This window comes from Cornus florida, unplaced genomic scaffold (genome assembly GCF_030987335.1).
Source record: "Cornus florida cultivar Cherokee Brave unplaced genomic scaffold, ASM3098733v1 CherokeeBrave_3.0.0_Hap2_Chr07, whole genome shotgun sequence".
NCBI classification, from domain to species: Eukaryota; Viridiplantae; Streptophyta; class Magnoliopsida; order Cornales; family Cornaceae; genus Cornus; species Cornus florida.
Genome location: NW_026775577.1, coordinates 18,803,791 through 18,875,879, shown reverse-complemented (window position 1 = coordinate 18,875,879; position 72,089 = coordinate 18,803,791). Strand labels below are relative to the sequence as shown.

Sequence of the window (72,089 nt, the reverse complement as noted above, 5' to 3'; positions counted from 1 at the left end):
CTCCAAAATTTTGGAGCAGGCTCTTTTTCCAGCCTAGAGCCGGCTCTAGAACTCCCTAGAGCCGGCTCTACTTGTTGTGGGAGCCGGCTCCCACATCCATGGAGCCGGCTCTCACCTCCTTTGAGAGCCTCTGTCCCCGTTGCTTCGTTTCAGTCCATCCGCTCCTTCTCTGATCAATTCCTGCCACTCTATTGGTTTCTAAAAACTAATCTTTGGAACCTTAATTTAGTCTAGAAGCATTCCCCAAGATTTTTTACAATAATTTTGAAAACAATTACAGAGTTTAATCAAGCCATTTAAACTAGCATTGTTGAAGAACAACCCTAAAACTAAATTGCAACATCAGTTTTATCCCAACCCCTTTGTTCTTCCTCCAATTTAAATTTAAAGTCTTAAATTACATCTAGTATCCAATCAGACCTTGGTTGATATCAGTAAGATTCAAAATAAAAATTAGAATAGTGGGACGTTATGCCAAAACAGAGTCAAGAAAAACATACATGCTATAATTGTTTTGTAAATAAATTTTTTCACAGATAAAACGATCAAGTAAAACATATATAAAACATGCATGGTTCAGTTTAAGGCCAATTAATCTCCTAGAGACTGTCTAGGTGCACAGAACACAAGCCAAAGGGAAGGAGGAAGATAAGAACTTGCCTGTACAGTTTTATAACCAAAACCTTGTCGCCGTTGTTCTAAACTTTCTAGCCTCCTCTGGTTCTGATCTAATCCACCAAAATCCTCCCTTGGTCCTCTCTCAAAGCCTCACTGTGTAACTTTCTGCTCTCTCAAAGCCTCACTGTGTAACTCTCTGTATCTATGTTACGTGAGTAGGGTTTTTTTCCCAACCCTTAATACAGATTACAACTATGTATATATAGGCATAAAAACCTAAACCCTAATCCTTGTTTAATTAAAGCCAGAGCCCTAATGTAAAACTCTAGTCAATCGGCCCATATAGCAATCTAGGTTATCATAGTGCGGCTTACCTATACGTGATTTGCAACCCAAAGCTAACTGTAACTTAAACCATAATTAAATTAAAAATCCAATTAAATAATTAAATACACTTAACTAATTAATTCCAATTAAATAACTCAATTAAATAATTAAAAGATAACTTAATTCAATTTAAAACACATGATACATAGGAAAACAATTAAATCAAATCAATAAATAAAAATAATTAAACCAAATAATCACGAAAAATACAATAAAAATAATAAATAAATGCCGAGACTATCCTTTTAAAATTAGGGGTATTACACAAAATCAGTCATCAAAACCCTAAACGCAACTGAAATTGAAACTTTAACCTTAATCAACATTACGGACAACGCTAAAGGGCTTGGCCCAACGTTCAGCAACCGATTGCCCTTACCCCTTTCATCGTTCTACCCTCAAGCCGAAAAACAACTTCCATTTGCAAAACCAATATATCTTATCGCCGAAGGAGAAAGACCAGCCCTCTCTATCAGAAATTGGCATCCTCATATGCCCCAATGGAACTTTAGTTGATGAAAGTTTACTTCTAGTCAACGGGACAAACGGTTTAAAATCATTGGATTATCTATATTGTTAACGGATGAAAGTTGGATTAAATTGCTTAATTAAATTTTAGCAATGTAATGGGACGTATGATGTTTATAAAACCTATTTTAAATGCATGATAGGGTCTTCCATTTATTTCTTGTGATCTATACATGCTTTGGAATGCTAATTGTCGGAATAGTAAACATTTTCTACAATTACATGGATTACCGTAGGATTTCAATTGCTAGAATAACGAAACCTTTTATGCAATTATCTGGATATTAGTTTGGACTGTATACTACTTAGTTATAATTTATTTGTTGTAAATTTACATGGATATGGAGGATTGTGTGCACCGGTATGGGACGGTGGCGCACTAGGGACGGCTTGGCTTCAAAACGCTAAGACCGAACCTATTGGATTAATGGAATGGATGTAAAATATTGAATCCATCAATGTGTTTAAGTCAAATCAACTGACTAAGTTGAATGACTTCCTGGATCAATTGGTTGTAGTTAAGTCACATCAGCTAAATAAGTTGAGTGCTTATCTGGACGGTGTTCTGTATGTCTCCTTAATAAATAATGGAATGACATATTATGGTTTCGGACGGATTTTAGATATATGATTATGGTACCACGATATGAGCTTGAGTCTTAGAGTCGTTGGTTAGGGTGCGTATATGCAGTGGATGCGTAGCTGGATATAGTAGATAGGTGTACCCTATTAGGTCCAGGTACTTATGCCCACCTATGGGTGCGTTTTCACATGTTGCCTTCTGTTCAAGTTGAGACCCCCACTGTAGTCCAGTGAATGTCCTTAGTGTGGATATATATGTATATTTATGGATTATCTAGATATGTTGAGGGTATCTAGGATGTATCTGCGTATCGGGCACTGTATGGATTGCAGTTAGATTAGGACTTGCATGTGGGCCTGACCCACTCTCTTATTTTTTCAAGTGCTCGTCAGTTCCAGGGTTAGAGCTTAGTAGTGCAGAGTAGATACAGACTTCCATTCTACCGACTACGTAGGACTGCTTACTTGTTAGCTGTGGATCGTACTTTAGTTATTTCAGTTTACAGTTGGGATTTTATTAGGGGTCCACTAAATGGATTCCCGAGTTTTCTCTTGATTAGAGCTTAAGTTTAAGATTCATTGAATTCCTTTATGGTTTGTTTAGAAAGTATTGATGTCAAGTTTATTCTGTAATTTCAAAATGTTTGGCACTAGGAAAAAGTTGTGGTCCGCGATGAAAGCAAAGAAGGATCCAAGGAAGAAGAAGGTTACTCCGACGATTCCCTTGTGAATGCCAACCAAGAAGGCAGAATTGGAGACCAAGAAATTAGTTTCAATAGAAGTTTCTTCGGAGTATAAAGCAAGGAAGTTTTTGGGTGTGCGAGATTGGCCACCATACTGTGGACTTAACACAACTTCGGTGGTGCTCGAAGCTGAGCCAAGTGGAGAGGAAGACCCCGAAGAGGATTCGTATGGAGGAGATATCGGAGCATCCAAGATGAAGAGTACCGAAGTTCAAGGATGAATGCTCTTTTAATAGTAATATGATTTTCATTACTAGTTGGAGTGGAAGTATTATTTAAAGAATCGTACTGTTTTAAATTACATACACTAGTAGTATGTAATGAATAAATGACAATTATTCTTTTGGAGGTTTACGGTTTAAAGGTGTTTGTAATAAAATAAACTAGTGGTTTTGGCTATCTCTTTTGTGTTTTGTGATGGCATTTTTGTGATTTATACACATATGGTTTTATTAAACTGTATTAGAATGTGTATGTTGGGTTATTAGATGTCTATCACAGTGGAGTGATTGGTTTTTGAACAGGCAAACAGATATTTGTTTGTGATACGTTATGTTGAGACATAATGATTACCAATGAGTTTATAAATGAACTTGTGTAAGTCGATATAGTAAGTTTGGTTTGGAAGGAGGAATTCTCAGGATAGATTGATAATCTAAAAATGGGAAGATTGCGGAGTATTCAGAAATAGGAATTTTTGTTTATATAGATTGGTTGGTGATACACTTATACAATAGACCTTAGGATATTTGTTTTTAGGCAATACTGCCATATAGGATGGACCTGTGACACTAGATATTGGTAAACTTAGATTTCTAGCAAATCTTTTGGTCTTGGACGGGCACACTTATGACATGAGATGGATTAGTTATCACTGCCATGCTCAAGTTATTTGTTTTGGATGGGTCTATTGTGTTCACCATACCTGGTCAGGACATGTACATCGTCGCTATGCCGCGTACTAGCGAGGTCACTAGCACCTATTTGTTCCATGTGGAAGAGGAAACGGAGGAGGAGGTTACTATATTATTGGATAACCTACCAATTGTACAAGAGTTCCTGGATGTATTTCAGGAGATTTCAGGGTTGCTACCTAGTCGTAAGATCGACTTTGTGATAGACTTAACTCCAGGCACTACGCCTATTGCTAAGGCACCTTATAGGATGGCACCAGTGGAGATGCGTGAGCTGAGGGATCAGATTCAGCAGTTACTCAGCCAGGGTTTTATCCGCCGAAATACTTCACCCTGGGGAGCACCAGTGTTATTTGTGAAGAAGAATGATGGTTCGCTCCGCCTGTGTATAGATTATATGGAGTTAAACAAGGTTAATATTCGTAACAAGTATCATTTGCCCAGAATTGATGACTTGTTTGATCAGTTGAAGGGAGCTACCTATTTCTCTAAGATTAATCTGCGGTCTGGATATCATCAACTTTGAGTACGGGAGCAGGATGTTCCGAGGACAGCGTTTCTCACTCCATACGGATCTTATGAGTTTCAGGTGATACCGTTTGGGTTGACTAATGCACCAACATTCTTCATGGATTTGATGAACAGGGTCTTCAAAGCCTATTTGGATCAATTTGTCATTGTTTTCATTAATGATATCTTGATCTATTCTAGGTTTGAGGACGATCATGCTAGACATCTACGGATTGTGTTGCAGACATTTCGTGAACACCAGTTGTATGCCAAGTTTGAGAAGTGTGAATTTTGGTAGCGGGAGGTGAAATTTCTGGGTCACGTGGTGTCAGAAAAAGGGATAGCGGTGGATCCAGCCAATGTTTCAGCAGTGGTTGAGTGGGGACAGCCTACTTCACCTACCGATATTCGGAGTTTCCTCAGTTTGGCAGGATATTATAGAAGGTTCATCCAGGGATTCTTTAAGATAGCGGAACCACTCACTCATTTGACTAAGAAGGGTGTACAGTTCGTGTGGGATGAACATTGTCAGAAAGCTTTTGATGAGTTGAAGACTAAGTTGACTTCTACATTGGTTTTATCTACCCCACAAAGCGGGATAGAGTATCTGGTCTACACAGATGCTTCTTTGTAGGGTCTTGGATGTGTTTTGATGCAGGAGGAGCAACCGATTTTGTATGGATCTCGGAAGCTTAAGCCTCACGAGCTTAATTATCCAACACATGATTTGGAGTTGGCAGCTGTGGTCTTTGCCTTACGTATTTGGAAACATTATTTGTTGGGTGAGTCCTTCAGATTATTCAGCGATCACAAAAGTCTGCAATATTTATTCACTCAGTGGGAGCTGAATATGAGACAGCACAGGTGGTTGGAGTTTGTGAAAGACTATTACTTTTCTATACAGTACCATCTAGGGAAAGCGAATGTGGTGGCGGATGCACTCAGTTGCCGACCTGTTAGTAGTTTTTCTGCTCTATTCGCTACTGAGTGGAATGCTTTGAGGACAGTGGATGAGTTGTCAGATGCTTTCATGGCTTGTATGGTAGTTACACCTTCTATCATTCATAAGGTTTTGAAGGTACAACTCACGGATCAGTAGTACGTTGATAAAGTTGCAGAGATAGTTTCCGGAGAGGTTCCATTCTACTATGTTGGGGTTGATGGAGGTTCGCGGTACAAGGGACGGTTAGTGGTACCTTCTGCTGACGGGTTGAAGAAGGATGTGATGACTGAGACTCACCACTCTGAGTTCTCTGTTCATCCAGGAGGGGACAAGATGTATCAGGATATGAAGCGACAGTTTTGGTGGGCAAGTATGGAGAGGGACATTGCTCTTTTTGTTTCGCAATGTAATACTTGTTAGATGGTCAATATCGATCATCAGAGGCCGCCAGGAGCTCTACAGCCACTGCCGATACCGAAGTGGAAATAGGAGAGCATTTCTATGGATTTCGTTGAGGGATTGCCTAATTTCTTTAAGGATCACAATTCCATTTGGGTCATTGTGGACAGAATGACGAAATCAGCTCATTTTTTGCCTATTCGCACTGACTTCGCTTCGGAGCAATTGGCGAGACTTTACATTTCAGAGATTGTAAAGTTGCATGGAATTCCGTTGTCTATTATATCGGATAGGGATTCGAGCTTTGTATCAGGGTTTTAGAAGAGTTTTCAGCAGGCTTTGGGTACAGAATGACACCTTAGTATTGCTTATCATCCTCAGACTGATGGACAGATTGAGAGGGTGAATCAGATTATGAAGAATATGCTTCGGTCTTGTGTTCTTGATTTCAAGAGCCACTGGGAGGATTACTTACCGCTTGTGGAGTTTGCTTATAACAATAGTTTCCAAAAGACGATTGGGATGGCACCATTTGAGGCGTTATATAGCCGACCGTGTCGATTACCTGTTTGTTGGATGGAGGTTGGCAAGAGCATATTCTTGGGTCTTGAGTTCATCAAGGATACTTCTGAGAAGATTGCTCTTATTAGGGATCGCATGCGCACTTCCCAGAGTCGGCAAAAGAGTTATGCGGATCGTCGCGCACGTGCTTTGGAGTTTCAGGTTGGGGATCAGGTTCTACTCAAAATGTCGCCTATGAAGGGTGTAATGCGCTTTAGGAAGAAAGGGAAGTTGTCACCGCGGTTTGTCGGCCCATTCATGATTACGGATCGCGTTGGAGCTATTGCTTATTGGTTGGCATTTCCGGATAATTTGGATCGCGTTCACAACGTGTTTCATGTTTCCATGTTGCGGAAATTTCTGCGAGATGAGGATCGGTATCAGCATATCGATGTTAGGGAAATTAAGTTGCAGCCGGATGCAACTTATTTGGAGCCACCGTGTCGTATTGTCGACTGGCGGGATCAAATCCTTCGTAACAAGGTTATTCCATTAGTTCGTATTCAGTGGAGTCATCACAATGAGGTTGAGTCCACTTGGGAACAGGAAGATGTCATTCACTCGCGGTTTCCTAAAATATCGGAAGAAGGTAAGAGCAAATTCCGAGGACAGAATTCCTTTTGTTAGGGGGGAAGAATGTAATACCCCTAATTTTAAAAGGATATTCCTGGAATTTAATTTATTATTTAGTTGCATTTTATTTCATTATTTGTTTAATTGTTTTATTTACTTATTTGCTTAATTGTTTTATTTAATTATTTGTTTAATGGTTTTATTGCGTTTGCTTAATTTATTATTTTATTTGCGTTTTATTTAGTTATTTGCTTAATTGTTTTTATTGCATTTGTTTAATTGTTTAATTGAATTTATTTAATGAAATTTAGTTTTTTTTTTTCTGACTTAAATGTGACTGTGGAATATAGTTTTTTTTTTTTTTTTTTTTTTTTTTTTTTTTTTTTTTTTCTGACTTAAATGTGACTGTATTTGTTGTTACACACACATATATAGTTTTTCATTAGGTTTACAATTCACATGAGTGGCCGACGTAGGTATATATCATAGGTTGGTTTACAAGCCGAGATGGGCTCTGGCTCTAAGGTTACAAGGATTAAGGTTCAGGGTTAAGCTTATAAATATATCATGTGCGGTAAGCCTAGGGTTTTTGATTCATAGCAGTTAGCTCGTAGACGTGAATTGAGTTATGTAAAAACACAGAAACTATAAGGTACAGAGGGAGAATAAAGAAAGATAGGAGAGGAAGGCTAGGTGGGAGCAAGGAGGAAGGAACGTGGTTTGTGGAACAGCAGTGGGGTGTTGAACGGATAATACATAAACTGGGAATTAGAGTTTCAAGTCTGAAACTCAAAAGCAAGTTCTTTTCTTCCTCCTTCCCTTTGTCTGTGTTCTGTGCACCTAGATAGCCTCTAGGGGATTAATTGGACAATAATTGAACCATGTATAATTGTTGTATGATATATTTGATTACTTGTTATCAGTGAAATTAATCTGAAATTGTTCTGTCATATATGGTTTTATAAGTCTCTGTTTCTGCATAAAAACGTCCATCTATTTTAAATCTTTTGTTGAACCTTCTGCACTAAATCAAGAACTTAATCATCACTAGATGTAGATTAAGACCTGTAAGCTCAAAGTAAAGGAAGAACAGTAAGGTTCAAGTAGCCGGAGACGGAGGGAATGAGCTGAAACGAAGCAGCAGGATGCCAGAAGCTCTCAAAAAGGGGTAAGAGCCGGCTCTATAGATGTGGGAGCCGGCTCCCACACATGTAGAGCCGACTCCAAGGACCTTGGAGCCGGCTCCAAGCATTCTAGAGCCTGCTCCCAAAATCTGGAGCAGGCTCTCTCTCAAATACACTTTCTGAATTTTTTTTACAAGTAATTTAAGACTGTAGGAGTTGGGGACTGTTTGGACCAAGTCTTTGTAATATCCCTCGGATCCGAGACGTGGTTGATCAGGCCCAGGCCCAAACGTGAGGGAATATCAAACAATTAAAGTATTTTATAACGAACACAGATGACAAAATGAAATAAGAATAAATATTAAAAACTGAAATGAATACTAATGTAGAATCCTCAACCGATAAAACTTAATAAAATCCAACATACAAAACCTCTATGATTACAACTCGGGAGTGGACCCCTAAATAAAAACCCAACTGAACTGAAAACTAAAAGTAAATAAAACTGAAATATTGTGAGAAGTCCTACGTAATCTAACGAATGGAAACTGTCCTCGAACAGCACGATCAAGCTCTAAGGCTAGAACCGTCCTGTACCTGAAAAGAATAATAGAAGAGTGGGTCATGCCCATGAGCAAGTTCTAAACTAACTGCAATCCATACAGTAACCCAATACACAGATACATCGTAGATACCTCACAATATCTATCTAGTCCATACATATATATATATCGACACTAAGGGACATTCACTGGACTACAGTAGGGGTCTCAACCTGAATAGAAGGCAACATGCAAAAACGCACCCAAGGGTGGACATGAGTACCTAAACCGAACAGGGTACCCCTACCTACTATATCCAGCTACACATCCACTGCACATACGCACCCTAGCCAATGACTCTAAGATTCAAACTCATATCGTAGTACCATAATCATATATCTAAAATCCGTCCAAAACCATAATATGTCATTCAATTATTTATTGAGGAGGCATACAAAACATACTAGTTAGTCACTCAACTTATTCAGTTGATATGACTTATCCTCCATCCATTAATCCAGGAAGCCATTCAACTTAATCACAGTTGATCTAACTTAGTCACAGTTAGGATTCAATATTTTCCAATCCATTCCTTTAATCCGATAGGTTAGGTTTAAGCGTTTTGAGCTAAACCATCCCTAGTATGTCACCGTCCCATACTGGTACATACAATCTTCCATATCCATGTAAATTACGACACATAAGTATTAAGCTAGTAATTTACAATCCAAACCAATGTCCAAATCATTGCAGAAAGCTGTTTAAAAGTTCAGCAATTTAAATCCAAGAGTTAAACCATGTATTGTTTAATAGTTCAACGACTAACATCCACAGCATGAATAGATCAGTTTTAATAAATCAACAACTCTATCATGCATATAAATAAGTTTTAAAATCATAATATTGTCCAAGAAATTGCTAAAATTAATGCTAGCAATTCAGTTCCTTTTATCCATTAATAGCATGATAGGTTGCATCTTTGCATACTGTTTTATTGTTTTAGCACCAAGCCATAAACTATGCTATAAGTCCAATTTGTTAATTAAAAGACTCCCTCATACATCTAAAATTTAATTTAGAATCATATTATAACACCTTAAATTGTCAAATTAAAATTAGACAATTTAACTTCCTTCTAGCAGTTAACCGCACACAAGTTGTTAAATAGCGCACTGTTAATTCCATTAATACAAAGAGGGTATTTTATGCAATACAAGACCTTAATTACATCCTAAATTAATTATTAAAAACCTTATTAAAGTTTTAAAACTGTTCAGAAACCCTTAGAGCCTAAACAGTAGCTGAAAACTTTCAGTACGCATCAAAATGGAAAGAGCCTGCTCTAAAAAAATAGAGCAGGCTCAAACCAACATTGAGCCGGCTCCAAAAACTTTTAGAGCAGGCTCAAAGTGCTTGGAGCCGCCTCCAAAACACTTTGGAGTCGCCCCTAAAAAGGGGGAGCTCACTGTTCCGCTTCCTTCTTCATTTCCGATGATCTGCTTCGACCCCAGCCACTTTCTACCATTTAGTTGGTTTCTAAAACTGATCCTAAGGGTCTTATTAATACCAAATAGCATCCTAATGGTTTAATAACAACAATTGGAATTAAATACAAAGATTAAATTTGCTACCGAACTAAACATGCTTTAGGAACAAACTGAAACTATTTTGCAACAACAGTTCCATTCCAACCCCTCTGTTCCTCATCAATACTGAACCTAAGATCTTACATCATCCCATTAATATCCCCACGGTTCGTTTATAGAAGATGGAAGCAAGTACAGTAACAAAAATCACAACAGAACTTAACATGCTTTAAAGAACAAAACCGGAAGCAGACATGCACAAATTATAAGCAGATTTGATTTTAATACAAATAGATCATCAATATAGCATATACTAAACACGTAAATCTCGATTGCTGATTAATTAAAACCCTAGAGGTTATCTAGGTACACAGGATATGAGTCAAAGGGAAGGAGAAAGAAAAGAACTTGCCTGCAGTTTTGGTCTCAAAACTTTGTCACCGTCTTCCTAATTTTCGGCAAACACTGACCACCTTCAAGCCTCCTATGGTTTTGGTTTAATCCACCACAACTCTCCCTTGGTCCTCTCTGTTCTCCTCCTAAGCCTTGTTCTGTTTTCTCTCGCTCAGTTCTCTCACAAGTCTCTGTTATCTCTGTATCTTTGGTACATGAATAGGGGTTGTGTATTCTCAAAACCCTAAGTTGACATACTGTTCTATATTTATAGAGACTTAACTAAACCCTATTCCCTGTATGTGTAGAGACAGGGCCCTAATCCAAATCCTTATCGGCTCATAACAAAACTGACGTTTTAAACAGTGACGGCTACACACGTTAAAACATTTAACTTAATCCAATAAAAATAAACCATGAAACTAAAATAAATACACAAATAAAATAATCAACCAATTTAAATAAAATAAGAAATCAATTAAAGCAAAACAAAATCCAATTAAAATAACCATTAAATAAACACACAAACAAATAACCAATTAAATAAAATAAAAATGCAATTAAACAATTAAATAAATACCAAGACTATCCTTTTAAAATTAGGAGTATTACAGTCTGGGACTTCACAAAATTTTTAAAAAGGTGGTCTTAGGTATTAATAAGACCTTTAGTTGATTAAAGTTTACTTCTAGTCAACTGGACAAACGGTTTAAAATCATTGGATTGTCTATACTGTTAACGGATGAAAGATGGATTAAATTGCTTAATTAAATTTTAGCAATGTAATGGGACGTAGGATGTTTGTAAAACCTATTTTAAATGCATGATAGGGTCCTCTATTTATTTCTTATGATCTATACATGCTTTGGAATGCTAATTGCCGGAATAGTAAACCTTTTCTACAATTACATGGATTACTGTAGGATTTCAATTGCTAGAATAACGAAACTTTTTATGCAATTATATGGCTATTAGTTTGGATTGTATACTACTCAGTTATAATTTATCTGTTGTAAATTTACATGGATATGGAGGATTGTGTGCACCGGTATAGGACGGTGGCACACTAGGGACGGCTTGGCTTCAAAACGCTAAGACCGAACCTATCGGATTAATGAAATGGATTGTAAAACATTGAATCCATCAATGTGTTTAAGTTAAATCAACTGTCTAAGTTGAATGACGTCGTGGATCAATTGGTTGTAGTTAAGTCACATCAGCTGAATAAGTTGAGTGCTTATCTGGACGGTGTTCTGTATGTCTCCTCAATAAATAATGGAATGACATACTATGGTTTCGGACGGATTTTAGATATATAATTATGGTACCACGATATGAGCTTGAGTCTCAGAGTCATTGGTTAAGGTGCGTATATGCAGTGGATACGTAGCTGGATATAGTAGGTAGGTGTACCCTGTTAGGTCCAGGTACTCATGCCCACCTATGGGTGCGTTTTTGCATGTTGCCTTCTGTTCAGGTTGAGACCCCTACTGTAGTCCAGTGAATGTCCTTAGTGTGGATATATATGTATATTTATGGATTATCTAGATATGTTGAGGGTATCTAGGATGTATCTGCGTATCGGGCACTGTATGGATTACAGTTAGATTAGGACTTACATGTGGGCCTGACCCACTCTCTTATTTTTCAAGTGCTCGTCAGTTCCGGGGTTCGAGCTTGGTCATGCAGAGCAAATACGAACTTTCATTCCACCGACTACGTAGGACTGCTTACTTATTAGCTGTGGATCGTACTTTAGTTATTTCATTTTACAGTTGGGATTTTATTAGGGGTCCCCTAGATGGATTCCTGAGTTGTTAATTAATTGGAGGTTTTGAATTTTGGATTTTTATAACATTATTTTGAGGATTTTCAATTAGAGTTCTTTTCAGCCATTTTTATTTACTTCTTATTATTTCATCTTGTATTCTGTGTTCGCATTAAATATTAATTGTTTGATATTTCTCGGGTTTGGGCCTAGACCTGATCAACCCGTGTCTCGGATCCGAGGAGTATCACACGAATACATTGCCCTTGCCAATTTTCTTGCAACCAATGGAATTTCTCATCTCACTACACCACCTCACACACCTGAACACAATGGCTTTTCTGAAAGAAGACATCTTCATATAGTTGAAACTGGTTTAGCATTACTTTCCCATGCCTCACTTCCTCTAGTCTATTGGTCTTATGCATTTGCCACAGCCATCTACCTAATAAATCGAATGCCAACACCCACACTCGATCTCTCCTCTCCATATGAAAATATTTTTAGAACTACTCCCAACTACTCCAAACTACGAATTTTTGGATGTCTGTGTTACCTTTGGCTTAGACCATATACAAGTCACAAACTAGATTCTCGTTCAAAACCATGTGTCTTTATTGGGTATTCTTTAACTCAAAGTGCCTATTATTGTCTTGATCCCTCCACCTCCAAAATCTATGTTTCTCGACATGTTAAGTTTGTTGAGTGCTCGTTTCCTTTCATCCATCTCTCCAAACAATCAACTCGTCCCCAATCCAATTCTATTACCACTTGAATTCCTCCATTTCTGCGTGTCTCCTCACCATCTGATCCAGTATCACCACTCAATATTCCATCTGCAGTAGACGCTCATCAATAGTTGCCCAGCGAAGTTCTATTACCAGCACCCATAGTTGACCCCTTACCTACACCACACTCATCTGCACCAGTCACTCAAACCCTTTCCCGGCAACCAACACCAAATACTAATCCTCACAGTACTCACACAATGACCACCAGAGCCAAGAACAACATTCACAAACCTCTCAAAAAAATGAACCTTCACACTCAACTATCTAAATCCAATGACCTTGAACCAACCACAGTGACCTAAGCTATCAAAGATCATAAATGGCGTCGAGCTATGTCTAAAGAGTATGATGCCTTGGTCAAGAATGGCACATGGGAGTTAATTCCATCTGATATAAATCACAACCTCGTTGGATGTAAGTGGATTTTTTGAACTAAAAGGAAATCTGATGGTTCTGTTGACAGGTTCAAGGCTCGTCTAGTTGCAAAGGGCTTTTACCAACGTCCGGGAATAGATTATCATGACACATTTAGTCCCGTGGTTAAGCCAACCACGATTCGAGTTGTGCTTAGTTTGGCTGTGAGTCGTGGCTGGTCATTACGACAACTTGACGTAAACAATGCCTTTCTTCAAGGTACCCTTTCAGAGAATGTATATATGTCCTAGCCACCAGGATTTATTGATAAAGACTACCCATCACATGTATGCAAACTCAGAAAAACAATCTATCGCCTGAAACAAGCTCCTCGAGCCTGGTATCAAGAACTTTGAACCTTTCTTCTTTCTTCTGGCTTTAAGAATTCCCATGCCGATGCTTCTCTATTTGTCTTCAATGCTAATGGGCATACTCTATATCTCATTGTTTATGTTGATGACATAATTCTCATGGGTACTGATATTGTCATGGTAAATCGGTTTGTGACTGTTCTTGCTTAACGATTTTCTATTAAAGATCTTGGGTTGCTGACTTATTTTCTGGGTGTTGAGGTTGTCCCAAACAAAAATGGTATGTTACTTTCTCAGCGGCGCTACATTATGGATCTTTTAGATCACACACAGATGCAATAAACCAAGTTAGTTCTCACCCCAATGCCAACCAATCCCTCTCTCATGTTAAACTCGGGATCCACTCTATCTGATCCATCTGAGTATCGCACAGTTGTTGGCAACCTTCAATATTTACTTATCACAAGGCTAGACATTGCCTTTGCTGTTAACAAGCTATCCCAATATATGGATTGCCCCACAACTGAGCATTGGAACTTTGTAAAAAGGCTCTTTCGTTATCTGGTTGGAACCACTAATGATGGATTACAAATTTATCATGACTCCTCTCTTAGCTTGCATGCTTTTTCCGATGCTGATTGGGCAGGGGACAAAGATACTTTTTCCTCCACAGGTGCCTATGTTGTTTATCTTGGTAAAAATCCTATTCCTGCAGTTCTAAAAAGCAACGGACTGTAGCTAGATCCTCCACGGAGGCAGAGTATCGATCTGTAACTAAATTGGATTTGTTATCTTCTCTCTGATCTTGGTGTTAAGCTTCCCTGTTGTCCAGTAATTTATTGTGATAACATTGGAGCCAACCAACTCTGTTCAAATCCAGTTTTTCATTCCCGAATGAAGCATGTTGCAATTGATTTTCATTTTATTCGAGATCAGGTTCAAAATGGTGTTCTTTGTGTTGCTCATGTGTCTTCTAAAGATTAAATTGTTGATGCTCTTACTAAGCCGCTTCCTCGGCAACGCTTTATTCAACTCAAGTTCAAGATTGGACTTCTCTCACGAGCTCCATCTTGAGGGGACATAATAGAGGAAACTAACTTATCCTTATCTTTATTTTGTATTATTCAAATTGATTATTAGTTGTACATAGCAACGCTAGTTTATAGGATTTGTAACAAACATTTTGCTGCTCTTTGTTGTATTTATTCGTTTGTTGTTTAATGAAAAGAAGGGTGTGTGGAATTAAACAATTCATCCATTCTCAATTCTGTCACATGGAAGAGGAACTCTAATAAAGTATTTTTTTTTTCTTTCTTTGTTCATGTAAAATCCACCTCTTGCTCGAAGCATCAACTTGAACTGAACATTACACCAAATAAACCATAAATTGATGGTCAAAATGGTCATAACCAAATTCCAAAATGCAAGTTCAAAAAAAGTTTCATAATTTCTTTATTTAGGTGAGAAATACTGAACTATTACGGCTAGAGACAGTTTTTTTTTTTGTTTGTAGAAAATAGAATTATGTATTACAGATTGAAAGGAAATTGATTTCCTTCTTCAATCAATATTGACCAATAATTTCTAAGCTATGTATATGGTGCAGGATTAGGAAGTTATAAAAATGTTTGTTCTATTAGTGTGTTTCCTCTTCTTGGTTCAAATGGTTTCAGAATTTGTCCTATATTCATCAAGTTTAAGGAAATTTATAAAATATCCTAAAATTTAATTCCACCCTTAAATTTGAATTGGACAAAGCCCAGGAAAGTTTGAATGTAAATTTGCAAATTTTGGAGAAATTTATATATATATATATATATATATATATATATATTGATATTTAATCGAAGTTATCTTTAATGGTTTAAAAATTACCTTCGAAAAATGCTTGGCTATATTATTTTGAACTCCTGCTATATTCAAATAAAATGTTAAAGGTTTAAATACCTTAATTTATGCTATGATTGGTAGGCATGGAATTAGAGTTTATGAATTGAAATTGATGGAATTGAAGAAAAGCAATTTAAAAAATTAAACCAAGTTTTTTTTTTTTTTTTTTTAATTTTACCAATTTCAATTTCATGTAGCTAAATGCAGCCCTTCAGAAATACCGAGTTCTTTTTTATGGATAAATTTCAACTATCATGGGTTCCTGTTGATTATCTTGCAAGTTTGTGCAGTTAATTGTCATACTTTTTACATATCAAAATTGATAGGGAAAAATATAAACCTACCCTACCCTCGATAAGATTGATTAGATTTCATTATCAAGGATAATGAAATCAAATCTGACGTGGTTCAACAAGTAAGAATAATCCTACTATAACTAGAGGAGGTCAAAAGGATTAAATCATATCCCGACAAATCTGGTAATAAATCTCCTATGATTTCGCACAAGCGGAAGATAAGGTCAACCATCGATATCAGCGGAACGATTTTGATTCCAATCGACAGTCATAAATAGGGTATCAAGCCATTAAAGAAGGTACGACGTAAAAACTATTATTAATCCCTGCTTTCTTTTTAGACCTTCGTGACTAATTTAATCATCGGAGAGCTCTTGGCAGGCACCACACCGGTGCCGTCAAGGTTCATCGATCTTCTCCTCTCTCCCTTGCAGGAAAAGGGTATCGTATCGGACTGCGCGAATTTCAGCCTCAACAGTTGGCGCCGTCTGTGGGAATCACGATTCCCTTAAATCAATTAATTACTCGTTGGGTATATACGTTTGCAGTCCGGTATGGTTACCGAAGGAACACCGTCGCAGGGATCTGGTCAAAGGATAGAGTCGAGTGAAAACCTGGACGTCCTAAACGACCAGGCACGGCTTGCAGCGTTGGAACTACAGGTTCAAACTCTGAGTCAGGGTATGAACCAGTTGATCCAGCAAAATGCAACGCTCTTGCAACACCTTGTTCCACCGGCTCAACAAAACTTTTGAGGACAAAATCTCTCAAGTCCAAACGGAGGTAATGAAAATCTTGAAGAGAGGGATAATCATTCCCCCCAAAATGAGACTGAAGTGGAACAAAGCCAGGTGGGAACCCGACATAGAGAGGTGGTTCACCTATCTCTTCTACGGAGTTCCCGACCTCCTGAAAGTATAACCTTCTGTCTTAAGGAAAAGACAAATAAAGTTACCCATCTCGACTTGCAGATCAAGGATCTCAAGGGGAAAATGGAAGATGTAATGCAGGCTATGAAAGGGAAAGGTCCTGCCGCCGTAGATGACCTGGTACAAAGGACTAACTTGCCTTTCAGCCCCGCCATTATAAAATGTCCACTACCTAGCAAGTTCAGGATGCCCTTGTTCGAAAGCTTCGATGGGACCAAAGATCCCCTCGATCACCTGGAAACTTTTCAAGCTCTTATGCATTTACACGTTGTGCCAAATGAAATCATGTGCCGAGCTTTTCCCACTACACTTAAGGGATCAGCGAGAGTTTGGTTCAACAAGTTGAAGCCAGGAACCATCAACACCTTCGAAGAATTGAGTAAGCAGTTTGTGAGCCACTTCATTGCAGGTCATAGGCATAGGAGGCCGGCTACCTACCTGTTTACGTTGGAGTAACAAAAGGAAGAGTCGATTCGGGAATACATCACCTGATTCAACACAGAGATGTTGCAGGTAGAATAGGCGGACGACAAGGTAGCTTTGACCGCTTTCATAGGAGGACTCCAAACCTCCAGATTCTTGTTCTCCTTATCAAAAGAACCTCCCCCCAGCATGATAGAGTTGCTAGTCAGAGCGCAAAAACACATCAACGCTGAAGACACCATGAGTGCACGGAAGGAAGGAGAGGACAAGAAGAGGCCAGCCCCTCTCGCCAGGGATGAAAATAATACCAAATATAAGAAATCGTTCTTCAGCCAGAGTGACAGCACATATCATGAGAATATCTCAGATGAGTATACCGACTAGAAATTGTCTCGCGGCTGGAATCAGCCTTATCAAGTCATTCACAATAAAGACTAGGGGCATCTTAGTTAATCATTTTAAATGGAGGGTAGCTCCATCATGTGTTATTTTGTTTTTAATAATGATGGTCTTTAATAAAATTCTTTTTAATTTATACGTGCAATATCCCCGTACTATAAGGGATAGTAAATGAGTGTCCTGTATTACAAGGACCCGGGCTGAATGAATCCCGTAATCCGTATCCCCGTACTATAAGGGGATAGTAAATGAGTGTCATGTATTTCAAGGACCCGGGCTGAATGAATCCCGTAATCCGTATCCCCGTACTAAAAGGGGATAGTAAATGAGTGTCCTGTATTACAAGGACCCGGGCTGAATGAATCTCGTAATCCGTATCCCCGTACTATAAGGAAATAGTAAATGAGTGTCTTGTATTACAAGGATCCGGGTTGAATGAATCCCGTCATCCATATCTCTGGACTGTAGGGGATAAGTATCTTGTATTATCAGGACCCGGGTTGAATGAATCCCGTAATCCATATCCCTGTAATATAAGGATAATAAATGAATGTCCTGTACTACAAGGACCTGGGTTGGATGAATCCCATAATTAATATCCCCTTACAATAAGGGATAGTAAATAAAAATCGTTTATTAAAGAGGTAAGCTGAGTAAAACTCGTAAAGTTCAATTCCCTTACTAAAGGGACGAAACTCGTATAATTTATTCCCTTATAAAAGGAATAGTACCTGCGGGTACTATTCACCGGGGTTGGAAAAAAAAAAAAAAAAAAAAAAGAGAAAAAGAAAAAGAAAAAGAAAAAGTATTATTATTATTTATTACATTCCCAAAGCTAGACGTGCAAGCTTGGGAATGGGGGGCAACTGATAGGGAAAAATATAACCCTACCCTACCCTCGATAAGATTGATTAGATTTCATTATCAAGGATAATGAAATCAAATCTGACGTGGTTCAACAAGTAAGAATAATCCTACTATAACTAGAGGAGGTCAAAAGGATTAAATCATATCCCGACAAATCTGGTAATAAATCTCCTATGATTTCGCACAAGCGGAAGATAAGGTCAACCATCGATATCAGCGGAACGATTTTGATTCCAATCGACAGCCATAAATAGGGTATCAAGTCATTGAAGAAGGTACGACGTAAAAACTATTATTAATCCCTGCTTTCTTTTTAGACCTTCGTGACTAATTTGATCATCGGAGAGCTCTTGGCAGGCACCACACCGGTGCCGTCAAGGTTCATCGATCTTCTCCTCTCTCCCTTGCAGGAAAACGGTATCGTATCGGACTGCGCGAATTCAGCCTCAACAAAAATAACATACTTTTAGGATGAACATTGTGTATTTAATTGATAGTTCTTTTTCTTTCACAAAGTGAAAATGCTAAGATTTTATAATGTTAATTTGAATGAAACATTTACGGTAAAAATATTATTGAGGCAATGAGTTTTATTCTCTTATTCAACTTCTACATTAAAAAATTTTATATTACATATTTCGTTAGAATAGTATGTCTGTGTTACAGTAGTACACAAGTTAATTGGATCGATTCTGGTTTGAGATGAATAAACCTGTTATTATGTGGTACTTGCTCACCTAAAAGCTCACCATTAGATGCTTTAATTTCTAACATAATTTGAACTACATCTTTTCTTTTTTATTTCAATTCTAAAATCATCCCGATTTGATAATTTAAAATGAAGCAAAATTTTTTATTCAATTAATTAAACACTAAAATATTTTGATCCTGTACTAACAAATCATTTATACCAAATTAGACAAGTCCTTTACTTAATTAACAAATAATTCTGTAAATTATTTTAGCAATTAATGTGTACCAATAATTCTCTAAATTATATTAGCAATTAATGTGTACGAATCTTTCATCCAATAATGAAAATAGCTTTGTAAGTTTATGACTTCATGATAATGGCAGTTTCTCTTTACATGACCTGCTATATAATATTTGAAAATACGTACAAATTGCTTCCTAGACCAAAATTTTGACCGACTTTTGTATTTAATATCCTTTTATGACATTAATGTTTATATTGTTAAGGGTAAAATGGAAAAAAATATATATATATATATATATATGTGCGCGCAAGACACACCCTTTTGTTTAGTATGTGCATATAAATTCCTATAATTTGAAAATTTGTAGCAAATAATACCCTCTTCGTCAATTTTGATCAATTTATTTATATATATATATAAATTACCCTTAATAAAATTTGTGCATACAACTGTTTTTTCTTAGTGGGCAGCTCAAACCTCTGATCTCCCTTTTGGTAAGTAGAGGTCTAGTACAGCTAGGTCACTAGTATCTTTTTTTTTTTTATAAAAAAAAAAAAACTAATGGCTTTTTTTTTTTTTGACCTTTCAAAAAATATATGTTTTAAAAAATATATATTTTAATTTTGCTTTAAAGCCATTTTAGGCCTTTCAATCTTTAAATTGAGATGTCCTTATTTGTTCCATTCGAAAAATGTAGGGAATTTTTTTAACACTATTTTTTTTATTTTATTCAGTATATAATAGGAGAGGATTTTTTTTTTTTTTTTTTTTTTTTTTTTTTTTTTTTTTTTTTTTGCAATTTACACTTATTTTATTTTGTCTTAAATTGATAAAATGCTTTTATTTGCTCCATTTGAAAAATATAAGAGTTTTTATTTCTAACACCACGGAAATATTTGCAATTTATGTATATAAACGAGTGTTGCACTTTACCATATACGGAGTATATATATATATATATTATATTTGCACATTATGTATATATATACATATATATCATACTTTATATATACGGCATGCCATGCAGAACAGCTATTATGTACATGATCAACTACAATCACAATGTTTTTAGATTACCAATATTTTCTTGTGTAGAGGGCAATGACAATCAGACAAAGCCTGCATGCGCACTGACACATACACACACACTTCACTCATATACACGTAGATATGTAATCATAAACCTGTTTTTATAATGATCAATATGATGCTTAATGATGTATGTTACATGTACTGATTCGTAAAATACACGATTAATTAAAGAAGTGATTTAAATGCACTAATTAAATTGTGTTTTGAGCTTTTGCTAGATGTGATTTTGACTTAAAGTGGCCAACATAAGGGTCCCACAAGAGCCTTCTTTTTTGTATTGATAACTCATACACAGTCTCATAAGAGGGACATACCTTTTTTTGGCACCAAAGTTGCAGAATTAGAATCTATCCATATGCCTACGTGGCATGTTGTAATTGGTTTTCAGTAACAAAAGTAACTAAGAAGATTAATATATATTGAACCTTTTTTTTAATAAAGAAAATAAAACAAGCTTGAATTTGAATCTTGTTTTCGTATTTCAACAATTCTTTGGATCTTTGAACATCAGAGAAATCAAATTCAACAATGTAAAGTGTGATTAGATGTGATTTTTGGTAGGCTGCAAATGGAACAAAAGGCCACAATTACCAAAAGAAGATACTTAAGGTTTTGTTTAATTAAAAGTTTGGATTCTAAGAACAAAATTGTGTGGTCCTTTTTTTAATTATTTTTTTCTTTATTTTGTCTATTATTGTTGTCATTATTCATTTGTTACTTTGTACCATGATAAAATCTTGGACAAATAAGCCCAAGAGTAACTTTCTTTTCTCTTTTATTTTTTATTTTTTATTTTACAAGTTAGTCATTTAAAACTCTCAGATAATTTGCAAACTTCGAGCACAAATCAGTTTCATAAAAAGTGTTCACCTTTTTTTTTTTTTAACTGTCCCAAAATAATTGTCCTGGTTCAAAATTCAATGAACTAAATTTTTAATATTGCTAATTTACCCTCTTACCTTGAAATAAGCCCCTCAGTCAAAGAATACCATGACAAAAATATTAAGAGGACATATTAGAAAATTCATATCATACATTATAATAATAAAAAAAATATTAAAAAATTTGCACTCTTTCAAAGTTATATTCTCGGCCAGAAATATCATTTAAGCAATGTTTTTGGAACGAGTAATGTTACAAAAATTGATTGTATTTTTGTAATTATTTCAATAAATAGAGTCCAACAATTAACTACTTTTTAAAAGAATTAAAAAAAAAAAAAATTTATGACAATAATTAATTGTCATATCAAATCCGTGTATAATTGAACAAAAATTAATCATCAAATATATTAGTTTCCTTTTATATATAATAATAACATATAAATAAAGATTGAATTTAGAGTTATGGTACGGAATCCAAAAATCAGATAACTCCGGCCAACCATTTCTACATAAGTGAAGAATGATCGGATTAGGTACCATGATTAGCATCTTCCTTAAATTTATCTCCAATCCTCTTTCATTCCGGTTAGATAGAACATCCTACCGAACCTCTCACTTGCCATTCTATCAAATAATTTCATGGTACGGAATGACAGTTAGCATTCTTTACTATATAACTATATATATATATATATATATATATATGGTTGTATGTATAGTCTAGATTGTCTAGTGTAGTGTCGTCGCCCTAGTCTAGATTGTCTAGTGTAGTGTCGTCGTCCAAATCTTTCCACCATGCCTCATATATATATATATATGGTTGTATGTATAGTCTAGATTGTCTAGTGTAGTGTCGTCGTCCAAATCTTTCCACCGTGCCTCATATATATATATATATATATTTATATTTATGGTTGTATGTATAGTCTAGATTGTCTAGTGTAGTGTCGTCGTCCAAATCTTTCCACCATGCATGAGGCATGCACACTATATATATATATATATATCCATCTACCTTTTCCTTTTTTTTTTTTATAGTAAATTGTCCATCTACTTCCTTCAATGATGCCTTAAAATTGAAAAATCAAATTGTGATTTCTAATTTTGTTTGCAAATTATTTCCAACAAACTCTTATTTTTTGAAACTTGGATTTTAAAAATAGTGGACAAGGCCAATGCAATTATGAGGGTGATATTTCATGTCATGTAGGCTGTAAGATGTTGATATATACCAAATTATGAATACAAAAATTAATTTGAGGTCCAAATTTGGACCGAAGTATCCCAACTCGTATGAGTATCGAAATGATATTATGACCAGTTATTAATTTCTTGATGCAGACTAATTAAATTACACAACAATTTATAAAAGCAACGTTTAGATTAACCCATAATGTGATCGGTAACATCACATATATTTTGTATTGAACATTATGCGTATATAAGAATAGCCTTAAAGGTGAACTAAAAATTCTTGATTTCACAATTTATTTATTTATTTATACTTTTTTTACAATAAACATTATACATGAACAATTTATTAATTAAATCACTAAATAATATCCGTTAAAAAATTGTAATAGTTGTTTTTATTCTTCCGTTACTTTCGGCCATAATTCCAAAAGAGGCAAAGTCTACAACCACTAAAACAATGAATTTTATAGTAAAAAGTTAGATGATAATTAAAAATGAATTTTATAAAATGATATGATTGATCGGTCTTTGCTCATTATGACAAAAGACCATCAATGTGGCTTTTAATTATAGAATACAATCCCTCTGGTCGAATTCCTTGCTTAAATTTTTGGGTGATCTTTTATCTCCTTTATCTTTCAGTTTATTAATATATATACTAAAATTTAGTACAGGTGAATTTTACTTTGTTATAATTGTGTTTCAAAATTGTAAAATAATTCTTAATTTTGTGATTTTTTTATTAATTTTAAATTTTTTATGTTTGCGACATCTTACATTGTCTAAGGAAAGGTTTGATTACTCTTGTGTGTGTGGATACCCTTTAATTATGTAGAAACGATTTGAGCAAAATTATAAGTATTAATTTGCAAAGTGAACAATATTTACACAAATTGAGGCGAATCGTGACAAATGGTATCACAGTTAGTCTCCAGTTGAAAATGGGGGTGATTTAATCACATTATATGTGTGGACACCTCTCTTTTTATCCACGTAGACGCATTTTGAGACAAAATTTTGAGTATTATGAGAAAAATATATAAAATAAACAATATTTACACGAGTTAAATGAGTCGTGATCGGGAATATCAAAGATAGAGTGCCCAAAATAAATGATATCTACCTTTGGGAGAGTTGTTACAATATTCACATGAGTTGAACGAGTCGTGACAGTTATTGACATATTTTTATAATTAAAAAAGATGGTCTTGTACATAATTGGGTAAAAAACTTTCCCTACTCCATATCGAAAGTGACATATGATTCAAGCGTAAAAGATTGTAGTTACCAGCGATTCACCAGAGTACAAGAAATATCTGTGTGTGTGTGTTGTGTGTGTGTGTGTGATATTGACTTATTTGAGGCTAAAATTTGAAAATGTGGTACAAAGTTCCCACCAATCACCATCACGACTAATCACCGCCTACATTTGTCATTCTTCTGCGGGGGCCTCCCACGCCGATTGTTCCCACACCGGGCCCACATGATCACCGCCTGGTTCAACCAATCATACATTTTCTTATTAAAAATATATAAAAGGACAACATTTGTATAATTAATTTAACTTAATTATTACTAGTATATATTAGAAAAAAGAAATGTTATAATAAGGACAATTTAACGTAACCATTCATGACTTCTTTATACTTTAGGTATAAAGAGTAAGCAACATGCCCATTGTCTTCAAGTATTTGTCTTATAAATATTTGATAGACGACATGCAAAGATGGAACACTCAAAATTCCATATCATTTTGAATAATTTGATCATTTTATCACTTTAATTTTATACAGTTACGGCTTAAGAGTGAGTGCAAAAGTAAGAGTAAAATTTAAAAATAATAAAATTTAAGTCATACAAAATGAAATGAAATATAAAAACAAAATTCGTTTAGAAGAATTGTGGAGATTTACATAACAATTTACTTATTTTTTTAATAAAAAATAATACAATCATCACTAAAAGTAGTGTGGAGAAATTTTTTTTCAAAATATTATAACAATACTTTTAAAAGACAATTATATGTCATTTTTCCTTTTTATTACTAGTATATTAATATATTTTAAGGGTTAAAACAATAATTTTAGATTGATTCGAAGTGGTTTAGCTGACCATTCAAGGATCTTTCATGTATTTAAAATTGTTAACGACTGGACTCTACTTGTCATGTCAATTGACCGAACAGCGAAAGCCTAACAACTCTAATATTTAAGTATGTTTACAAATTTGGTCTATGTAACAAAACTCTTTTAATATAGATTAGAGTAACACATAACAAAGAACACGGGTAGTCTTATATTTATTACTGGATTGAGATAGTTTTTATCGAACTTAGTTCGGTTCGATTCTTTTATAATTTGATTCCAACTTTTGATTCCAACTTTAGAATTAAAAAATTGTTAATTTATGGTTCAGTTTTAGTTCTAAATTCAATAGAATCGAGCCGTAAATTAAATAAATAAATAAATATATATATATATATATATATATGAATAATTAATGTGAGTATCCGGAGACCTATTTTGTACTTTCATTATGAAAGCGTTCACGATTCGTTTGTTTGGATGTAAAATATTTTTATTTTTATTTTTTGATTCTTGATTATTGCAAAATATTTACAAAGAAATAAAATATTTTTTATGTCTTATATTCTAATATTAGCACAGTGGCTTAGTGAGAAATTTGATACTAGTTTTTTTTATTATATTAATTGTTTAGGAGGTTCTTGAAAAAAAAAAAAAAAAAAATCAGATTCCAGCCATATCATTTGATTTATTCCAGGGTTCAACGATTTCGATTCTAATTCTAATTATCAAGAGCTATTGTAATCGGTTTGATTTCAATTTAATCAAAAAACGTATTGAACTGAATTGTTGCACCCAAGTTTTCATGACTCTTGTAATGGAAAAGTGTTACAAGGTGTCATTTGTTTTACATTGGATCCAGATGAAAAATAAATAAATGAAAAATAAATAAGTGGATATGCAGTACTACCCAGCAGGTTGAGTTTTTTGGTAAATGGACAAGCGTCCACCTGTTACAGTTGGTATCAGAGCCAGATCAAGTCCTTAAGCATGGTGGCCCAACTGCGACGAGGATGTTGCTCAAGTTTCCAACAATTTGAGTTTTTAGATAAATGGGCAAGCACCAACCTTTTATAAAAGGGTATTTTAATATTGAGTCCTACTATTTAGCCCGACAAGTAAAAACCTAATACAACACCGAGTCTATGTGCCTATTTATGTATCAAATATAATATGATTCATATAAAGTATAGTATAACTATTTAGAAAGTTGTAATCTTTTTTTTTTTTAGGTTTCATCTAGTATCTTTGTTAGTCAATTAAAGTGTCAATCACCATATATATCAAATTATGTATTTATTATATATCACATTGCAACAAAAATAAGGAAAACAAAAAAATAAATAAAAATTTGATACAATCATAAATGGAAAACAAAAAAAATAAGGAAATGAGTTATAAAAAACTAAAAAAGAAAAAAAGAAAAAGAGACATATTTTATAGAAACAAATAAGAGTAGTAATTATGTGTATTTAAGTTGAAATTCTAAAATAATCACGTCATATTTTATTTAAAATCCTTAATAATATCATTTTCCTTTAATAATAGTAGCATTATTCTATATATATATATATATATATATATATATTATTTATGTTGTAAAACGTGACAATAAAAAAGAGAGTCACAACAACAATTATGAGGTGCACTTCACGGTAGACCTACTCCTATTTTTATGTCCAACACTTATCAATGATGCTCAAAACAAATACAGTACCAAGTTTCAAAAAATGGAAAAAGTCCTCTTTCGTCATTTCAACAAAATTCCCACTTCAATTCCCATCGTGCTCCCCTCACTCTCTCTCTCTCTCTCTCTCCCCTCTGGTCTTCCTCCTCTTCCTTTCTGACTCTGCAAATTCTGTAGAGAGATAGTGAAAGCAGGTTAGTGAGAGAAAACAGACAAAACAAAAAACCCTAGAGAGAATACTCCATTTTCATGGAAAATCTCTCGCACTCTCTTTCCCGGAAAGCTTACAATGCCAATGGCTTCGCAGCTCAGACCATCTACACCGACGTTTTCAGAGGCCCGCCCAAGTTCGGAGCCTCCACTCTCTCTCCTCGGGTCGAAGACTACACTGAGATCTTCGGTAGCTTTCGCGCCTCCCGAGCTTCGTCTATCCCCATTCTGGATCTTCCGGTGGTTCAAGAATCGGATGCTTCTTTCGATGTTCGGAGCTTTGACTACTCTCAAGTTTTCGGCGGTTTCAACGGCCTAGATTTCGCCGTCTCTTACCAAGAAGTTTTCAGCAAATCAAACAGTGGAGATGATTCGTCAGAGGATGCTTGGTACTGTACTTGTACCTAATGCTTCATTTATTAGACTTGGAAATGTCAAATTAATGTTTATATTGTTTTCCTAATTCTAATATCTGTCAGTTTTTAGTATCTAATAGTCATTTTGCGTACTTTTTATTTATTTATTTATTTAAATTCTTTATTTATTTATTTTTATTATTATTATTTTGTAGAAGTACATGTACAGTTTTTTGCCTTTTGTAGCTAATTTGTGGGTTGAAATACTCATATTTGAGCTTGACTACGAATTGGGTTTTGAGTATATTTTTAGCTTCGGCTTCAAGATATAATATATGTTTTTTTGTCAAAATTTTATCTCTATGCTGAACTTTGGTTGCTTTTGGAATTGGGTTTTTTTAGAGTGATACAAGCTTCAAAATTTTTTATATTAGATGGATTTTCAGATAATTGATAATTATTCATGTGACGGGTGTAAAAATGGTGGATAATTTTTTCTCCCTCCCCATAATTTGAAGTGGGAAAATAGGAGGCAAGGTAGATGATGAGAGAGTGATTTGAAATAAACTGGTTTTGAGCTACTAGTTCAGTTTCTGGAACATTGTATAACACTATGAGTTTTACAGTGTCCTGTATCACTGGAAATGGAGGGAGAGGTTAGAATTTACTGAAATTTGTATTCTTTTAATATATAAAGAACTCATCAACATAGCATCTTGATCCTTAGGTTGCAATTTGCTGCTACTGGGCATGTCATTTTGTGGCTCTTAACTTTGTGGTTCTTAACTGATTCCATTATGGCTGAGGTAGAAATTTGATCTTTCAATTTCTTCTAAATGTTTCTTGGATGCAGGACTCCAGCAGCAAGTGGATCGTTGTCGGATGAGTCGGATCCTTTTGTCCTTGGTGAAAATAATCAAAGCTCGTTAAATGAGGACTCTGGCGAGTCATCTGTTGAATGTAAGCAGTTCAATATATCATATAACAAGGCCAATCAAAGATACAAGGAAGATGTGGCAAATGGGATGACACATGTAACTCAATTACATGCTGTTCCTGGATTTACTTATGTAGTTAATGGAACTTCGCAGAAGATAGAAGATGAGATTCCACCTTTAGAGGTACTTGATGATCTTAATCTCAGCATGGATTTTAGCAGGGGAATGAAGGAAGGAAAAGTATTCAGAAAAACTATGTCACTCCCCCCAAACTGTACTTCCAGCTTGCAGACATTTGGAAGTGATCACAAACTTCCGAAAGGATATGGAAAAACCAATTCTTTTCCTAATGAGCCCTTTTTAACTCTCTCTGATATCAGCCTCAGAACTCGGCCCTCTCATTTGCCACCACCCTCAAGGCCACCACCTGCTTTATCCATGAAAGAGGGGGATTGTGATAGACAGAACTCAAAACTCACTTACTCCAAAAGTTATGCTTTTGAAAGAAAGGCAGATGATGGTTCTCCACCTTTCCTTGATGTGGAGGTAGATGCAAGTTCATCTGCCGTGGCCTCTGCTGCGGCTATGAAAGATGCAATGAAAAAGGTTCAAGCAAAACTAAAAAGTGCAAAAGAACTAAAGGAAAGAAAGAAGGAGGGTCTTCAATGCTGTATGAAGCTGGGCTTGAAGAATGATCTAAAAGACGAGGAGGAAAAGCCGAACAAGAGTTTGGATGGATTGAACAGTTTTAAAGATGTGAGAAAGCAGGGAACATGTGAAAGTGAATGCAGTGAAGTAGAAGCCTTTGCTGGGGACGAAAAGCCAAAAGTAATGAAGTCGAGCCAGGTAGTTTCAGATTACATAGAGGGGGAAAGAAATATAAACCTAGGTAAAAAATATACAAAGGAAAAGCATGGGAAGGAGTTTAGATCATCTACAGCATCTCACAGAAGTGAAAGAACTGTTGCATGGAGAGAAGGAACACAATTTTATGAAGTTGTTGAGACGGATGAACCCAAAACAAACATTGAGCAGGCAAAGGATGAAAAGATTTCCATGCAAAATAAACAGTTTCATGAGCAAGGACAGGAGAAAAAAGCAGCCAAGGGAGCATTTGAGCTGCAGAAAGACGGTAATAGGAAAAATAAAGCAGCCAGGGATGCTCACATATGGAAGGGCAGTGTAAATAAATTAGAAGTGGCTGAAGGGGCTTGTAAATTGGATGAAGACAAGGGGATGTCAGAAGCAACTAGAGAGTCGTGCTTGAAAGGGCAACATGGGAAGAAAGTAGAAGTGGCTGAAGAGGTTTGTGGACGGAAACAGAATGTGAAGAAACCTACAATCATCCAGCTGCAAGGAGACATTGAGAAGATACTAACTGAAGCTGATATATGCGAAAAACATGAGAGCCTGACACAAGTTCAACGGAAAGAGAATGAACGGGAAGTTACACAAAAACTAAGAGATGCTAATGGAAGAACAGAAAACGAGAAAAGATTTGGGAATGCTCATGAAAGGAAAGAAAATGAAAGAAGGCATAAAGAAATGCTTGAGAGGGAAAAATATGAGAAAAGACTTGGAGAGGCTATTGAGCAAGCAGACAGTGAGAAGAGACTAAAAGAAGCTCTAGAGCGGGAAGAAAAAGAGAAGCAGCAACAAGAAGCTCGTGAAAGAGAAGAACATTTGAAGAGACAGAAAAAGGCTCTTGAGCAGAAAGAGAATGAGAAGAGATTAAAAGAGGCTTTCGAGCGGGAAGAGAATGAGAAGAGACTAAAAGAGGCTTTTGAGCAGGAAGAAAACGAGAAGAGACTCAAAGAGGCTTTTGAGCGGGAAGAAAATGAGAAGAGACTCAAAGAGGCTTTCGAGTGGGAAGAAAATGAGAAGAGACTCAGAGAGGCTCTCGAGCAGGAGGAGAATGAGAAGAGACTTAAAGAGGGTCTAGAGCGGGAAGAGAATGAGAAGAGATCAAAAAAGGCTCTTGAGCAAGAAGAGACTGAGAAGGGATTAAAAATTACTATTGAGCACGAAGAGACCAAGAAAAAGCAAAAACTGGCTTCTGAAAGAGAAGTCCATGAGAAAAGTCTAATGGGAGAGAACAAGAGCGAACTGAAAAGGGACCTTGAACTGGAAGAAAATGCGAAGAAACAAAAAGAGGCTTATGAAAGAGAAGAAAATGAGAAGATGCAGAATAAGACTCATGACAGAGAAGAGAAGAGACTTGAAGAAGCTTGGGAGCAAGAAGAAAATAAGAAAATATCACAAGTGACTCATGAAAGAGTCAAAAGTGATAAGATATTAAGAGAGGCTTTCAACCATGAAGAAATTGACAAAAGATCAGAGGAGGCAAGTGAAAGGGAAGAAACTGAGAGTAGGAGTAAAAGTGCTGGTAAGCAGGACAAATTGAAGGGAAGGAGCAAAGATCATGAGCAAATTGACAGGGACAAAGATGAGAGTAAAAAATTGCATCAAGAAACTTGTGTACACAAGGAGGGGGAGAATTTGAAGGCATCTAATGGGCCATGTAAGCTGGATAACAATAAGAAACTACAACCAACTCAAGTATGCCGTGAACATGATAAAAGCATTGGAAAACTGAAGGAGACCGAAGAGGCCCTTTCATGCGAAGGGGATAGAATCATGAGGACTGAACCTGAAGATACTGAAAAGGGACGGGAAGCAATTGGAGTGGAGAATGAGCTGGTTGAAGAAAGATTCAACTCATGTTGCATGGTTCATGATGAATTGCAATATGAAAAGAACCAACTCAGAATGGAAGATACTGAGAACTCACTTCGTGGGCAAGAAAGTGTGACAAAATCAGGTGAAGCTGACATTGGCATTGGACAAACACACATTGAAAGAAAGAAAAAAGCTTCTGAAATGGTATCTGATCCAGAGAGTCTGACTATAGCCGCACGTGAACGCGGAGAAAGAGGGACCCATATCAAGGAGGATCAAGTCATCTTTGACCAAGAAGAAAGCGAGGATAAATTGATGTCATGGCAAGTGGTCAAAGAGTGGGTTGAAATTAATGAAAGGAGAATGGGAACTGCTCAGCCAACTGTGTCGGAAGGAAAAAGAAACGCACAGAAAGTTAGCACATACCAAAAAGAAGAAAGAAAAGAGAAGAATATTAATGAGGCTCCCACACCAGAAGAGAGAGAAAAAGAAGAAAGGATGAAAAGGGAAATAGAGCTGGAACAGGATCGCCTAAAAAAGATAGAGGAAGAGAGGGAAAGAGAGAGGGAAAGAGAAAAGGACCGGATGTCTGTTGAAAGAGCAACCCATGAAGTTCGTGAAAGGGCATTTGCTGAAGAACGTGAGAGGGCAGAAAGAGCTGCTGTGGAGAGAGCAACTGCTGAAGTTCGACAAAGAACAATGGCAGAGGCCCGAGAAAGATTAGAGAAGGCATGTGCGGACGCTAAGGAGAGGTCATTAGCTGGGAAAGCATCTATGGAAGCCAGGCTTAGGGCAGAGCGCGCTGCAGTAGAGAGAGCAACTGCAGAGGCTCGAGAGCGTGCTGTTGAAAAAGCAATGTCCGAGAAGGCTGCTTTTGAGGCACGTGCACGGATAGAAAGATCAGTTTCTGATAAATTCTACGGTTCTTCCAGAGATGGTGTAATGAGACAATGCTCTTCATCCTCTGTGAGTATACTCTTCGTTGCTGTTATTTATGATGTGCTTGCCCGACAGCCTGTTAACTAAATGGTATTTGTTATGATATGCAGGACCTGCAATTTCAGAGAGGGGGGCTTTCAAATGGATCAAAATACTCATATTCTTCAGTTCATTGCGGTATGGGTGATATGTTAAATACCAGCACTAGTATCCTGTCAAATGTGGAAATCTTTTTCATGATTCCACTTCATTAACCTTTGACATTGTTCTACTTTGACTCTTGCAGGAGTTGAAGTTGAAACGGCTCAGAGGTGTAAAGCTAGGTTAGAGAGATATCAGAGAACAACTGAACGTGCTGTATGTCCTTTTTCTTAGTGCTTCCCTTTTATGAATTTGGGAATGTTTTGCTTACCTCTGACAGTATGACAACAAGCTTTTCCTGGCACCATTTCAGGCAAAAGCTCTAGCAGAGAAGAATGTGCGTGATCTTCTTGCTCAAAGAGAGCAAGCAGAGAGAAATGTAGTCCTCTCCACCGAATTTATTTTCAGAACTATTTACTAGTTTTCATTTTTATGTCTTACGTTGACGTATTCTTACAGAGATTAGCTGACGTTCTGGATGCTGAAGTCAAGAGATGGTCAAATGGGAAGGAAGGGAACCTGCGTGCATTGCTTTCAACCCTGCAATATGTACGCATAATTATCCTTAATGATTTTACGCATAAGCTTGTATTGTGGGTTTCCTTGGCGCTTCCATGACATTTTAATGCATGCTTGAACCATTCAAATGTTTTCCCAAGGACCTGAACTTCTATAAAATATGAACTACGTAAAGAATTTTTTTTTTTTCCTTCCTTTTCGTTTCGGGTTTCCTTGGCACTTCCATGACATTTTTCTGCATGTTGAACCATACGAATGTTACCTAAAGTAGTAGATAATATGAACCCACAGAAAAAAGTTTCTTTTACATGTTTTTTTTATGTCGTATAGTGTATCTTGGATAGATGAGTTCTATATTGTTTTGGTGAATGCACATGCAAAATAGCCTTTGTTGAATTGTTGGTACATGCATGTGTGTGCACTAAACAGGGTTGGTAAAGTCAAGATTTGACTGATTGATAATCCTGGTCATTCCCTGATTTTAGGGACATGTATTTGGCTTGATGTTTAGGGTACAAGCAACCTGACAAGCATCTATATTTGCAAGTCCATAAGAGTATCCACTGAGGTTGTAATAATAAAGAAGTCATAGAAAAAGTTGGCATTACTCTTTTTCATGCTATGCGGTGTTTGCATTCAACTGTTGGTTATAACGTGAGGATTTTGCTGATGATACTGAATTTTTTTTGCATCCACCCACCCAAATGCATGCACACACATTATAACAGCTTTTTTTTCAAGGAATGTGGCCTTACCAAGATCAGTTATTATGTGGCCTTATTATTCATGTTTGTTGTCCAAATCAGAGGATTGCCATAGTTCAATGTAAGGGTAGTGATCCTACTTTTCACTTGGTCCTCCCAAACAAATGACTGGTCCTTCTTTCTTCCCTAATTCTCCATTGACGCGTGCTCTAAATTTGATTTAATTCATGGCAGATTCTTGGGCCTGATAGTGGTTGGCAGCCAATCCCCTTAACTGAAGTTATTACTACCGTAGCTGTAAAGAAAGCTTACAGGAAAGCCACTCTTTGTGTTCACCCCGATAAATTACAACAACGGGGTGCAAGTATTCAGCAGAAGTACATATGTGAAAAGGTTTTTGATCTTCTGAAGGTACAACTGGCTTCCCATTTATTTTACCAATTTGAATCATGATTATATATATTATATGCTCTATGAAGTAAATTTTGAACTTTTTTTATGCTATCGAAAGCTAAGTTTGCTTTCTAGAGTTCCATAATAGCTTTGTAAATTTAGAATGCCTATGAAACAAAATCCTTGCCTTTCAATTTATAATTGTAAAATTACCTAGTCTCCAAGCTTGTGATGGTCTTGTTTCTTGTCAATTAGGCATATTTGATTAGTATCACACGTTCCTTCTATTTCTTCAAGCAAAGCTCTAATGTGATTTGACAGATGAAAACAAGGCATTCTATCTAATTCCTTGGGGAATTTGTTTTTTTGTTTTTATTTCCCCTTTTCTGTTTCCTTCACTATTTATTGCTTTCAAAAAATGAATAAGTGAAAAAAAAAAATAAAAAAAAACCGAAGAAAATTTATGGAGGCATGAAGGTTGAGCATTTTGCTTTATGACTAGTTCTATATTCTTGTGTTTACTCTTTTAATATCCTTTCTTTGTGTCTTCAGGAAGCTTGGAACAAATTTAACTCGGAAGAACGGTAGCTGATGCTTATCTACTATGTCTGCAGAAGGGCATACAAGATTTGATGTGATAGCACATCCTGTAATTTATACAGCTAGCTAGTAAATTCCTCTATATATGTCTAATATCTCTCTCTCTCTCTCTCTCTATATATATATATATATATATTCAGAATGTAAGCTTCAACAACATGGAAATTGGCAGGAAAGAATTGTTATTGAAAGAAAAGTGGGCAGCTCTTTTTTGTACTTACCACAATTTGTAGGGGAAAAAAATCAGGCCACTCATGTAGTCATGTTATATATGGGGTTGCAACTGGGGTGAGTTGAGAGGTCAACTCAGGCTCAACCCAATATGTTCAAACCCAATCCAAATGCACCTTCAATCCGAGGATCTCAACCCAAGCCCAACCCACTCCTAAATATTTTAAGTTGGGCCAAAAGAAAATAATTGGTCTCAAAATTTTGGGTTTGGTTTCCTAGGCATACAAATCCAAGGGACGCTGATATATTCTCAAGAAATTATATATAATATATTCAGAATTATAAATATATAAAAGTTGGATTAAGGTTCAAGTTAAAGTTGGGTCTTCTTGTTGACCCCTCAATCCGGAGTTCAAACCTAATTAAGTTTGGGTAAGTTTATTTTCAGTTTCAAAAATAGTTGTCAAAGTTTTTGAAAAATGGAACTCATATCTGGTTGGGTTCTGGTTGGCTTGCTTAATTTATTACTTAGTTTATACCGTATGTTATGTTAACCGTAGTTGCCCCACATTGGATCTACATGGAAAAAGTTATAGGATAAATGAGTATGTAACATTATTTAACTACGTAATATCATTATATCAATTTTTTTTTAATAAGTAAGATTAGTGTATAAAAAAAAGAGAAAAATATGTCATTCATCACCTTTTTAAAATAGAGGCTGAAAGTTCTGACTATGAGGAAAAATAAAATAATAAGTGTCACTATTCATATATCTCATCCTCACTTAAGCCATTTGGTAATTAACTAATAGAAAAATTATGCATAATAATAATATTTGTATATAAATCATGTTTGTGCATAAAATTAATATTTGTATTTAAATCATTTTGTCGTCGCTCAACTTGACATTCTTTTCTCAATTATTTGAGATTAGTTACATCAATATCCCTTTTTGTCAATGTATCTGCCCTATATAAAATTCATAATCTTATCTAAAACACATTCTAATATAAACATATAATAGGTATCTTAATTAAATATAGAAATATTTGACTCATAAAAAATTTGATATTAAGTTTCTTATCTAAATAATATTTGACTTTAATTTTTTGAATATATAAACTTATATGACAATAATTATTGATCAACTAATTTTTTTAAAAAAAAAACATTTGAATTATGTAAAATATTTTATTATGAAAATAAAAAATAATTCTAATAAACAAGTTCAACTGGGCGTGATAACTGATAATCAGTGATGTATTGTCCCATGAAAACCAATAAAAACATACACAGACACATAGAGATAGAGAGAGAGAGAGAGAGAGAGAGAGAGAGATATTAGTCATACATTGTTCCAAGTTATTGAAGATTTGAAGAAGAAGAAAAAAAGTTGCTCTTTCTATGATGGTTTTATTACGACATATTATTGTTACAACAACAAAAGCAAACACCATGCCATACACGTATTCTCATAAATATATATATAAAGCCATAATTCTCTTTCTTATGCCTCCAAAACCTTGCCATTGACATGGTCTTTTTCACCAGAATGTGGAAGCAATCCCTTCTCTCGGCATGTCTCAATCGCTCCCTTGAACATGTCCTCCAAGCTGTACTTAAACTCGAACCCCATTTCTTTCAACTTCTCCGATGAGAAGGAGACAACTTGCAAGTCCTTCTCGATGCCCTTAAACCTATCATGGTCATCATCAAAATCATTAACCAAGTGAGTTTTCACTACACAAAGAAAAAATAGAGGGTATAGTTTTTTCCAGTTTCCAATCACTTGACCATATTCAAAGTGAGGGTCGCGAATAAAAAACTCGTATATTGTGTGCATATAGATTGTATAGAGTTCTAAAAAATCTCCAACATTTAATTTTGAAGCAAATAAAGACTTGACCATTGAAAAGACTAAAATGCCCCTCCATAATTAAATAAAAAAACTAATTAAATATGAAATGTCTAAATATCCTCTTTTCGATTCATTGCACCTCAATATAGAGACACCAACTTCTGCGAACGAAAAGGGGCGCCAACCCCACAACATGCTGTTGTCAAGAGTTGGGGGATTTGTTGTTTTATGGGCTCCGTTTTATAAATTGATGCGATATTTGGTATGATTTTAAATTCTCAGATTGATGATGTGAGATGGATTCGAAATAAATTTTAGTGATACATATATATATATGTATATATATATTGAAGAGGCTTACTCAGTGGGGACATTGTACTCAGGCCATTTCTCTCGAAACATTGTAGCCAAATCATAAATGGTTCCATCATGAGAAGAGCAAATGTATCTTCCCTCTGCTTGAGGATTCTCATACAAGAATATGTGAGATTGGCACAGATCATCAAGATGCACAAATTGACCTTGCTTAATAATTGAGTAGTGAGCTTCATTCCCTGTACAATTTAATAACTATTACCAACTATATATATATATATATATATGTATGTATATGTATATATATGCAAACTAAAATGTACCTGTGATTGGTGAAAGAGCAGTGATTAGGCTTGGTGGAAATGTTGGAGTGATAAATGGGCCCACCACTAGTGTTGGGATAACACTGATGAAATCAATGTTGTTCTTTTTAGCTGCATCCCATGCTGCTTTCTCTGCCAATGTTTTTGACACAAAATACATCTGCATATATGTATAGATATAGAGATAAATCAGATTCATTATTGTTTCAATTTTATTTTTATTTTTTCATCTTCTGAAATTATTTCCCCCAAAAATCAATATTTCACGTAGAATGACTGGAACTCTCAACCTTCCTCTTCGCAAATAAAAAATCATTAGACATTTCTAATCATATAAAAGGGTTTTTCTTGTTTATTTAGAATTGTTTTGACCATCTTGCTATCTTGCTAGCACGAAAACTATGCAATTAAAAGAAAATGAATGAAGGAAGAAGGCATTAGCGTTAGATAGGATAATTTTGGGCCCGGGCTCATTGGAATCACATCCGCGGGTGAAAGATAGATAAATCAGATCTATTTTTATTTCATTTTTTTTTTTTAATCTCCTGAATTTATTTTTTTTTTTTCCTGAAAATTCAATATTACTCTTAGAAGGACTCGAACTCTCATAAGAGATCATTAGGCTTTTCCAATAAGTTAGAAAGGGTTTTTTTTGTTTATTTAGAATTGATTTGACTTCGCCCTGCGCGAAATCTACTGCAACTAAAAGAAAATAAATGAAGGAAGAAGGCATTGGCGTCGGGATAATTTCGAACACGTCTGAACTAATGCTCATTGAGACGTGCTTTACACGACCCGTGTCGTGGGGTTAATTTGACATAAATAACTTTATTTTAGAAATAGAGAGGAAATGAAAATACTAACCCAACCAGTCATCTTCTTCTTATAGATGAAATCCAAGTCACTCCAATTGGTTTCATCAAACACAGCTTGTTGGTGTTCTTGGACATTGACTGTTCCGGCTGAGGATGTGAAGACTATCCTCTTCACTGTTTTTGCTTTCACACATGATCTTATGATGCTCAACACACCGTTGATTGTCGGCTTAATTACTTCATTCTGTTGTACATAAACCAAAAAAAAATTTTAAAAAATGATTAATTATCAATATTTCACTCGACTAGTTAAAAAAAAAAAAAAAAACTATTATACAGTGACATCTGAATCTATCCTACAACAACTAGTACTTGAATAGAAACACTTGATTCGAAAACCAAGTAAGAAATCGAAGTTAATAATTTACCTAAACAAATAGAATATGAATTATTTATATGATCTAATAATAATTCGATATGATATAATATGTCATAAATGTATTATATATTTAATACTATAATATATATACTTTTATCATTATTTTTTCTTCTTCTTTCCTCTCTATTTTGTCTCCCTTTTTTTTCTTTAATAAAAAGGCTAATACCTAATTTTCTACTCCTTTTTTTTTTTTTGCTCAAATTTTATTTTTCCTCTTTGGCCTCTTTCTCTCTCTCTCATTTTTTTTTTTCTTTATCTTTTTTGACATTACACTTTTTTTTCTTAAAAAAATTACATCCTTAATTCTTATGAAAATATGGATTCATTCTCAATTCTTATGAAATTGGGGCTGAATTGAGCTTGATCCAATCCAAATCTAGTACATATATATATATATATATATATATATATATATATATATATATACATATTTAATATAGAATATATTTAGTTTCTTTCGTACATCAAATCTTATTTCATTGAGGAGAAAGGTTATGTGTCAATGAAATAAGACTAATTGTGTTGTTAACCTATTTACGTGTATGATTAGATAAATGACTAATTGTCCTATCCTTATAGCTATTAGCTAAATATATTGTCAACGGAGCGCACTGCGCACATAGCACATAGCACACGATAGTATTGTGTTTCCAGTATTTATGCAAGTGAATTCATGTATTGATATAATCATACACATAAATAGGTTAACAAATTCGTGCATATATAATTCACCATATATATATATATATATATATATGTTGTATACCTCAGGATCCTTGGATTCAAAGTCCATAGGTGTGGCCACATGAAACACCCCACAGCAACCTTCAATGGCTTCATCAAAACTTCCTTCTTCATTAAGGTCAGCTTTCCATAGTGTCAAGTTCGTATCAGCTTTTGGTAACTCCTTCAAGTGCTTCACTTTCTTTATATTCTCTGTTCCACCATATATATAAATTTCTCATTTATAAATTTGTTTACAAAAAAACTCCAGTGTGTGCGCAGTCTGAACCGTCGGAAGTAGTACAACTGTACAACACCCGCTCCTAGTTACACACAAAACCTCTATCTATGTGTGTGTATATACCTATATATTTGTGTGTGTATTTGACTAAATTAAGAACACGCAAGAGAAAGTATATAGACCAGGGTCACGAACAGTGGCACGAACAGTATAATTATTTTATAATTATATATATATATATAAATTTCTCATTTATAAATTTGTTTACAAAAAAACTCCAGTGTGTGCGCACTTTGAACCGTCGGAACTCGGAAGCATTATATTGTATAGGATCCGAGTTTGTTACGCACACAAAACCTCTATCTATATGTATATGTGTGTATATATATGAGTGTGTATATTTGACTAAATTAAGAGCACGCAAGAGAAAGTATATATACCAGGGTCACGAACAGTGGCACGAACAGTATAGCCCTGCTCGAGAAGGCGCATGATGAGCCATGACCCGATGAATCCGGCAGCTCCGGTGACGCATACGGTGGTGGCCGGTGCCTCCCCTGTCATGTTTATATATATATTTAAATATATATGATTTTAGAAATGGGAAGTGAATATATGACAATAATTACAAGGATATATAATATTATATATTAGGGAAGAAAATTATCAATGTTACAAGATTTTAATGCCTAGCTCTTAGGTAATCATATATATACTGTTAGTGTGAAAAAATATATATATATATATAGACGTGGGGTTTGTCTTGTTGTTATGCACGTGCTCAACTCACCCTTCATCTACAAAGTAGGAGTGGTAGGAGGGCTTGGTTGTTGGAACATACACATATGAATATATTTATATATATATATTGTGTTATATGTTTTTATGATATGGACATGAGATCGAGGGTTTAAGAGTTCAGTCAGTTTATTAATTGCAATGTATTTATGACTATGTGGTGAAGGCGTGCAAGTTTCAACAACCACTATTTTGGCAACCCCCATGCTCTCTGAGGATTCGAATCCAACAATAATTACAAAAACACCGCAGAAAAATAAATATATCATACAAAATTTATACAATTTACGTTCACGGTAGAAATTTGACGAAAGAGATTTGACGAAAATTTTTACTATGTGTAAAATTAGAGATTACAAATTTTAGTTCACACTCTGTCATGACCCGGATTTTTATTTAACCCGGTGGATCAGCTATAAACCGAGGAATGACCCGTGTACGGATCCAAATGCGGAAGCAAATGATAAACCAAGATCTCTAGGGGGTATTACATGTCTATAATACACCAATGTGACCCTCAATGAAGTCACATAGCCCTAAGAGAACAAATGCGAAAACGATGTTTCAAGAAGGGGCAAAACGGTCTTTTTCAAAATGGAAGTGGGTACTATCAAGCACACCATTGGAAAGACAATGAAAAATTAATAAAAATAGACTCAAGAATCACTTGATTCGGAATCCGGACGGAAAAGATATGAATTTAGTAAGAAGTGGCATCCTCCGTTTAAGAGTTTCCAAGATCCTATCTCACTAAAATTACAATAACTTTCACTACAGTTGGAGTTTTGGTGCATGGTTGATTCCATTGGAAAGCTGACTTCAAGTTATGAATTTAGTCTCAAGAATCACCCTATTTGGGTTAGAAATGAAGAAGTTATGGCCCTTTGAAGTTGGAAGAGCAGTGCTGAAACTGAACTGAAGCTACTCTCAGGATCTACCTATTTTGGTCGAACAAAATGAAGTTTCGGACGACCGAAATGAATATGCTGAGAGCTAAAATCATGAAGAAGAGTGCTTGTTGCTTCGGTAGACCGAAATGATGCATCGGTCGACCGAAATAGGCCATCGGTCGACCGAAATGGCCTTGAACAGTGTAAAAGGTTACTGGAAATGGTGTTTTACTGTGCAAAGAGGTTCCCAACAATCATTGGTCGACCGAAATGATGTTTCGGTCGACCGAAATGATGTTTTGGTGGACCGAAACACCTTGAAAAGTTGCTATATTGCTAGGAAAATGATCCTTAGTCCAATTCTAATGTTGCGTATGCATCATATACAATCCAAACATACTTAGAAACATTCTCTAGCTTGTAAAGAGCATTTCTAACATGCTAAAACAAAGGGGAACGTAGAACATGAACTAATGCATGAATTTTTGTATAAAACTTTATAATCCATCCATAATTAGTTCAAAAGCCAAAACTTATGAGTTTTGTGAGATGTGAGCATGCACGCAAACGTAAAAAGATGATATGGACGCGCTACAATGGTCTACAGCCTCAATGGACATTATATGCAAAATTTGACCCTTTAGTGGATGAATTTTCATATAATTCATAAACAAACTATAAAAGTGAAGTAACATACACAGCTTAAAGTATCTTCGGCCCTTGGCCTCATTACAAACACATATAAGGAGTAACAAAAAGTGCACTTAAGTGCACATTACATAGTTTAGACAACTAGTACAAGTTTTCACATATTACACCAAAAAGATCATGATATGCTAACAAGTGCATATCAATGTCACCAAAAAAATACTTCAAGACTTCTAGCATGTCTAAGAGTGTTGTGTATCCCACAACAAAGCTTTTTTACCTGCAAAACACCCAGTAACTTCGGAGTGAATAAACAAGTCTAACAAGTTTATTCGTAGGGAATGAGCATGCATATGCTTAATTCATTTACAAGGTTTACAAATCAATATTGTGTAATCCATGCTATTAAAATGACATGAGAACTTTCAGCATAGCACAATAAGATGCAATTTCATAAAGTTATCAACTTGGAAATTAAAATACGAAATCAAGTCAAGTGGATACTTGGATATTGCCCGGATTAAAATCGAACTTTTGAGATCACTTTAGGGCTATTAACCCCTGGGTACCTTTCCCCTAGTGCGCACTATAATGTAGGAGGACAATCCCCCGTACTAGAACCAAGTCCTAGCCTAGTCAAGTTCTTGATAATATCCCAAGTTTCCAAAATCAGCAAGTTTGAGCAACAAGTCATGATATGTATTACAACATAAAAACTCTATGAATTTAATGACTAATCATTAGAACAATTAAATAGAAATTAATTAAGCTAATTAGTTAACTTCCTCTAGATTTCAAGAATTATTCAAATAATCCCAAATGAATATATATCATAGACTAAGTCATGACCATGCCATATATCAAGTCAAAAATGAATTACTAGCATGGTAGAATTAAATAGAATTTAAAATCAACTTAAATTACTCATGTCTCTAGATTTAGAAACTCATTTAAATCATGTCAAATTAATACACAATAAGATTCAAGTCATAGCCATGCCATATATCAAGTCCAAAACAATTTATATGCAAGCTACCATTAGTCATTTATTACTTAAATTAACATAGGACATACATACAATTTGTATATCATTACAAGAATAATATATTCACTTAGGAAAATCAAGTAGAACACTCCTTACCTAGAGAATTGAATCTCTATGATCCAATGTACCCAAGTTCAAAAATGAAAAATTAAACAAGCGTCTTATAGAGGAGAGTGAGAGGAAGATAAAGTATTCCAAATTCTAGGTTCTAAGGTGAGTGGAAGGGTATGAAAATGAAGCTCAAAGGTTTAATTCAAGCTTAGCTCCAATGGAGATTTCTTAGAGTTCTTGAGAGGAAGATGGTGAATGTATTAAAATGAAATAGAATTCCTAAGTTAAAGGTGGTGAAATTCTCCACTCACTAGGTGCTTTTGCACTACCTCTCACACACACACTTACAAGACTAAAGGTGAGTCCTACACTTGTTCTAAATCTAAGTGAGCTTCCAAGATCAAATATTGAGCCTATATTTATCAACCATCCATGCTAACATGTGCTCCAATCCTAGGCCAACAAATGGTTGAATCTCCACCCTCCATGTGTCAAAGGATTAAGCCTACAAGTGGCTTCACTACAAAATCAACAAATGGCACCTTACGAAAGTGACACTTGTCACTTTTTTCAAAAATTACAAAAAGGTCCTTTTTGAAAATATCTTCTAAATTAAATTACAAAATGGTCCCTAAGACGAAAAATAATTACTTTATTTAATTACACAAAACCCCTCAAGTTATGATTAATTACCAAAAGTTATGCATTCATACCCTTTACAAGGGAAGTAGACATTTAACATGCTTTTCTACAAAAGTGTAAATGTAGATGTCTTAGAAATCAAATATCATGAATGTATGCAAAACCAAAATTAAATCCAAGTACAAAAAGTGAGATTTTGTAAGGAAAAATGAAAAACGACTAAAGGACGAAATAGAGAAAAGACGAAAAAATGAAATTACCTAAAAAAAAAAAAAAAAGGAGGAAATTTTTCGGGTCATGACACACTCTCTCTTTGTACGATTTTTAATGTCTCTTGACGATCACACTCCAAACCTTAAGTACCTTTATATATCGAGTTACTAGAAAGTACTAATTGGAATCTACAACCCATGAACAAAGACGGATCAAAAATTTTCCTCCAGCCCAAGCCTTCGAATCTCCATAACTTTGGTAAGTTTGGGCCCGCACAAAACTCATCCAACGAGTCACAACGCGACCCCATATCAAATTTGAATGACAAAATCACAAATCATTTATAAATTTTCAAACAATTTAGAATGATTTTGAACTCAACATCGTATATAAGATGCTTTAGACATGGTCGAGATCACTAACAGTTGAAACATAGTGAATAAGGATCGGATCTGCAGCCAAAGTTCTCTATTGACTTCCGCAAAACTCGGTCATGTTGTCCAACTGTGACTGGATGATGAAGTGGTTGAAGACGATCCAAATCCATAATGTAATGATGGGTGGGACAATCTGCAACAAGTTTCAATAGTTCAGAGCTAGTTGCAACTTTTAAAGTTTAAAGGGGTTCCTTGGGGATTTATTAATAGTTCAAAAGTGTAAAATATAATTTGTATAGAATAATAATGAGCAACCCCAAACTCTTTTAAGACAATGAAAAAATATATATATCCTCGAGAATTCAAACAAATACTTGCAATAAAAGTGTTGAAAAGATTAGGTTTTCAAAACCACTATTTCGAAATTTAACATCATTACTTTTAAAATTTTAAGTAATAGTATAGAAACTAAAAATAATAGTTCTGAAATGAAATTTTAACATAACTAAACTGTGTTTCAACAACCCATTGCTTCAAGGTAAGAGTACTTCAATTTTATTTTGAAATAATGTATTGAAATTAGATTTATTGTCTTGAAAATCTATGTGACAATTTACTTACCGGAAAAATAAAAACAAAAATCTCTAGCAACCACACGAGCCATGAAGTCGATAATTATATTTTCTTGTGCATCAGGTCCATTGCACTATATACAAGCTTAAATATTTTGCTAAAAAATAATTTTTAAAGTCAAAGATCAATGCCAATTGTATGTATATTTTTATCATTTGGAACGCGGGTGGACCTACTTGGGTCCCACACATGTGGCAAAAAATTCTACGATTTTAATATTTGATTGATTTTAAATAGCAAAGTCAATTTATGTGGAACCTACTAATTGATAGAGCTACAAAGCCAGCCAAGGCCAAACATTCTAATCAATGCCGGTGGATTTACTCTAAGTGGAAATTAAACCTACTCTAAGTAGACTTAAACTTTACTTAGAGTAAATCTAGAGTAAATTCACTTAGAGTAGGTTTAATTTCCACTTAGAGTAAATTCACCGGCATTGATTAGAATGTTTGGCCTTGGCTGGCTTTGTACCTCCATCAATTAGTAGGTTCCACATAAATTGACTTTGCTATTTAAAATCAATCAAACATTAAAATCGTAGAATTTTTTGCCACATGTGTGGGACCCAAGTAGGTCTACGCGCGTACCAAATGATAAAAATATACATACAATTGGCATTGATCTTTGACTTTAATTAAAAATTATTTTTTGACAAAATATTTAAGCTCGCGTGTGTATATATATTTCGAAAGTTGAAATTAAATCATGTTTCAATACATTGCTTGAAAAACATCATGCTACCCCCACCAATATGTTTGTATGTGATAACCTTTTTTTTTTTTTTTTCTCAAGGCAAAAATGTTAAATGAGAAATTAGAGGTATAAAAGTTCGAAATTGAATTACCAAAAACAACGAGAAGCAACCCAACCATTGGTGTATGTGATTAAAAAAGTTATTCAGGGTGGCTACTAGTTAAGTTTACTCGTCAAAGTGAAATAATTAAGGTCACATTTATAGACTAGATAGGGTTTTCCTGCTTTGGTGTGATATCAAATCCATCATTTGTTATGAAGCATAATACGAATACAAGATACGAGTACAACATGATGCGAATAATACATCAAATCTCAAAAAAATAAGACACGGATATGATATGGATACATCAATATATATATAGATATATAAATAATATATTTGTTGTCCTTTTATCCATATAATCATAAATAAATTACTAAGTATGAATTTAGAGCTAGATATTTGTTATTTTTGTTTTCTTAAATTTTATATTATGTTTTTAATTAATTCATAATATATTTTAGATTGCATTGAATTTTTTTTAAAAAAACATTACAAAATTATCGTGTTGCATCCTTAAAGTGTTCAAAATATATCATTGCCATGTCACAACTGTATCAGACTAAAAAATAAAATATTTATTATTCATAATACTTCTAGTCGTATTTAACGTGTGTCATTCATGTGTTCTGTTTGATACCTCCGCGACAACTTTAAAAAAATATTTGAAAAATATTTGTGCTTCCAAAATCATTTGTTTCTAGAAGTATTTTAGAAGTGTGAGACTCTTTTCCTGTTGTACATCCAATGCATTAGATAGAGAAAACAACACTACATTATAATACTAGATCGAGAATGCAATAAAAATGCGAAAGTAACTTTTTTCAGTATTTTCACACACACACAACATATCATTAGTTGTTTAATAAAACACAAATTTTCATTTTCACTGTGTGCCCTTTTCTTTGGACAAAACCACCTCCACATCTATTTATTTGGACTCATAATGCTTTATAAATTAAGGACTGTCCTTTTAAATCCAAGACATCCCTGTCCCTTATAATGTCCGTATTTAGGCGTTTTGTTCGTTACTTACCCGGTAATAGGCCCTACAACTGTTTTTCAAATGGCATCAACATTCACACACACCACGTGTTCGACGAAACGTCCAAGAGAGACCTCTATTCGCTCAATTCACTTATCGCCTCGCACGTTCGCAGTAGAGATGCTCTTGCGGCATGGACTCTCTTCCACCACATCCACAGCACGCATTCCGACCTTAATGCCTACACATTTACGCCAGTGTTGGGTGCGTGTTCAGCTCTGTCAGACCCCAAAAGGGGCCAACAAGTCCATGCTTTGATGATCAAAACGGGTTCCGAATCAGAAACCATCACCAAAACTGCTCTCATTGACATGTACTCCAAGTACGGCCAATTGGGTGACTCGGTTTGTGCATTTGACGAGATGGGTTTCAAGGACGTGGTCACTTGGAATACTATGCTTTCGAGCTTTCTACGCCACGGTCTTCCCATGAAAGCACTCAGTGTGTTTGAAATGATGAGTAAAGAAAGAGTGGAAATTAGTGAGTTCACTTTGTGTTCTGTGCTAAAAGCTTGTACCTTTTTGAATGCCTTTCGACAGGGTAAGCAAGTTCATGGATTGGTGATTGTGATGGGCCGCGATTTGGTGGTGTTGAGTACTGCTCTGATTGATTTTTACTCAAGTGTTGGGTACATAGATGAAGCAATAAAAGTTTATGGCAAGTTAAGCCTCCGAAAAGACGATGTGATGCGCAATTCTCTTATTTCTGGTTGTGTTCGCAACCAGAAGTATGATGTGGCCGTGTCAATCATGAGTTCCATGAAACCCAATATAATTGCACTTACAAGCGCTCTTGCTGCTTGCTCTGAGAATTCAGATTTGTGGACTGCAAAGCAGATACACGGTGTAGTGATCCGTCAGGGTTTCACTTTTGAAACCCAATTGTGCAATGTGCTATTAGACATGTACACAAAATGTGGGAAAATTTTGAATGCCCGTTTGGTTTTTGATGGAATTCTTCAAAAAGATGTGGTTTCTTGGACTAGCATGATAGATGCATATGGAAGTCATGGTCACGGACTTGAAGCTCTTGAGCTGTTCAATAAGATGGGGGAGGAGGAAAATCGTGTATTGCCAAATTCCGTGACATTTCTTGCTATTTTATCCGCTTGTGGGCATTCGGGACTGCTGGAACAAGGCCGGGCATGTTTCATTTTAGTCCAGGAGAAGTATGGTATGGACCCAGGTCCAGAGCATTATGCCTGTTTCATAGATATATTAGGCCGGGCAGGTCGGATAGAAGAAGTGTGGGGTATGTTCGATCATATGGTTAAAAATGGTACGAAGCCTACTCATGCAGTATGGGCAGCATTGCTGAGTGCTTGTAGAATTAACCATGATATCACTAGGGGTGTGTTTGCAGCAAAACATCTCCTTGATTCGGAGCCTGATAATCCCGGGAATTATGTAGCACTTTCAAATTTCTATGCAACCATTGAAAGGTGGGATTTGGTTGATGACTTGAGAAGCATTATGAAGACAAGAGGCCTTGTAAAGGAAGCTGGAAGTAGCTGGGTTGCTGTCGCATGCAGCCATCAAAATGTGATCAATCTAGAGAAGTAATATACTTCCCGGTTGTGCATAGTTGGTCTTTGTGGTTCTTGGATTCATTTGCTTTATATTTTTTAGGATAAAGACAACTTGGCTTGCTGTTGAATGTTGAAGTATTCATTTATTGGTCGGACAAGCACCAAAAAATGTTTGGTTACCATTGTTTCTGTCCTCATCTTCAAATACACTAACTTGTTTAAGTTGCCTTTTCCCATGCTCCACTCACCACCCAGTGCTTTTTTTCAAGTATGACATCATTGCCAAGGCTGTTAATTTTTTTCCTGTATTCCTCATTTATGAGATGTTTGAATATGTACACTGAAGAAAGTGTCATAGGATAAAGGCTGGCAACAATTGGTAGTACTAATGCAAGTGAGACTTGGTTGTTATTGAAGAGAATTGAAACTTTTTTAATTTTTTTTTATTCAACTATTTATCCTTTTTATTATTATTATTATTATTATCATTTAGAATTGCATGTAGGATGAGGGCAGGCTTTAGCGCAACAGTAAGGTTGTTCTTTCATGTGAAGGTAAGGTTACGTATATCTGACCCTCCTCAGATCTCGTAATGATAGGAGCCTCTGACTAGCCTTTTATATATATATATATATATATTGGCATGTAGGATCTGTATTGATCAATCACTACAGGCTATTGAGCTGGGGTATAATTGTCACTTTTGAATCAACTATTTGTGGGCAAGATGCAGTGTGATGTCCTTGCTAGCTAGTCACCTTCCATGCACGTGATGGGCATCTGTGAACTACCAAATGGTGGTTGACTGCACGTGAATAGCAACACCATTCAGTCGCTGGAAGGATTGTAAGTTGGTTTTAAGAGCCTAGATGAAGTGTCTTATGCCCCAAAAACAAACAAAAAAGGGTGCAATACTGGTCAATGCCACAAAAGTTCTAATGTAGTTGGATTTTATATGGAATTTTAGTACAGTCCTTGTCACCTTGATTGAAATGCATTGAAAGGAGTCTGCCATGCCATAGTCATGATGATATATATATATATATATGCATGTTTGGCACACATCCAAGTCCATAGAGCCAGGCAGAAGAGGCGTCTAATACGGACATTATTAGGTAATTAGTACCTATTTGTCCTCATTCTTATCCAAAATTTTCAAGCCATTAAAGATAATGGCTATTATCCAAATTTAACTTATAAATAAAAGCACCTTATTATGTAATTTTTCTTGTCTGTCATATCATATAGAGTGTAGTTGAACCTATACGGCGGCTTGCGCTTGCAGTTCACGCTCTACGTGGGCTCCACAAGGTTTTCATGGTGGCCTGATAGTCGTTGGATAAAGACGTTGGACATCACAGTCTGTCAAATCAACAATTTGTAATCCCGACATAGTTGACTATGGGGACTTGGTGGCTTGAGCATGCAGCTCACGCGCCATAGGCTCCATAGCATTTTTTTGGTGAACTAATAGCCGTTGGATAAAGAGACTGTCGTCACAGCCTCTCAAATCGACAGCTTTTGTTGCTTGACTTTGTGAGAGCACCTTCATAGTAGACTTGTTTTAAAAACAAAAAAACATGGTAGTCGACATTCGTTGAATCTGCGAGATGATGGGGCCTAGGTGATGCACTCACAGCTGTTTTGCACCCAAAAAAATAAAATAAAATAAAATAAAATAAAGAGAAGTGTAAGAGCGCAGTTTTTTTCAAACCATAGAGGGTGACAATTCACAAATAGAGAAATGATAATGATGACCGCTTCCTTTTGCGGTGGGTTTTTTTCATTGGTTACTTAAAATATCATTAATTATTTTTTCTCTATTTTTAAAAGCAAGTAAGAAATATAATCTATTTTAAAATAAAACTCAAATTTTAAAAATAAAACTACCCTTTAAATCATTTTTTATTACCTTTCTTATATTTCCTCCCTCAATCCATATACGTGTAATATATATATTTTTATTGCCTTTATTTCTTTTCTTTTTATTTCAATTGTCGCCACTAGTTATTTTTTTTCTTCCTTTTTTTCTTTATTTCCCTTTTTTTTTTTCTTCTCTAAATTGTTGTTGCCATTAGCCTTTTTCCATCCTTTCATTTTTTTTTAAACCAGAACAAATAAGAACAGTGAAATTTCACCAAATTTAGAAAAAAAAATTTCAAACCAAATTGTTATTAAATTTTAAATCAGAACAAATAAGAGTAGGGGAATTTTCATCAAATTTAGAAAAAATTTATTAAACCAAATATAAGAAAAAAAAAAAAAAATGAAAGGAAGGACGGAAAAAAACAGGCTAATAGCAACAATTTAGAAAAAAAAAAAAAAAAAAAAAGGAAAAAAATAACTAATGGCAACAATTGAAATAAAAAGGAAATAAATAAAGACAATAAAATATATATATATATACTATATGTATATGGATTGAGGGAAGAGATACAAGAAAGGTAATAAAAAATGATTTAAAAGGTAATTTTGTCTTTAAAATGTGAATTTTATTTTAAATTAAGTTATATTTTTCACATTCATTGAGAATAAAGAAAGAGTAATTAATGAGATTTAAAATAACCAGTGAAAAGAACGACTATGAAAAAATAATCGCTTAAGCAACTGTCCTTAGCATTTCTTCTTCACAAATAAACAATCGTCCTTGGCATTCCTCTTCACAAACATACCACTATCCAACCTAACATGAGTCTTGGTCACCATTAAAATATGTCAATCATATGCAAATAGTTCGATTTGCGTTATTGTTTGTATATGTATATCTTTACATATATATATATATATATATATATATATATTAATATTATCTGTAGCCTTCAGATACCCTCTTTCATCAAATTATAGACAGGGCAAGTTAAGGCCATTTTGTTAGGTATTATCCTCTTCTAAGCCATGTTTAGAGCGTTAAGTACTCAAAAGAGTCGTGGTGGTGGTGAATATGAACAGTTAGCTGATGAGCCGTTGATCGGAGTTTTGCAGGCGAAGCTGAGGAGGTCCGCAACCTTGCCAGCTAAACTGTTCGGTTCATCATCGAAAAGGTTAGCTGCAGAATCAAATGCTCCGGTGAAGCAGGCGAAAAAGGCTAGCAAGATTCACCCTTTCTTCAGCCTTTTCGAAACAAGGCGAAAAAAGAAAGCAACAGCAAAGCCAGAGTTTGCAAGATATCTGCAGTATGTGAAGGAGGGAGGTGTTTGGGATGTGAATTCAAATGTGCCTGTAATCTATTATAAATGAAGCTCTGTTATGCTACATATATATATATATATATATATATAGTTCTTGTCTTTTGGTAAGAATTCAATGTACTCTTGGGTGCTCTTGACAACTTGGATTTGTGGTTATGCTTAATGTTTGGATAAACCAATTTGTTAATTAAGCAGAAAACATATAACGTTCCATTTTAGAGCACTGAATCGGCAATTTAGAATTTGTGAATCGGAAAAAAATTGAACTAAATTTTCTTTGATTCAAATTTCAAGATGTGCAAACCTATGTCGATCATGTTAATTTTTTGGTTTCATTTTTAATTTGTTTTTGTTTTTTAATTTTAGAGAAATAAAAGGGGAGAGAGAGAGAGAGAGAGAGAGAGGAATACAAACAGGAAGCATTAGCTTATGAGATCGGAAAGGGTAACCTGGAGGAGAAGCAGACCAAAATATTTTGTAAGATTTGTTGAGGTCCAATGGGCTTTCTACGAGGCTAAAGTTATACAGGCCCAATGGATTTTTATATTTTAACTAAAGCCCTTTAATTCAAGACCAAGATCAAAAAAATATATTCTAGATCAAGAGATGCCATTATAGATGGAACTTTTATTTTAATTTTTTTTATAATATTTATTTATTTATTTTTGTGGACATGGTGTGTCACACCTCCCCCAACATCCCAAAATCTAACATGGAGCGCATACAATATTAATACTAATATAACAAATGAGAAATGTGTTTAACCAATAGTTGCATTCCTTCTAAGGATCAGTAGTTATATTTTATCTAATCTTAAAGTAAATATGGGAAGCTCAAATTTGATGTGTGAATTATTTTTCAAGAAAAAAAAAAAGTTTTTAAAAAAGTCACATTCTCGATGAAAAATATGGATTTGCACTTGCAATCAATTTTTAAGTAATTATGAAATTATTATTATTATTATTATTTTTTTGCAAGAAACACATTTTTACATCCATGGAGGGTTGGCATGAGCTATTTGTCTCTACATGTGCTTGAACTCAACCTTCTCGTTCGGAATGAGAGAAAGTATTATTAAACTATACCGTCTTTGGTTAGTATTAATCCAAAACTCGGCACATGCAATTTTGTATTTGTCATTTTTGACCAATAATAAATTATTCATTTTCTTCCTACTCCCATAATTTTTCTTTTCTTTTCTTTTTTTTGGGCGAGAAACAAACTCATATATCCAGTTTGTTCCCGGGGACTAAACCCTTAAAATACTAGGGTACAATGCCTTTAATATACTCCAATAAATATCTTATCAAATAAATCAAAATATTCTTCAATACATTTTTAAAGTTTAAAATACTCCACAATGCAATTTTACCATATTTATTTTAAAAATTAGTAACTTTTTAAATGGCGGGGACTTATTAAGTATATGGATATCCCTTAGTATCAAACCCAATCAAAACACCTCCTTTCGAATTATTATGAGAAATATGATGTAATCAAAACATCTCATTTCATATTTTTAAGAGAAATGAGCTGGTTTGTTTGGTTGAAATTGCAATACAAAATACCGAAGAATATATATATATATATATATATATATATCTCTCTTTGTGTGTATGTGTCTCCAAGAGGATTTGGATTACTTGTCAAACATGATGAAAATACTACCTTTTTATTTATTTATTTATATTTTTTTTTTGACAATGTTTAACTACTCACGGGTGAGTAGTTTCATCCTACTAACCTGTTATGTGTCCAAATAAAAAAATAACATATCAACTTTAATAACAAAATAATTCAACTTTAATAACAAAATAATAAAAAGTGAAAAGAAAACCAGATCAACCCGTTTTAATTACGTTATCGTCTTTTCTCTTTTCTTTCTATTTTTCATGACTTCTCAAACCCACGCTCTCCTCTCTCCACTATTCTTCTTTTTCTCACCTCCATGGGACATCATCAATCAATGAGCAAGTATGTTTGATTTGTGTTTGGGTTATTTTTCTTTTTTATTTCGTGTTTCATTGAACATCATCACTCAAGAGGAAAGCAAGAATTGTAAATTCAACTAGGTCTTGTAGTGAAAGTATGATTTAATTTTTTGCTTTGCACATTTAAAGTTTAATTTTTAGAATAGGGTTTTCAATCATCATTCAATAAGCTAGTATTTTCAATTTTTTTTTTCTTAATTTATGTTCTTGATGGCCTAGGTTGAGTTTTATTACGCATAAAAGAGGGAAGATTATGTGTAATATCAAATGGTCCAAATATATCAATTAATAGGCAAGCAAGAGCTATAGGTGCAACTGGGACTAATTTTTCGGGCGACGTTATCAGAAGTTAAACTATTGATTCCACTTGACCATTAGCTCTGATTTATGGTTGATATATGCTTTCGAGTGCAAGTTTTTTTATAGATAAAATAGATCTTTGAATAAAATGTGTAGAGCCTTTCAATTAAAATGGGTTAATCAAGCTTATTTATTTATTTACTATTATGCTTATTTTGTTATTAAATTTGAAGTGTTATTTTTTTTATTAGGACACATAATAAGTCAGGTGGGTGAAGCTATTCACGGTGACTACCTTATACATTGTATTATCAAAAGAATTTTATTTGTTTTCGTAATTTATTGTGAAAGAAGATAAAACTATCATTTTATCTTTATCCGTCCAAATATCTAAATATCTAAATATCTACCCAAAGCCTACAAAGTTCTAAAAATAGAGAAAAAAGCAGTATTATATTTCGAAATATTTGCGGGTGGAGCTTGACGAACATAACCATAACCATAACCATAACCATAACATAACCAGAGAGGAGAGAGAAAGCTAGAGAGAGAAAAGGACAGCGAGGTCCGTTAGAATAAAGAGCTTCCTCTCCTTTTCCAAGGGTTAGGGAGCAGAAGTCGTCAATCAAATATGTGTTGATTCATCATTTTCATATTCATACTCACTTCATTCATTCATTCACCCACCGATTCATGCCTCATCCCTAATTCCACCCAACCAACCATACCTAGGGTTTCCTCTACCATCTTACTTCCATTTCCCAAGGTAAAACTCTCTCTCTCTATGTGTGTGTGTATATATATATATTGCATATGTATGTTTTTGTTATCTATGCGTATCATAGACTTCAGGCGGTTTTATGTAGAATTTTATTGTGCTAATTTTATTATATATGTATATATATTTGTATTGTGTTCAGATTGATGTTTTTGAGGTTTGAATTTGAATAATTTCGAATTAGGGTTCCGATACCTTCAGTTTGACGCTCTCTCTTTATTTGGTTCCGTGCTTTAATATGTACGTACATACTGTTTGGTTGATGAGAAAACTGACAGAAAGAAAAGGCATCGGAAATTTCCCCCCTCTGTGCATTTAAGTGGGAGAGTTTTGTTTCTCAGCTCAAAATAGTGAAAATTTAACTATTGCTGCAGCTGTTATGCATAGCACCTTTCTGTGTTCTTTGTTTTTATTTATGTTCCGAGGTTTAATTTGTACGTACCGTTTGGTTGATAAGAAAACTGTGGGAAAGAAGAGGAATCGGAAATTTCTTGTCTCTGTCCATTTAAGTGCCAGAGCTTTGATTCTCAGATCAAAATAGTGTAAATTTAACTAATTGATAAATTTGCATTTTTTTATTACTTTGCAGCTGTTATGCATAGCATTTTTCTGTGTTCTTTTGTGGTGATTATGATGAAAAATATTTAAATAAGTTAAATTGTATGATGCAGAGTCATGCCAACCTATACCGCGATAGCTTTGGATAGGTTAATAGAACCAGGGGCTTCGAAATCCATGGAAGCAGCAAAGAATGCTCCTGGTACGAAAATGGAGAAGAGAAGCAATACTTCTAATTCGAAGCTGGAGAGGGGAATGAGTATTCCTGTCTTGAAGCCAGTGAGGGGAATGAGTGTTCCGAACTCGAAGCTGGAGAGAAGAAATACTACATCAATCACTACAGCTTTAGATAAGAAACACCATTGGGCTCAGATATCACCGGCACTCTATGCCACTCCTGAGCCAACCCCACTGCCAGACTCTCCATCTTCATTCCCTCCATCACCTTACATCATCAATCACAAGCGGCGTGGGCCACGCCTCCTCAAGAGCTCCTCTGTGGACGATGTTGCTACTCGCCAAGAAGCTCTGGATGGAAAGGATATAACTGAGAATTCAAAAAATGCAGAGAAGCAGGTTGCTGATTCGACCAAGGATGTTACTTTTAAGGTCACCGTTCCTAGTACTATTGATGAGGAGCATGTTAATGATGTTTATGATGGGGAGCATGGAAGCAACGATTTCTCTAATGGTCTGCCCGAGAAAAGGGGCCCTGTGAAGACTGTAGCATTCAATTTGGAACGAGAAGGTGAGGTTGAGGATTTCCTTGATCCTCAGGAATCAATGAGTGTTAAGAGCACTGAAGCAGAGAGTAGTAGTGGGGTGGAACGGTCCTTGAATCTCGCTACTCCAATGGCAGAGTTTTATGATGCTTGGGAAGGTACCTGGGCTTTGCTTCTGGAATTTATATGTTTTATCTCTTTATTTTCTAAAGATATTGGTAGAGAGTATTTGGATACATGACAACATGCTTAGTTGTTTTTCTTCGTCTGTGAGTATCTTGACATATGTTTGTGTGCTATCTTCATGCTTTCTTTCTTGCATATAAAATAGAAGTGTAGAATGTTAATTGAAGAGAAATACTCGTCAAGGATTTGCATGGGGTCACATTATGTTTTACCATATTGTAAGTGTTTATAGATGTTATGAACTCCCCATCCCACTCTCCTTTCAAACATTATTGTTCCAAACTTTATAATAGTTGTTACCGTCAATGATTTTATTAGAGTTATACACTATAGTAACATAGCAATCTTTTTACCGAGAAAAAAAAAAAAAAAAAAGCAATCTTATTTTTGTTACCAATTTGCAATATTGGAAGGCTTACTTGCCTTTTTTACTTACTGAAGAATTATCCTCTGAGAGTGCACCGCAGCTTTCTCTGCGTGATGTTGAAGCTGAATTGCGTGATATAAGATTGAGTTTATTGATGGAGATTGAGAAGCGGAAGCAAGCAGAAGAAGACCTGAGTAATACGCAAAGCCAGTGGCTGAGGATTCGGGATCAGTTATCTCTTGTGGGCATTACACTTCCTGCGGATTTAACAGAGCATGACCAACAGGAAGTTGATCCTGCAGAAGAGGTCAGCCGCCAAGTCTATTTTGCTCGGTTTGTGTCAAATTCCATTGGTAGGGGAACTGCAAAGGCTGAGGTTGAGATGGAGATGGATGCTCAGATAGAATTAAAGAACTTTGAGATTGCTCGGCTATGTGACAGATTGCATTATTATGAGGCCGTGAATAGAGAGATGTCTCAGAGGAACCAGGAAGCAGTAGGTGAGATTACCTCATAGTTTTTATAATTTCTATTTCTCACCTCAAACATAGTTGTTCTCTTTTTTCTTGATATTCTTGGATGGGTTTTATTTATTTCTGCTTCATATAGTATCCTGTATGATCATACGTTTTTTTTGTTCAACCTGATATCCTGCTTGTAAAATCAGAACGCACTGGTGACGCTGGTGCACATACAACTTACACAAATAGATCATGGATAAATAAAAACATGCGTGGCAGTGAAGTTTCCATTAAAACATCATCAACTTTTTTTTAATGTATATAAATATATTTTCCTGTCTACTGATTAGACGATTTTTGAGTCTACTCATTTTGTGACCTGCCTATGGATCACTGTGGACACTTCAATGAATGGGCCTGTTCTTGAACAATCTGGGAAAAGTTCCACTACTTTGATGGAACCATGGGTCTTAATTTAAGATTCAGTATGGTGGAGGAATAGTAAATTGAATTAGCCTTTTCAGCCCTTTGTTGATTTTTTGAACGTTTGAACCATAAGTATCCTAGGTTGGGCATATTAGACCTTTTGCTTCCTCATATACAATGGTGCATTGGCAGGTCTGCGTTGTATATGTGCAAGCATTCGCATCAAGTTTTTAATGTTTCATGCCTTGGGCATATCAGCATATTGTTAGACAACCACTAACCATACTGATTTATATAAATGTATATATAAATACATTTGAAAGAAGAATAGGGGCCATTGTTTGGTGCACTACTAAAATGATCAGGTTTTCAAGGGTGAGAATGCATGTTCAAATCGTAAGAGCAGTCACTTTGTGCAAATATGCCGAAGATTATTCTGTATCCAGTCCACCCTCCCCTCCTCTATTAACTGGACCATACTGTGTAATGACCTTTGACATTTTTAAAAGAATATATAAGTTCATAAATGAAAAGAGAAGTGAGAAACAAAGTCACCGGATAAGAGATGTCACAAATTGAATACCATTTACTTATAAGAATCTGATCGGATAACCTATTCAGGTTTATGCCAAGTAGGTCCACTATGAAAGCCATATACTTAATACGACAACTAATAGGACAATATAGGAGTAAACAAAACTTGCATATGATTTTCATAGATTTAGAGAAGGCGTATGATAGAGTGCCAAGGGACATAATTTAGTGGGCCTTACAAAGAAAACAAGTACCTATAAAACTTATAAATCTTATTCAAGGTATGTATAGTGAGACATTGACTGGAGTTAACACTACATGCGGAGAAACTAGTTACTTCCTTATAAAACTACATGTTGGGAAATTAGTGACTTCCTTGTAAAAATGGGATTACACCAAGGATCGGTGTTGAATCCATACCTATTTGTGATGGTATTAGACAAAATAACAAAAGATATACAAGAAAAAATCTCACGGTGTATGTTATTTGCGGATAGCATATTATTAATAGATACTTTAAGGAAACTTTAGCAAAATTAGAACTATGGAGAAATGCATTAGAATCAAGAGGCTTGAAAATTAAGGAAAGTAGACTTGGGTGGTATGGATATATTCAGCGTAGACCCAATGATGCACCTGTTAAAAGAGGAAGAGTTGTTTGCCTAGAAGGTAAGCCACAAAGAGGCTGACCAAAGCTCACATGAGATGAAGTAATTAAAAATGATTTGAAAAAATTAAATCTAAGAGAAAACGTGACGTATATAGAAAGAGGAGGGGGGGAAGGGAAATCGTGTGTCCCACCCCATCCATATTGGACAAGGCAAGGATAACGATGATGAATCCGATCATATTTTTTCTGAAGTAAGAAATTGTGCTTATATTTTATTATCACAATAGTGCTTATGGTTAAAAAGTGTGATTATTACTTAGTTCATCATAATCTTCAGATGAAATACCATTACAAATTTGGGGTCCATAAATATTATTTATTTATTATTATTATTATTATTATTTTTTTTGGGGGGGGGGGGGGGGTTGTGTGGATATATCCATGATCTATGCTGCCAACGTACTATGAAATTTTGATATTGTAAGACTGCGTTCTTAATAGTCATGATCAACTTGCTACTTGTAACCCCCTATTAACTTTTCATAGGGGTTACATTTTGGCAAGCTGAAATTTCCATTAGATGCTCTATTTTCCTCGCCATGCATATTAAATATCAAGCCTGTTGCATATTGGTATGTGTCTGCAGAAAGCTCACATTTTTCTTTATAAAATATTAAAATTGAAATCTAATTTAGCATGTGTTGTCGACAGATAGTTTTGGCATGCATGGTTACTGATAAACATTAAAAGGACACTAAATCCAATAGTTATCATAAGTCTATTAAGAAACGAAGAACTGTACTTGAAATTACGAGGATATAATGTGATCATGTCAATATTTTAATTTTAAAAGAACCAGCAGTTCATAGTTCCTCAATCTGACTTGCTTTATTTTAATATTAATTGCAATTTTATATTTGTCTGATAGAAAGCATTTCTTTTCTTCACAGTCTTGTCACTTTGCTATAGGGCTGGCTTAACTATAAGCTGGACATATTAGAACTGTCAAGTTTATGTTATGCTTGGGTTGGATTATGGCATTGTGTATTGCATGATTTTTTCTTGCATGTCCACAGGTTTCTTTAATGTGTTTAGCTTGACAACCTACAAAACCTTCTTCGTATTGAGAAGGAATAATCACTTTGTTTGAACTTCCAAAAACAAAATAATCACTTTGTTTGCCATGGAAATGGCACATATTTGGTCTTGTCATACCGTGTAATAAACTACACTGTTATATTTTAACTTCGCATATCTGAAATCATCTAGATATTCTGATAAGAAGGGCCGTGATTTTAAATCATTATCATTTGGGGACTGCTTTAAATTAGTGAATCAACAGTGTACTTTTTGGCAACAGTTGCTTTTATTGCTTTACTTATATCCGACATGTAATTATGAGGTTATACTTAATTGAATTCCTGAATATTTAGACTTAAAATAAAAAAAAATAAAAACCCTGATTATTTAGCCTAGTGATATAAAAATATGAAAATTTTCCAAATATTTTCTTGTTTTGCCAAATTTCGGAATGTCATGCCCACTATATTTTGATTGTTTGGCTTGGGTATCTAATGTGAATCTGAATTCAGAGTAATGGCTGACTGATTCCCAAACTTTGAACTTTGACTTGGGACCGAGTGGCATTCTTGATGGTTCCAAAATGAACGACCTTTTGGATGTGAATTTTCTGAATTGTGAATTTGTGATACATGTTTTTGTTGTTCTGTTGTTAAACACTGCTGAAAGACTGATGAAATTATTTTCTATTGCCATCTGCGCTGTGTTGGAATAAGATGCCAAAATATTGAATTTTGTTTAACAAATCTCCTCCCCACCCCCCTCTTCTGCCAAAACAATAATAATATAGATAAATAAAAAAAGGGGAGAAGATAAAAAGTGAAAAAAAATTAAGAGAGAAAATGAAAAGAAGTTATACTGCATCTTGCTAGGAGGTTAGGAATCCCAAAAAAGCATTTCGTATGGGCAGTTTCTCCCAGCACAACCGCTTTTACCACTTTTGCTTGTTTATGAGTTGCTCTTTATTGTTATTATTTATTTCATGTGCTTGTGCAATTTGGATTGAAGATTACTGGATTGAGTTGATGTGTATGCATGGGGTATGTGAGGGCATCCTTGAAATTTCCGTAATTTTCGTTGCTGCTTAACATAGAATATTTTAAATATTTTTATGTCATTTGACTTGTGTAGAGACGACACGACGGCTTAGGCAACGAAGGAAGAGAAGGCAGAGGTGGGTTTGGGGTTCGATTGCTGCTACAATTACACTTGGCACTGCTGCCTTGGCATGGTCTTACCTTCCAACAGGAAAAGGATCGTCTTCTACCAACCAATCACCTGAAGGTGACCATCCAACCGAATGACGGGCTTCCTGTTAAATAGCTAGCTGAATGAAATGTCATAGAAGAAGAAATAAGTGAACGAGAGGTCAAATATGCCATCTTGTGAATATTAAAACATCGAGCTTTCTTTTCTGGTTGCCTATTTTCTGCCATTGCAGGATGTGTATAGTTCCTGCATAATAATTTTTTTGTTCTTAAAGTTGTGCCTTCAAATGGCAATATATAGTTAGGTTATGAATCATATATTGGATCAGTCTCTGTATGTAAAAATCAGGTTTCCTCATGATTTTGTGCTATAGAATCTGCAAGCATTCGGACAGAGCACAAGGAATAACTAAATTCCTCTGCACATCCAAGTCAACCGAGATGGTTCTGCAAACGGTAATGTGGATTAGATTAGATTATGCTTACATGAGTAGTTTTGGATTCTAATTGGTATCTCATAAGTTTACGAATGAACTTGATTTTGCAGTTCGCTATGTCTCTTTGACATTTCATTGACCTTAAATTTCAAGGTGTTTATGCTTTGTGTGTCACAGGTTAGCTCTGTGGTGTCTGTCATAACTGCTTCGGAAGCTACCTCCGCCTGATCGTTTCTTCTAAACATGGTATTCTGAAATATGAGTTTTCGTTTTTAATTTACTTGACATGATAGAAACTTGTTAGTTCTGCAGAGAATTTGGATCCCGTCCTGTGCACTAGAGGGAGAGGGAGGGTGGGGATTTCCCGATGGGGGGTGTGGACCCCACCCCTTGTAGGAGGCGATCTACACCCTCTTAGTGCACTGGACTGTGGTTTAGAAAGCTAACCTAGACTTTGCTATTCAGCTTACAGCATAGTGATAGCTAGTCCTAGACCGTCGTTCGGAAAGCTAACCTAGACTTTGCTATTCAGTTTACAGGATAGTGACAGCTAGTCCTCCATTGCAATAGAATCTGGTCTAGTTCATCTTCAACCGAGAGTTGGATTGTACAGGTAACCGTGTGTGTTTGTGTTGAGTTCGAGTTGGACTCAAGTGGAGGACATGTACCTAAAGAACAAACCTCTTTCATATGGGAAAATAAGAGGTCCAAGTATATGATTTATCATTGGAGGTCAAATTTACTTGCAGTATTTGGGAGCACGTAATTGGGACTTTGGAATTGGAATCGGAAGAAATTTGGTTTAAAGTTTGAATTAAATTTCCTCCTATTTGAATCACACAATTCGGTGCTTTAAATGGAACATTAAATTATTCTCGAGCTGTTCTAAAATGATATATATATATATATATATGGAGTGGAGTATCAAAGAAAGAACCAACTGGTCATTGTCATCTATACGTAGCGCTGATGAAGACGGCAGATTCTATGCATTAAAGAAGAAAGAAACCAACATTAAGCATGGAGGTGGGTTTACATCAAAAACTGAAGTAGCACCAATGGCCTTTACAAATATTCCAAGGTCTTTACAAGTAAGAAAGTTGAATTATTGTCCTATAAAAGCCTTCTATCTTTGAATTAAAATCACTTTCCAAGTCATTCTATATTATTATGTTTAATATTATCGATTACCCACCATATCTCCTACATAACTTTCACGGCTGATTGCAGATTCCAAAGCGAAAGGAAAGCAGTTTTACACGACTAGACCATCCTTTCAACCTTTTGACATTTTCTTTATTTCTTTTGGGATATCAATAATCTAAATAATGAAGCTTTTACGCATACACAATCGTGGTAATTTATATTCTTAGAGAAAAATAATAAAGTCAAGGTGCTGAAACTATGGAACAAATGGACCCCATTACTCTATCCCCTTTGAAATTTAGACGACCCCCCTACCCTAGTGGAGCTGCATATATTATCTCATATATATATATATATATATATTTATGGGTAAATTATCGTAAATATACACATACCTCCCCCTTATTTGCGAAATTACACTATCTTCCTTGATATTTGTATTGAAATAGCACATACCTTCTATTTGTTAATAGCCAATGACAAAAAAATATTCATGTCAACAATTTTATAACTTTCAAATTTTCATTCTACCATTGAAAGACAAGTTTATTGTATACAAAATATATATATATATATATATATATATATAAAGATAAAAACATAATTACAAACCAGACTCGAACATGTAACTCTAACCGGTAGAGTAGTAAATTAACTCATGATGCTTGGAAGGTTTGGTGAAGTTAAGGCTGATTTGAGATGTTAGGGTAGAAGATATTGCAACCATAATTGGTGGCATGGGCTTTCATTCGAATTTCTAATATCTTGAGTATATATTCTTTTCTTATCTGACTTGTTTGATGATCACAAAGCTCAGTTTGTTATAGAATGCAATAGGCAGGTACACATGTTGCTCAGAAAAAAGTAATCCTTTTTTCTCCTAAACTTTGACTAAAGAAAATGGAGATTGCACGCATGATGAGTACAGTATTCATTTTGTACTGTCTGTTGTCCAAATTATATTATCACCATGAACATCTTTTACTTAATTGGACAGGTCAGTTCGAATTTCAAAAAGATCAAGAAATAGATTTCAATTACAAGTTATCAAATCTTTTTTTGCTTTCCGGAAGGCAAAGGACTAAAAAGGTATAAATAATCTTATGTTAGATTTGGACAGAAAGTTAATCATTTAATTCCATCTTTAACTATTACTTTATTATGATTAATATATGTATATATAATTTTTTTTTTTTTTTTTTTTTTTTTTTTTTCATGGTAAGAATGTGAGGAGTTAATAGTTAAGAGTAAGGGGAAGGGAGGGGGAGGAAGATTCAAGACTCGAATACGGGATTCCGAGCACGGTAGCAAAGGTAGATTTTTTAATTTTTTCCAGATACATAAGTAAATATAATTAACTCAACTTCCAACCAAAATTTTATAACTATTGGAGCTTGATTTGATCAATTCAAATATAATTAATAGGATCGTTTAGTTCATATAGAACTTATCACTAAAATACCCTTAGAGGGGAATAAGGGTAAACCGAAAATGATTTTTCATGATATAGAAAATGAAAACTGTTAGCCCACATGAAGTTTTGTGAATGAATAAAGAATATCTATCTTCTTACAAAAAAAAAAAGATGTGTTGAATTCATGGTTCATTAGAAACTTTTTAAATTACTCCAAGTTATTTAATCGTTTAATAACTGGAGTCATTATTTGATATTGATAAATAATCACTATGAATTCAACACAACATAATTAGATCAACCAAGAATTTTCTTTCTTTATCATCTCTCGATAAAATCAATGAATTACCGATCACAACCTATTAAGTTAAAGGTTTGAATTATTACATACATGTCAAAAAAGACTTGTTATTAATAACAAGACCAACAATTATGATACAAGTATGTAACAATAATGTAAAAAATAAAAATATTACATTCTTGATTCAGTTGTATTGTAGCGTTGCATTTTCATATAAAATTCATATACATCCTCTAAGTATTTGTACTGCATGAGTTTGTATATAAAATAATAATAATAATAATATAAATCTCCATCGATTTTTGTTACCAAATCTCCATATAAAATACATGATACATCCTCTAAGTATTTGTATTGCATGAATTTGTATAAGAAAATTAAAAATACTGCATTGGCCGATTTTTGTTACAAAATGATGTCATAATTATTTAAATAAATACACAATAATCAAGAAATTTTATTTTAATTTAATACCGACTAGAATTATTGTTGAACATTATTTATTGAAATCAAATAAAAATAAATAATTTTTTTAGCACCATTAATTGCAAAATATTTCACGTACCACATCTGGATTTAAAATGGGAAAAGATTGTCCAGGGCGGTGAGAAGACATTTAAGACAGCTAATTTTGTCAGTGATTTGGGAGAAAAAAGTAAGAGCTAGCAGTCGTTATCTTGTGATAGTACACCAGTACTACTCACCCCTACAGGCATCTATTCCCCATAGGAACCTTGACTCCGCCACGTTGTCTCTTTATTGCAGGAGCTAGATTGACCATCAATAATACAAACTACATTACCATGCAACACTGCAACACACACAAACAAATATATATATATATATATATATATATATATATATATATTTGTCAAAATCCATATCACAAAATTGATATGATATTGTATTTTGGTATAGCAACGGAGGAATTAAAATAAATTTTTAAATATTTTAAAATAAATTTTAGTTATTACACATGATTTCGATTTCTATTTCTATTTAAAACACTCCAACAACAAAATCGTTTGTTTTAATATTGATAAAAAAGTAATACCTAAAACACATCGCATGTCAAATCGGGCCCTTAAGGTCTGCTTGGTTTGTAATTCAATAAAAATTCTGTTTTTAGAAAATTAAAAACTATACAAAAAATTTCTATTAGGAAAAGAACTGTTTTCGGAAAACTGTCTTTTATAGTTCTTTGAAAATAGTTTTCTGTTATTTGAATTATTGAAAATTGTTTTCAGAGTTTCAAACTAAGTAAATCCTTATTTTTTTTGTTTCTACAAAGACCCGAATACTCGGCATTCTATTTTGAAAGATGAAAAAACATCACTAACTCACAGCCAGTGAAATGCATTGCGTAAGATAAAAGAAATTTAGGGCGATATCAATTATATATAAGAACATATTAATGTTTACTGGATGACTTTCATTATATAATTATATATTCTGACTAGTTTTTAGGCTGGTATATTTATTCTTTAATGAAAATTGATAACATCTAGTCTACAACATTGGAATATGAAAAAAAAAAAGAAAAAAAAAAAGCGACATTGATTTGAAATTCACTCCCTCAATTATGAACTATTCCCTGCTTCAAGCATTCAAGCATAGGATTTTGAGAATTTGTTGTCGGTCAACAGAAGACGTAAGGTTTTCCTCCAATGGGGATAAAACTATTCATGCATGCTCTTTTTTATTTGCTATTATTATGCTTGAAATTTACGTAAAACGCATTTCTGTCCTGAGAAAATTTGAAGAGACATTTTTGTTCTTATGTTGTAATGATAAATATTTATAAAAGTATAATGAATATAATTATCATTTAATACATTTGGTTAAAGTTAACATTGACAAAAAGAACAGTATTATCTACGGTTATACTTGCAAGTTACTTAATAGGCATTTTCACAATTAGAAAGTCAGAAAAATAATTTTTATCCATATGTTGTAATGATAAATAATAATAAAATACAATGAGTATAATTATCATATAATACATTTGGGTCAAAGTCAATGCTAACGTAGAGGGCATTATTATTTTTGAAACTAAAAGAGATACATTGATCAATAAGGGAGTTCTAGTTACTTTCAATTATTATTTTTTAACTATTTAAGAATTTTAATTTACATTATTATTCAATTCCACCTCTAAAGTTTAGTAACAAAGAAGAACAAAAACTTGACATCGACAATTCTTTCTAAATTTAGCATGAATAAATATTGTTTCATGTTTTTTCTTTTTAATACATGAAACTCACATACAAACTACTCTAATTCTCAATCTTTCATTGAATATATATATTATATATATACATATATATACACACCACTTGGCTAAGCCCATTTTAGTATATTCTTTTACATTTCAGATAAATTTATGCACATGTATCATTTACAAAGCCACAGCATAGATTGGATTGTCGAAATAAGTAAATTAAGTTTAAAAATTTATATATATATAGCAGTACCTATATCTATATGCTATTTATACAGGAAGACCATATTCATTCATACTTCCTTTTTCTATTATTAAATGCGCTTCACTTAACTCTTAAATTGAAATAATACTTGTGTACCTAATTTAAAGAAAAAAAGAAAAGAAAAAAAGAAAAGGTGCATTATGAATTAAGTACATTTATCATATCTGTATGTATATGTCTGTATATATATATATATATAAATGCGTGTCTATATACAGAGAGAGACATGGTGAGCTGACATGGCGACCTGTGTAAGCAAGGTTCTGTTTGGTCTGTAATTTGCATTGCTTAACCAGCAAAATTGGGACTATAAAAATGTGTAAAAAGAAAACTGACGCACCATGAATTTCAGGGTCACGTGATCACACTAGCATACACGAAGCGTGCTGCTACATGGTACGGAGTTACCATCCTGTGTGCAACAGACACGCCCTAACCTTTGCACCTATTTTTTTTTTGGTCCCACACTCCCACTTGCTTCTTTCATTGTCTCTAATGGCTCTTATAAGATTCCAATGCGTGTTTTGTGTTTTTACCTCTTCAACCATTCAATGACGCAGGATTGGGGTTGTTTTGATTATTTGTCATTGTTGATATATATATATATATATATATATATATATATATATATATGATTATTTGTGATTTTGAAAGCATGTTCAATAATGTAAATTTTATTGTGATATTTTTGGATTAAAAACATTAAAAAATATATGGTTTGTTTGGTTTGTAATTATGAAAATAATTTTTTGTTTTTGAAAAATTCAAAACAAAAAAAATGTACAAAAAAAATTCTACTTGATTTAGTTTTCTGAAAACTGTTTTTTCAAAAACTCAGTTATAAAAAAGTCTGTTTTCAAATAATAGTCTTTTATAGTTTTTTGAAAACTGCTATTTGTTTTCTAAATTTTTGAAAACGATTTTCAGATTAACAAAGTAACATAAGAGCAACAAAATAGCTGGTTAAAAGAACGGTGTTTGGATATTGGTCAATGCTAATTACAATACGAAAACACTCACGAATTTGGTATTTTTTATTTAAGACTTCATTTTGTCGACAAATTGAGTATACTCAAATGACAACAATAGATTCCAAAACGTGTTGAGATGTTTGTTTTACCACAGTGCACACTACCTGTAACAAAAAATACTCATCGAGCAAGAACAAGTGAAATGATGCTAGAAATGTGTACAAAAATATTTCCTTATACGCAAAGTTGGTAGATTGATCTAATTAAGTAGGTTAAGTTTAAATTCAATTTCATCTCCTAGAATTGTCGTGTAATTTTTATTGGACAACGCATGCATTCACCACTAAAATATAAACAATTCTAATTGTTGATATGGACTAATAACAAATAGACTTGTCTTATTTAATTATCAAATCAGAAATGATATAACACATGCTTACCAAATTATATAGAAGGCGGTTGGATAATTAAAATAAGATTTATTCATTTTTTATTGATCCACGTCAAACTGGTCTGCCTTTTGAATTCCTTGATCAATATAGTTCAAACATCAACATTATCTGTGTGAATACATAGAGATATGATGACAGTCTTAATTAATAAATTAACAAAGCTGCTTTAAGAGGCTATTTAAGGCAACTGGCTGAATCCCAATTGAAATTGCTACTTATTTTTAATCGACTAGAAGGCCAAGTGACCCCCCAAAAGAATCCTGTTTTAAATTAATTTGCAGGTAAGCATTCACGTTTTGCCATGCCAACTCCAAAGGCACAATTTTTTTTTTTTTTTAAAAAAAGAAAAAACTTTGAATGCTACTATTTTACCAAGGAACAAGTAATTCCTAAAATGCTTTACTGTTACATAATTTTTTTGTTTTTAATTCGTAGAATATGTTATATAACATTGTATTTCAAAATGTATAAGAATTTTATGTGAGTGCAAGCCCGTACTAACCAAGGAAGCAGATGTATATGGTTAGAGACCACTCCACTATGCTGCATGGGAAAGAGATGCATCAATGGTTAGACAATTACTTGATTTGGATGAATCGGTAGTATACCTTATTGCAGATGAAGATGACAGCAAGACAGCTCTTCACGTCGAGGTAACGTAGAAATCATAAAAGACATAGAAGTCATTGACTAGATGATGGTTTAATAATTAAAATAAGACTTATTCATTTTTTATTGATCCACATTAAACTGGTCTACCTATTGAATTTCTCGATGAATATAGTTCAAACATCAACATTATCGGCGTGAATTTATAGAGATATGATGACAGTTTTAATTAATACAGTAGGCCCAACATTTATCTATCCATGAGGATATTCATGCATTTGTAACAACTAAAGTTTTGTCCTTGCACTAGATTTTTATTTTATTTTTTATTTTTTATTCCCGGTAATTAATCTGTAAATGGAAGCAACTGAGGACTAATACGTATTGAGCTCGTCATGCCAATTCAATTCCTTGATCAATATGGTTCAAACACTGTGGGATATATATTTTAATTTCGGTATCAAAATAAGTCCAATCGAGTTATATTTTTAAATTTCAAGTTCAAGATCGACATTGGTTACAAAATTGAAGAGTTGTTCGTTTTTCGTATATTGAGATCTATTAAAAAGGTATGAACAATATTTTAGGAAGTTGAGTTATGTTTTTTAAAAATTTTCATATTAGAATTTTTCTTAGTGCTTAATCTTTTCATACGAATCTGTCATTTGGGAACCAGTTCCAATAGTGGCTACCGGTTCATTGCAGATTAGGTAATCAGTTTTTGCATTAACACTTACGTCTTCATCACTAAAATGTACACAATTCTAATCGCTTATATGGACCAACAACAAATAGTCATACCCTATTTAATTATCAAATAAAAAATAGTACAACACATGCTTGCTAAATTATATAGTTGGTGGTTTGATAATTAAAATAAGACTTGTCCTTGTCCATTTCTTCAACTACTTCATCACCACTGTCACCTTATGAGTCTTCAAGCTACAGGGCAAATCCACCCATATTTGCGAATTTCCCTAAAGGGAGCAAGAAAATGACGCCCAGTTTTAATGGTTCTATAACTGATATTTGGTATGATTTTTTACTAATTAGCTCTGCGGTCACGATGTTGTACGTGTGAGAACCTAAAATATTGTCCCAATATTTTTAACCATGGGACTCAATCATATTTCTTTCATTTTATTTATTTATTTATTTTTTGTATATAATAAAATAATAATAGATTTTCCTCAATTAAAATATTACCAAAATGGTGTAATATTTACAATTAATCTCTGAAATATGATGCATGTTATTAGTATCAAGGTTAATTTTAAAATTTCATACTCAAAACTAGGAATCGAACAAAAGAATTTCTCTCCTGATTTGGTTCCCCACCTCATCGTGTCCGCATCATGGATTGAAGAAAATCAAGAATCATCGTGTTCGCGCAACAGTGTATACAGCAAACAACGATCCAGATCAAATGTTGGATTTGTACTTGTGGTGGACCTGTTCCACAGAATAATTTATCCCAAATCTAAATAAGTTTGAAAAATGAAAATCTATGTACTTCGAGGCTATAAATAGGCAAGACCAGTCCTCTCAAGGGTTCACTTCACCGAACTTGAAGTAAGTCAGCCTTTTCCATCACTGCTCTCTCTTTCTAACAATCTTTCCATTCCTTTCTCTCTCGAAAGATCCAGCTCGTCCCTTTAATTTCCCTCCCTCTTTTCCAAACTTTCCCGGAAAATCAGCCCCCAAACAGAAAAAAAAAAAAAAAAAAAAACACATTCACAACTCTCTGTAACAATTTTTCCATTTCTTTCCCTCTCCAATGATCTAGCTCGTTGTTTTCCGTTTATTTCATTCTCTTTTTCTTTTCCTTCTCTACTTTCCCGGAAAATCATCCCCAAACAGAAAACACCACACCTCTCTGTCTGGAAATGGATGCTTTTAATTTCGATAACGTGAAGGTCGAGAAGGCGAACGCGATGCTAAGATTTCATCGCCTCCAAAAAGTCGCCAAACTGTTTCGACTCCTCGAGCTCTGCCTCGTTCTCGTTCTCATATCCTGGACCTCCACTCGCCTGCCGTTCGCAGTCAAAATATCCGGCGAATACTTCCGGCAACTCCTCGCTATCATCGTTAGCCCTATCTTCATCTTCGTCCTCAGCAACGTGATCGTCGTCACCCTCTTCGCAAAGTCCGGCCAGACGCCGACCGCCGTCGACAATGCCGAAACAGATCTCTGTGAAGAACTCATCAGAAACAGCGACAATCAATTCGATTTCCGGTCCAAAATTTATACTCCGGTGCCGGAACCGGAGGAGATCGTGTTTGTGGATAAACAGATCATATGCGAAGTAAACACAGTTACTTCAAACAACGAATCTACAATGGTGGCCAATCCAGTTATGGAATCGAAAACTTTTAGGAGGACTAGGTCGGATAATTTGAAGAGAGAGATCAGTTCGGAGAATAGTCACGAGAAACTCCGGCGATCGGAGACTGATAAGTTCCCCAACGACATGTATTCCGGCGAGTTTCTACCGGAAAAGCCGTGCTTGTTCGAGAAACTGAGCAACGAGGAGTTTCAGCGCAGGATAGAAGCCTTCATTGCTAAGCAAGTCAAGTTCCATCAAGAAGAGAAGATGATAATTGTACCTCAAAATTACTCTTAACTAATTAAAAAAAAAAAAAAAATCAAAACTTACCTTTTATTTTTCAAAATTTTCATCAGTAACACGTGTATAAGTGATCGCGACCGTTTCATATGTAGTGTTATGCGGTGGTATGTAGTATGTACGGTAGTATTAAATTGTTAAGGAAAAACATAGTAGGGACTTTGTGGATAAATGTGATATGATATGGGGATTATATGAAGTTCTAGTGATCTGGGCCGTTTATTTAGTATGTCATGATGCTTGATATTCAATCTGAGCCGTTGGTGAGTTTCAGAGCCAGTAGATAAAGATATATTGTTGTCTGGCATATTATGGTATGAGTATGCTTTACGGATTTATTCTGTGTTTTGTGATCTTATATATATATATATATATATAGTGGAAGGGAAAAATGGAATATGTAAATCCAAAATCTATTAGTGACTCTGAGTCATGATGTGCATGATTATCCATTGCTATCAATAGTTTGTACAAAATAGGAGTTTGATATAGGGGAGAAAAGGGTGTCCAAAATAGGGCATTTATCAACCCTACATTACCAGAATAATGTCCTTTTCCTTTCTTATGGTATGTGGGTATGCATTTACTGACCTAATGACTTTTTTTTTTCTTTCTTCAATGATGGTACGTGGATCTCTTGAAACACTCCATAATTCATTATTAGACACATGTAATCCTCTGTTTCACATGCACCGAGCCATTACCGACAAAAGTCTTAGAAAAAGGCTTGAACTCTGAAGTCTGATTTATTTGTCATTTAAAAAATAATTTTTAAGAATTCAAGAAAATATTTTCATAAAATTATCTAGAAAAAAAAACATTTTATTTTTAGTTTAAGAAAAAAAAAATTATTATTAGAAAGCTGAACCAATTAGACCTCTACGTTTTTACTTTAAAAAGAGTAGAATTTGATTTTTGAATTTCACTTATTTCTTGCACTTCTTAGATTAATTTTTAAATTTTCTTATTTCGTTAATATCTAGCAAGTTAGTCAGTTTTTAATGACGTGTTTGGCACATAGGGTGTATAAGAATTGAAAGGATTATAATAGTTACAATAGAAAAGAAAGAAAATAAAATGACATTATTAATATATTATCTTAGTTGGGATAACTATGAAAGACCGAGAGAGAAAAGTGTGCAACTAACCAAACAGGAATTTTAGGAAAAAGATCTTTTAGATTTTATATCTCTTTCCTTTTTTTTACAGTCTATATGAGAGGGTTTGTTTCTTATTATATGAGTAGATGGGACAAAACAAGAGTGAAAGACAGTGACCACTTTTGTTGGATGATAGTCCAAACATTATTTAAGGATTAGCAAATCACTCTTCCATCCACTTAATTATTCATTTCCTTTCCTTTCCTTTCCCTCCTGATCATTTTTAAACTATTCCTCTTCTCTTTTCCCTTTCCTTCCTATCCCTTCACTAAAAACTTACTCCGTTAACAACCAAAAAGAAAGCAGCTTCAATTGAAAAGGTTAATCATGAACCCTGCAATTAAGAAGCAATTAAAGGTATGTTTTTAACCATCATTTCAGGCTTAATCAGTCTCTTCTCATAGAAGAAATTGAATCTTGCTAAGAAAAGACTCATTATTGTGAATGTACCACAATTATTTTCTTATTGGAATGATTGAAATAATCTAATCTGTCACACCAAGTCTCTTCCACTGTGGTTCTGTTAAGCATTAATGTCCCCACTTATTTATTCTTAAGCAGCAAAATTTCTGTTACCACATAAACAAATTATATAAAATAATAGAGTTTTCTAGTGGATGGTAGGACTAATCATATATTATATGAATATATGGTAATAATGTTCTACCCTTTGT

The 72,089-nt window shown here is 34.4% G+C and overlaps 6 protein-coding genes across 7 annotated transcripts; 5 read left to right on the top strand and 1 right to left on the bottom strand.

Annotated features, from left to right (window-relative positions):
• The first annotated feature begins 26,389 nt into the window (after positions 1 to 26,389).
• LOC132266680 (auxilin-like protein 1) lies at positions 26,390 to 34,069 on the top strand. Of its 2 annotated transcripts, none has more exons than XM_059767638.1 (8): positions 26,390 to 26,969; positions 27,790 to 31,519; positions 31,603 to 31,675; positions 31,779 to 31,849; positions 31,947 to 32,012; positions 32,093 to 32,182; positions 33,091 to 33,267; positions 33,802 to 34,069. In XM_059767638.1, exons 1-8 carry the CDS (start codon positions 26,620 to 26,622, stop codon positions 33,835 to 33,837), a joined length of 4,593 nt encoding a protein of 1,530 aa, XP_059623621.1. In that variant the 5' UTR covers positions 26,390 to 26,619; the 3' UTR covers positions 33,838 to 34,069. The 2 variants fall into 2 exon arrangements, with proteins under 2 accessions (XP_059623621.1, XP_059623622.1); XM_059767639.1 differs by having other exon boundaries at positions 26,391 to 26,969; positions 31,603 to 31,669.
• Positions 34,070 to 35,401: 1,332 nt separating this feature from the next.
• On the bottom strand, positions 35,402 to 39,448 carry LOC132266679 (dihydroflavonol 4-reductase-like). The gene is made up of 6 exons (XM_059767637.1): positions 39,178 to 39,448; positions 38,540 to 38,709; positions 37,384 to 37,578; positions 36,520 to 36,679; positions 36,243 to 36,435; positions 35,402 to 35,720 (listed from the first exon to the last, which is right to left on the bottom strand). Exons 1-6 carry the CDS (start codon positions 39,299 to 39,301, stop codon positions 35,531 to 35,533), a joined length of 1,032 nt encoding a protein of 343 aa, XP_059623620.1. The 5' UTR covers positions 39,302 to 39,448; the 3' UTR covers positions 35,402 to 35,530.
• A 6,111-nt stretch (positions 39,449 to 45,559) lies between these two features.
• On the top strand, positions 45,560 to 47,999 carry LOC132266678 (pentatricopeptide repeat-containing protein At5g66500, mitochondrial-like). The gene has a single exon (XM_059767636.1). The coding sequence runs from the start codon at positions 45,833 to 45,835 to the stop codon at positions 47,435 to 47,437; it is 1,605 nt and encodes a 534-aa protein (XP_059623619.1). The 5' UTR covers positions 45,560 to 45,832; the 3' UTR covers positions 47,438 to 47,999.
• A 2,048-nt stretch (positions 48,000 to 50,047) lies between these two features.
• On the top strand, positions 50,048 to 50,774 carry LOC132267536 (uncharacterized). Its single transcript, XM_059768689.1, has one exon. The coding sequence runs from the start codon at positions 50,299 to 50,301 to the stop codon at positions 50,638 to 50,640; it is 342 nt and encodes a 113-aa protein (XP_059624672.1). The 5' UTR covers positions 50,048 to 50,298; the 3' UTR covers positions 50,641 to 50,774.
• A 2,568-nt stretch (positions 50,775 to 53,342) lies between these two features.
• On the top strand, positions 53,343 to 60,170 carry LOC132266677 (uncharacterized). Its single transcript, XM_059767635.1, has 4 exons — positions 53,343 to 53,648; positions 54,332 to 55,098; positions 55,568 to 55,993; positions 59,736 to 60,170. The coding sequence occupies exons 2-4, from the start codon at positions 54,336 to 54,338 to the stop codon at positions 59,906 to 59,908; spliced, it is 1,362 nt and encodes a 453-aa protein (XP_059623618.1). The 5' UTR covers positions 53,343 to 53,648; positions 54,332 to 54,335; the 3' UTR covers positions 59,909 to 60,170.
• A 9,344-nt stretch (positions 60,171 to 69,514) lies between these two features.
• LOC132316346 (uncharacterized) lies at positions 69,515 to 70,252 on the top strand. Its single transcript, XM_059814839.1, has one exon. The coding sequence runs from the start codon at positions 69,515 to 69,517 to the stop codon at positions 70,250 to 70,252; it is 738 nt and encodes a 245-aa protein (XP_059670822.1).
• The last annotated feature ends 1,837 nt before the right edge of the window (positions 70,253 to 72,089 follow it).

Excerpts from the sequence above, each read along its gene's own strand:
- LOC132316346 (XM_059814839.1), top strand. The coding sequence starts at position 69,515 with ATGGATGCTTTTAATTTCGATAACGTGAAGGTCGAGAAGGCGAACGCG.
- LOC132266677 (XM_059767635.1), top strand. The coding sequence starts at position 54,336 with ATGCCAACCTATACCGCGATAGCTTTGGATAGGTTAATAGAACCAGGG. Across the intron at positions 55,099-55,567 it reads GTTTTATGATGCTTGGGAAG|AATTATCCTCTGAGAGTGCA; the intron begins GTACCTGGGCTT and ends TACTTACTGAAG. Across the intron at positions 55,994-59,735 it reads GAGGAACCAGGAAGCAGTAG|AGACGACACGACGGCTTAGG; the intron begins GTGAGATTACCT and ends TGACTTGTGTAG.
- LOC132266678 (XM_059767636.1), top strand. The coding sequence starts at position 45,833 with ATGTCCGTATTTAGGCGTTTTGTTCGTTACTTACCCGGTAATAGGCCC.
- LOC132266680 (XM_059767638.1), top strand. The coding sequence starts at position 26,620 with ATGGAAAATCTCTCGCACTCTCTTTCCCGGAAAGCTTACAATGCCAAT. Across the intron at positions 31,676-31,778 it reads TTCAGTTCATTGCGGTATGG|GAGTTGAAGTTGAAACGGCT; the intron begins GTGATATGTTAA and ends TGACTCTTGCAG. Across the intron at positions 32,013-32,092 it reads GAGAGCAAGCAGAGAGAAAT|AGATTAGCTGACGTTCTGGA; the intron begins GTAGTCCTCTCC and ends GTATTCTTACAG.
- LOC132266679 (XM_059767637.1), bottom strand. The coding sequence starts at position 39,301 with ATGACAGGGGAGGCACCGGCCACCACCGTATGCGTCACCGGAGCTGCC. Across the intron at positions 36,436-36,519 it reads TGCTCTTTCACCAATCACAG|GGAATGAAGCTCACTACTCA; the intron begins GTACATTTTAGT and ends TAAATTGTACAG. Across the intron at positions 35,721-36,242 it reads GAGTACAATGTCCCCACTGA|GTTTAAGGGCATCGAGAAGG; the intron begins GTAAGCCTCTTC and ends TGACCATGATAG.
- LOC132267536 (XM_059768689.1), top strand. The coding sequence starts at position 50,299 with ATGTTTAGAGCGTTAAGTACTCAAAAGAGTCGTGGTGGTGGTGAATAT.